Source organism: Dendrobates tinctorius, unplaced genomic scaffold, assembly GCF_039654945.1.
Source record: "Dendrobates tinctorius isolate UK_male_01 unplaced genomic scaffold, ASM3965494v1 ptg000123l, whole genome shotgun sequence".
Classification (NCBI taxonomy): domain Eukaryota; kingdom Metazoa; phylum Chordata; class Amphibia; order Anura; family Dendrobatidae; genus Dendrobates; species Dendrobates tinctorius.
Window position 1 is genome coordinate 490,612 of NW_027361791.1, and position 72,089 is coordinate 562,700.

The following is a 72,089-nucleotide window of genomic DNA, read 5'->3' on the forward strand; positions in this document are numbered from 1 at the left end:
ATCTGCCAACTTGGCAAACTTATTGGGTTGTGCCAGATCAGGACTAGCCTCCCTGGCACTCTTCTGTCTACCCCACCTTCTAACTGTCACCCATCTTACTGCTTCACTGTCCTGCAGCTCCAACCTAGCATCCCCCCCTCATCTATCTCATTGAGCGTCTGCTCAGTGAGTAGAAGTCTCCTTTCCATATTGTCTATTGATCTCAGTGTTGCCAGCTGCACATTTAAATCCAGTATCTGGGCTTCCAAATGCACAATGTGCTCACATCTCGCACAGCAGTATGCACCCTCGACTGGCTGGTCAAGGATTGCGTACATGCGGCAAGACGTACACTGGATGGCATTGGCAATAGTGGAGCACATTCCTAATGGGGATTGCACCAGACAGAAAAGATAAGTAAAAATAAATAAAAAGTATTAATAAAATATAACAGCAATTCAGTAATACCTCCTTTGCAAACTCCCTGAATCCAAAGTCACTGAATCACAAGTCACACACTTACCACCGTTCGCACTTACGCTCAGGTCACACTCAGCTCGTTTACACTCGCTCAGGCAGAAGATTTAAAGAGATTTTTTTTCCCTTCACCAGCAAACCACCCTGCTGCTCAATGCACTTCCAAAAGCTCCTGTGTATAATTTCACTGGTGGTCACTGTATTACACTGACACTGTATGCAGATCTTCTGTGTATAAATATCAGGATCCTGTCAGCGTCGGCGAACTGCCACGGCTGAGCAGCGTGACTCACCCCTACTGCGGGAGGGCCCGGGGTCCGATACTGCAGGGAAAGTTGAGGCAGACGGGACCTGCGATGCTGAAGGTAGTAAGAAGTACAAGGACCTACGATCATGTGACCACAGGGGGCGGGGCTTAGTGTCCCACTTCTGAAGATGATTGTAGGACTCTACTACAGGAATCCTGGAGTAGAGGCGAGGGGAACTCAGGTCAGACAAACGGGCGGTCATACATGGAGAGGGCGGCGCGATACCAGAGGGGCGAGCAGAGAGTAGTCAGAACGTAAGCAATGAGTCATACATGGAGATAGCTGCACAGTACAAGAGGGGCAATCAGAGAATAGTCAGGTCATAGGCAATGAGTCATACACAGAGATAGCAACGCAGTACAAGAGGGACAGGCAGAACTCGTAACAGGGACAGAACCAGATCAAAACCAAACAAGCATAAAGTATTACAGTCACAAAGCACACCAGGGTCACACACACTCGGCCAAGGGTCTGAGTATAAACGATGAGGAATGAGCCCACAATGAGGCTTTAAAAAGCCTCCCAGAATCTCAGAGTGAGGCCATCCACATTAACCTCTGAACTACCTAATCCCACAAGCTGAGCAAACCTTGACAATAATGTTGCCAGTGATCACTGAGCTCCTGTGTATAATGTCACTGGTAATCACTGTATTACCTGTACACTGACACTATATACAGAGGTACTGTGTATAATGTCACTGGTGGTAATAACAGTGTTGTTATTATTGTGGTTTGTATTCATAATCAGTACTGTAGTATTCCATCAATAAGTGGTGGTAATTTGTGGACTGTTCACAGTGTGGAAGTATTTCTCCGTGTATGAATTATTATTTGGTCCCTATATGCTGGTAATATGTCATATTATTCGGTCACTATGTGGTGGTAATATGTGGTCTGGTCATGGTGTGGTTGTATTTGTGCCTTTTATGTGATATGATGCGGGTACTATGTGGTCTGGTCATGGTGTGGTGGTATTTCTACCCTGTATGTGGTATTATTGGTCTTGGTACAGTGGATTGTGTTGTGTTTGACGGTCATTAGTCTTCTCTGATATTAATTAGGAGAATATTCTTTATTTCCATTAGAGATTAAATACTTTGTAAACAGCGGCAGAGATGCACTTACAGGGGTTTCCTGTGGAAAAACGTAATCTCCTATTCACAGGACAAGTGATAACGTATTGATTGGGGGGGTCTAACTACTTGGACCCATTCAGCAAAATGTGGAACTTTTTATCCCCATTAGACTGGAGTGGCATGTCCGACTTGACAACTGATCCATTCATTCCCTCAGTGGCTGCACTTGTATTTTTATAGAAGCTCCAAAGAGAATGAATGAAGCTTCGGTCAGATATCTAACCTGCTGCTCCATTTTAAAATGGGGATAAGTGTCCTATCAACGATAAAACTTTCTCATTCTTCCGGTCGGTGCAGTTTCTAATGGTCGGACGTATGCGATCAGCTATCCTATAGAGCCCATGGATCGGTGATAAATTGTTTTAACCAAAGAACCACATTAATGTAAACTACCGTAATTATACATCCCAGTTATGGGGGTGCACAGTAGATGTGCAGGAGCCGCCTGTGTTTTACAGCCGATGCTCCACTATAATGGGGATAACGACTGACAGATATTAGCATATAGCTGTAGGATGGGGCCCTAGAGTCCATTCCCCTGGTGGGCCCCAGACACCCCAGTTCGACCCTGAATATACATCATTGTGGATTATCAGATACCGGATTTAGGGAAATTTCTCTGTAATATGGAAGGCAATGACATGAATAGATAGCAAAATCTGGTTTGTCTACAATCTTTTTTATTTGTTAGGTTCTTTCCTGTTACAGCACTTCTCTCCTGTAGTATAAACCTTCTCTCACACTAGTGCTAGCACTAAACCTTGGTTTGCCTTCTTCTAAAGTCTCTGTTGTCCCCGCAGACTTAGAGATTTCCAGCATTACTCCATGCAGCCATAAGGACCTTCTCTCTTTACTCCTTGGGTTTCCGCTGTCCTAGCAGGAAGTGAGAAACGTTCTCGTAAATCACAAGGATGGTACAGCAGGCGGGGTCGCTCAAAATAACTTGGGGGCAATTTTCTTTAGAAGTCCGTATATACTCGCGTATAAGCCGACCCATGTATAAGCCGACCACCCTAATTTTGTCACAAAAAACTGGGAAAACTTATTGACTCGCCTATAAACCTAGGGTGGAAAATGCCGAAGCTACTGGTAAATTTCAAAAATAAAATGGGCCCCATAAGATGCTCCATAAAGTTCATGATGGCCCCATATAATGCTCCATAAAGTTCATGATGGGTTCCATAAGATGCTCCATACAAAAATATGCCTAATAATGCTGCACAGTGAATAATGGTAGCCCTATTACATGGTCCATAATAACATATGCCCCATATAATGCTTCACAGTGATTGGTGGCCCCTTATAATGCTGCATGGAGAGTGGCCCCTTATAATGCTGCACAATGATTAGTGGCCCCTTATAATGCTGCACAGTGATTAGTGGCCCCTTATAATGCTGCACAGTGATTAGTGGCCCCTTATAATGCTGCACAGTGATTAGTGGCCCCTTATAATGCTGCACATTGATTAGTGGCCCCTTACAATGCTGCACGGTGATTAGTGGCCACTTATAATGCTGCACAGTGATTAGTGGCCCCTTGAAATGCTGCAGTGATTAGTGGCCCCTTATGCTGCACGGTGATTAGTGGCCCTTTGTAATGCTGCACAGTGATTAGTGGCCCCGTATAATGCTGCACAGTAATGAGAGGCCCCCTTATAATGCTGCACAGTAATGAGTGGCCTCTTATAATGCAGCACAGTGATGAGTGGCCCCATATAATGCTGCACAGTGATTACTGGCCCCATATAATGCTGCACAGTGATTACTGGCCCCATATAATGCTGCACAGTGATTAGTGGCCCCTTGTAATGCTGCACAGTGATTAGTGGCCCCTTGTAATGCTGCACAGTGATTAGTGGCCCCTTGTAATGCTGCACAGTTATTAGTGGCCCCTTGTAATGCTGCACAGTGATGAGTGGCCCCTTGTAATGCTGCACAGTGATGAGTGGCCCCTTATAATGCTGCACAGTGATTAGTGGCCCCTTGAAATGCTGCAGTGATTAGTGGCTCCTTATTATGCTGCACGGTGATTAGTGGCCCCTTATTATGCTGCACGGTGATGAGTGGCCCCTTATAATGCTGCAAGGTGATGAGTGGCCCCTTATAATGCTGCACAGTGATGAGTGGCCCCTTATAATGCTGCACAGTGATGAGTGGCCCCTTATAATGCTGCACAGTGATGAGTGGCCCCTTATAATGCTGCACAGTGATGAGTGGCCCCTTGTATTGCTGCACAGTGATTAGTGGCCCCTTACAATGCTGCTGCCGCAGCCTCAATTAAAAAAATGAAAAAAAAAACTATATACTCACCTTGTCACTGCTGCAGCTGCTGCTCCTCAGCGTTGCTGGCTCTGCAGTGACTGTTCAGGCAGAGGGCGCCTGCTAACTACGTCATGGCACCCTCTGACCTTAACGTCACTGCCAGAGGAAGCAAGACAGCAGAGCGATGCGCAGCGGTGGAATGGGGCACAGGTGAATATGGCTCCCCCCGTTATACTCACCTCTCCTGGCATGTCTCTGCAGCCCCCCGTGCTTGTTCCATCTTCTCAGTGCTGTTCTTCCTGCTTTCTGCGGTCACGTGGTGCCGCTCATTACATATGTGCATATTAATGAGGGTAATGAGCGTACCACGTGACCGCTGAAAGCAGGAAGAACAGCGCCGAGAAGATGGAATAAGCACGGGGGGCTGCAGAAACATGCCAGGAGAGGTGAGTATGATCTCCGACACCCCCCGCTCCCCCTCCCTGGCCGACCCCCGGTATATGACTCGCGTATAAGCCGAGAGGGGGACTTTCAGCCCCAAAAAATGGGCTGAAAATCTCGACTTATACGCGAGTATATACTGTAAGCCTTTTTTGTCCTTTAAGACAGAAGAAACAAAACTATTAACTCTTCTTCTAAGGTCTGACTGTGAGCTCGGACCCTCCCCAGCTATTTGTTAGGGCACTCCAGGCTAAGGGGTTGTACTGCTATGCTCTGTTATTGCAGACTTCATCATCCCAATCATAGTTCATCATCAGCACATCAGCCCCATCATAGTCCATCATCAGCACATCAACCCCATCATAGTCCATCATCAGCACATCAGCCCCATCATAGTCCATCATCAGCACATCAGCCCCATCATAGTCCATCATCAGCATATCAGCCCCATCATTGTCCCATAATGAAAGAAGTGTTGTTGCGCATTCTTAACAGCCGCTTGTTCCAGACACCCTGTTCTTAGGATTGGTGGGGGTCCTGGCAGTGAAACACCCGTAATCAGCAAGTTATGATCTACCAATGGCTAGGGGATAACTTGCTGAGGAGGCAGAAGTTGGGGACTACTGTTTTTAAAGACCGCAATACCTATATCAGGAGCTGTAAAGAAATATATGTTTCTAAGCTTTATCTTGAGTCCATTTTCCTTGTCGATAATTCTTAGATAATTCTGGGAAAAAAAGTATTTTAATACATATAACAAACTTAAATTGTCTTTGGAGAATAAAGTCTATCGGCGGTCAGTGCAGTGTACTACATTAGTTTGTGGGACAGAACATGTTGATAAAGGGTCGGTCTCATCACTGCACTCACCGTCCATAAGCTTTATTAGGGTAGATATCCACAGAATATGGATATAGTAGATGTATACCCCCTCTCAGGAATCCTTCCCTCATATTAGCTATGATGACTACATTCCACTGCAAACAGCAGAAGAAACTTGAGGCGCACTATTTACAAGAGGAGTTTTCCCATACATTTATGTGTTATCCATAAAATATTCTATAAATGTCTGATAGGCAGAGGTCCCGGACGTGAAACCCGCATCTGTCTACAGACCTGGGGAACTATGAATATACAGATGGCCATTCACTATTGGGGAGGTTCCTATAAGATCTGAGTACTCAGCCTTGTGTTTGGTTATTTTCATAGACCTTGACATGAGCGGCAGGGTACATATGAAACCAGTGCTCCACCCAATTCTTCCTGAAGCAATTTTGTGGCTGATTCAAGACCCCTGTACTATTGATTTGAGGGTTCCTAAATGGTTGGAGACCCACACCAGTCTAATGTATTTGAGATGTTGTACCCTCTTAACGAAAGATCAGAGGAAAATACCTTCAACAAAACTGCTGGTTGGGTCGGATGTGGTATTCTGAGCCACTTGGTTTGTTGTCTCATATGTTTATGCTTAAAGTTCTTAATGGTTTGTTCTTGTTGAGTTTATGGGACCTTTGTCTATACTGTACTGTTCCTTTTTCATTTTTTTAGATAAGCATTCCATACTGTTAGGTGAAGAACTGGTGCTACCCTTCTTCACATTGAGGCATCATCCTACCATTGTGATCAGAAGCCCTATAACCCGGCTTCATTGTTAGGATGCAGGATTTATATAAATTAGCTCTACTGGGGTCTTAAAAGTGCAGGCATTGAGGAAGAAGTACAAAATCAGCAGGCAAATGAGTAGTCAGAAACAAGCAAAGGTCAGGGCAGGCAGCAGTGCAGAAACATAACCGGAAACAAGCAGAGGTCAGGGCAGGCAGCAGTGCAAAAACATAACCGGAAACAACCATAAAACCAAAGAAAAAAAACGACCCACAGTCCATATAGTGCAGAATAATATACATTTTTATTAGTATCACAGATTAATAACCGGAAACAAGCAGAGGTCAGGGCAGGCGGCAGTGCAGAAGCATAATCCATTGAGCAAGCTGAGGTCAGGGCAGGCGGCAGTGCAGAAACATAATCCATTGAGCAAGCTGAGGTCAGGGCAGGCGGCAGTTCAAAAACATAATCCATTGAGCAAGCAGAGGTCAGGCAGGCGGCAGTGCAGAAACATAATCCATTGAGCAAGCAGAGGTCAGGGCAGGCGTCAGTTCAAAAACATAATCCATTGAGCAAGCAGAGGTCAGGGCAGGCGGCAGTTCAAAAACATAATCCACTGAGCAAGCAGAGGTCAAGGCAGGCGGCAGTGCAGAAACAATCCATTGAGCAAGCAGAGGTCAGGCAGGCGGCAGTTCAAAAACATAATCCATTGAGCAAGCAAAGGTCAGGGCAGGCGGCAGTGTAGATGCATAACTTTAAACAAGCAGAGGTCAGGGCAGGCGGCAGTATAGAAACATGATCCATTGATCAAGCCATAGTCAAAACCGGAAAATCTGTCTAAGAAGCAGCTGTGCAGAAGATGGTATGTGCTTGCTGCAAGCAACTCGCCACTACATTTTCCGCCGGCTAAATCAAAGTGCCGCGGAATTCTCTTCTCGGGAGAATGATCTTCCTAAGACTTGGAAGGAAACCCAAATCTCTCTTGTAGGCACGTTGTACATCCTGTGGGCTCATCAGCATTACTTGCATGATCTTTCCAGTGGTATAGCTGACTGGCAGGTGTGGTGTAGGATTGTAGCCTTGTTTAGCAGTCACCTTAATACGCGGTTGATGGTCGTAAGGCATACTGAGGAGTATACGTGCTTGAGAGGGAGTTAGCTCCATCCAGGTGCATGGGGATGGGCTCCTGGGCAATGTGGCTGTTGTCTCTTCCTCATCTACTGTTCTGGTGAGTATCAGGCGTTCCTTCATACCCTCTGGCTCTGCGCTGATGTTTGCTGCAGGTTGTACGAATCGGCCTATTTCGGGCATTGTAGGATATGGTGGTGGACTTTTCAGTCTGGAATATCGGTCCTTTGCCTTTTCTGGTGTTTTGAACAGGCATTTAATAATTGACACGATATAATAAAGCACTGCCATCACATACCCCGTGAAGCCAGTTGGCCTTTGGTGGTGTTCAGGCCTCTGACTGTATAGGGATGTCCTGGCATGTGGGAGACGTCTCCGTGGTTGGAACTTTCCTCCAGCTACGGGTGCAGCCATTAGGCTGCCTTCCCCTCCACACACACAAAAGTGTGTGCGGATGGTAGAAAACACTCCCAAAAAAAAGAAATAAAAGTAAAAAAAATAAACAAAACAAGTAAAAAGTGATTTACAAGTCGCTCTGGGTTAGTGTTCAGCTCTCCTCTCTATCTCTGCTTGCCTCGCACTGACCGTTCTTGCGGAACATTCCATGACTCGTGGACAACGCTTCTGTGATGTCATAAAGACGAACATGGCAATGGGTCTAATATAGGAGAACTAGTTATGTTACCCATGGCAGACCATCCAATACCAGCTGCCACTGTACGGATAGGGGTTAGCTGGATTGGGATGAGATGTATAAAAACTTACCGGTACAAGAGCCCAAGTCATTGCTTTATTTACTGTTTTTGCTTTTTTACCTGTTTACAGGCAAATCTTTCTATTTGATATTTTCAAACCTGTATAATTCTGTATCCTCATACGTGAGATAATGTGATGTATCTATTGTCAGCTTCTTCCAGGAATGTCTCCTCCTCTCTTCCCGGTAACACGGATCACCCGTGATGGGCACAGACCATTGCTGTAGTCGGAATTATTTCATATAGCTTCAGAATAAATGTTAAATAATATTGTATTTTTTCCATATAATTGGCTCAGATCACTTTTTTTAATTTGTCTGTAATTCTAAGTAGTGATAAAAAAATAAATAACCCCAAGTGTGAACCTGGTGTAGAACGTACAAATTGTCCAGAGTCTCTCCTGGGCCATGTTCACACGTGCAGAAGTGCTGCATTGTTTCCATAGGTATTCGCACTAAAGCAATCAATACTTTTTATTGTATTTTTTTGTGGCAGTTTTTTCGAATGCATTTTTTTTAGTAGAGGAATGCTTCAGTTCCACAATTGGAGACTTCATTGGAATTTTGCATGCGTTTTTTATGCTCTCCATATACTATAGTGGAAAATATTAAACAAAAGCATCAAAAAGTTCACACTTCTGCTGCACCATTAGCCCCTGTATGTAGTACAGCTTAGGCCTCTTTCACACTTCAGTTTTTTGCATCAGTTCAAATCCGCCAAAAAGACAGACAAGCGGATCCGTTCTGAACTGATGTGAACGGATGGCACAGGATCCTGAAAATGAGGAAATTTAAAGGAAACGCTGGTCGGGAAGGAGAGAGAGAGAGAGAGAGTTTTGTTGCAAGCTCCGTTTTGAAATCTTTGAGGATGGTGACGGACAGCAACTTTTGGCGGATCCTCAAAAAAAAAACTGATGAAACGGACAGCCATCCGTCACAATCCGCCATTAATGCAAGTCAATGGGGAAAAAACGGATCCTCAAAAAAAAACTGAGGATCCGTTTTTGTCAAAACCTGACGGATTGTGACTGATTGCAAAAAACTGAAGTGTGAAAGGGGCCTTAGGGAGCGATAAATGAAGTGAAAAGAAAAGTAAAACAACAAAAAAAGATTTAAACAAATCTGAAAAAAAAACTCATAAAAGTTCAATTTTCCTCCATTGAAAATGAACATAAAAAAAAATGTCAAGTGATATCGCCACATCCAGCAAAGTCCGAGCTATCAAAATATAAAAATAATTAACCCAATTGGTAAACACAAAAAATTTAAAAACGCCAACATTGCGGTATTTTTTGGTCGCTGCAATACCACTTAAAATACGTAACAAGCAACTAAAATGTCATATCTATCCCAAAGTAATATCCATAATAACGTCTCGCCTTATGAAAAAATAATCCCTCTCATAGCTCTATTGAACGAAAAAGTAAAACTACGGGTCTCGGAAAATGGCAACACAAACTCCAACATATTTTTTATTTCAAAGTCTTGATTTTTTTTCTACCACTAAAATAATTTAAAAATCTGGGCACGTTTAGTATCTCTGTAATCATACTGATGAGGAGAATCATATTACATGGTCATTTTTACCACATAATGTACGCCGTAAACATAATTAAGGTCAGAATTGCGTTTTTTTTCACAATTTTCCCATTTCCCTGTACATTGTGTGTCAGGATAAGTCACAACCACTGCCACCAATATTTCTTGAACACCACTTGCTCACGACACACCTGCCCTGGGATGTTACTATAAAGGTGAACCTCCCATATTCTTTTGTCCACTCACCTAAGCGCACCCCGCAGACAGTTCTCACATCCACATCACACTGTTTGCTGCTATCGGTCACTGTTTTGATAGGCCAGTGAGACACCTGCGCTGGGTCACACACTAGCACACATGCCACCCAGCTTTTCTGAGCCCCTGATAGGTGCTCTTCTTTTACTTTTGTATACACATACAGCAAAACACAACCAAGGTATACTCGCCGTCCTCAGGGTTTGGGGGACGTTTAGCGCAGAAAAGAACAAACTTATTAAAATTTAGATTTAAAGGGATCCTGTCAGCAGGATTGTGAACAGTAAAGTACAGACAGTGTCAGGTCTACGCTGTTATACTGATTAAAATGAGGTGACCTGGGTGATGAAATGCATCTTGTGGTTGTTGTGTAATCTGTATTTGTAAATTTCAGTTATTGAGATTCTGGTGCTCCGGGTGTTTGTGGGGTTACAAAAAAAAGGTTTGCATTCATCAAAATGGTGCCTGTGCTGTAGTATAATACATGACTAATATCAATATGTAGACATGTGTAAGGGGTTGAGAGTCTTACCCCTTTAAACCCCCATGTTGCTGTTGTACTTGTATATATATTTATATATATGTTATACCATTGTTGCGCATTATCGTATATTTCATGTTGCTGTATTATTTATATAGCATAAGCTATGTTTCTGCACCTTGTACTTGGTAGGGACAGTGCAGTCTGGGCTATGGTCACTAGATGGGGCACTGAGCTCATTGCACAGTAGATGTAGCTGTAGGACATATAGGAGTTAACTGTAGGAGGGGATAGCTGGAGAATAAGCCAGGATGGTCTTCCAGTTTCAGGCAGTCAGAGGCCTGACCCCTTTGTGCTCGGGTGGGCTATATGCCTGAGCTGCCTAACTACCCCGTGATGTTAAAGCTGATGCCCAGCCATCTAGAGAAGAACACGGTACTGCAGAATCAGCAATAAAGTGGAAAAGAGTGTAAGTAAACAGAGGAAGATTGAAGGTTACCGTAAAAGGGTACGGGCAGGTCACTCCAGAATGTGGTGGAAAGCTACGTGGGCTGAATCTCTGATGTCCGGGGCGAAACATGCTGGAGAGCGCTTCACCGTGGTGACGCTATACAGGGAGGACACTGAGGAGCCATCTGAGACGCTTCGTCAAACGGAAACACTGCAAGGAACAGTGAAGGGAAAGATGAAGTAATGTGCTGTCTTTACTGTGATGAAAATGCTGGAAACTATGTGGATGTGCTGTGTCCTGAAGAAAATAAATTTGCTCAGTTAAGAGTTGCCCTGGACTGTGTCTCTATTCATTGGGATCAAGGATCAGCATCAAGTCGGCGTAGCAAAGGGGACGCTGACGGCACGGTGAGTATTCACCGTACCATGCAAGAGAAGAGGTACCGTTTTCCTGTAGAGGGAGGTCAGGGTATACAATGCCCGAACCCGAAATACTCAGCCACGACTACTGCCCTGGCTGACCTTTACACATAAAGTGTAGAAGTCGGGGGGGAAAGTGGGGAATGTGGTCTAGAAGTGATCAAGTATAGTGTGTTATTTTCTGCAGCAAACGTGTCCTGGCTGGAAGAGGAAGAAAAGCGAAGATGAATCGCTACAAATACAGAGGTCACTGGTAAGTCAGTGATTTACCTGGACACTTACATTATATAGTATATACAGAGCTCCTGTGTATAATGTCACTGGTGATCCTTGTATTACCTGTACGCTGACTATATGCAGAGCTCCTGTGTATAATGTTACTGGTGAGTCACTGTATTACCTGTACACTATACACTATATACAGAACTCCTGTGTATGTCTCCAGTGATCATTCTATTACTTGTACACTGACATTATATATACAGACAGGTAGCGTCGGACTGATTCTCCGGTGGGCCCTGGCATCTGGTGGGCCCTGGCACCTCTACTGGTATACAGGGACAGCAGTTGCCTAGGGCCCCCACTGCTCCAGGGGCCCCCAGCCAGTGCCACACAGCTGCTATGGGGGCCCTGCCAGCGGAGCAGCAGCGGGTGTCAGGAGGCAGGAGCCACTGTCCCCACTACTAAAGAGAAATGAATATTCATTCACTCTCGGCCTCCACTCACCCCGGGGCCCCGCTCCCCAACCTAGGCAGCCGGCGCTGCGCTCAATTTCAGTGGAATAGAGAGCATCTCTCTCCCATCAGTCCCCTCTGCTCCTGACTCACAGCCGATGCGCGATGACGTCACTTCATCGCGCACCCGCTGTGTGTCTGGCAGACGGGTCAGCTGCTGACACTGAAGCCGTCATCAGCGTGGGAGCAGGAGGAGAGGTGAGTATTGTGGTTTGTTTTTTATATATCTCTATATCTATCTATATCTATCTCTATATCTATCTGTCTCTATATCTATATATCTCTATATCTATCTATTTCTATCTGTATATCTATATCTCTATCTCTATATCTATCTGTCTCTATCTTAGATATAGAGATAGATATAGATAGATAGATAGATATAGAGGTAGATATAGATAGATATAAATAGTCTATATCCATCTATCTCTATACCTATCTATATCTATCTCTATCTATTATCTTTATATCTATCCATCTATATATCATGTATCCATAGATCTATCTATTTATCCCCTATCTATCTATCTATATACCTATCTATAGCTATCACTATCTATTATCTTTATATCTATCTATCTATCTATCCATATATCTATTTATCCCCTATCTATCTATTTATCTATCTATATCTATCTAGGTCTATCTATCTATCTCTATAGCTACCTATATCTTTCACTATCTATTATCTTTATATCTTTATTTCTATCTGTCTATCCATAGATCTATCTATCTATTATCTATCTATACATCTAATTATCACATATCTATCTATCTATCTAGTGTTATACCCTATGAGGGGGCAGCATTATACCCTATGAGGGGGTGCATTATACCCTATGAGGGGGGAGAAGCATTATACCCTATGAGGGGGTGCAATATACCTTATCTTCCAACAAAATTAATTCTAAGTCCTCCATTTTGTTGGCGAGGCTTCTGGCATTTGTATACATGCACTTTATGTATGTCTGTACCTCTATTTCTTAAATTATTAACTGTTCTAACCTCACCCCCCATGCCACTACCACCTCCAATTTCATTATTTGTGCCCAGGTCTCTATCTACACAGTCTTCCCCTCTTATAAAATGAATACCCTCCCCTAGTTCCAAGTTTAAACACTCCTCCACCCTTCTAGCCATTTTTTTCCCCAGCACAGCTGCACCCTCCCCATTGAGGTGCAGCCCGTCCCTAGCGTAGAACCTGTAGCCAACTGAGAAGTCGGCCCAGTTCTCCAGGATCCCAAACCCCTCCTTCCTACACTAATTCTTGAACCACTTATTAACTTCCCTAATCTCCTCTCTGGCGTGGCACGTGGTACAGGAAATATTTCCAAAAATACCACCTTGGAAGTCCTTGCCTTAAGATTGCAGCCTAATTCCCTGAAATCATCTTTAAGGACCTTCCACCTACCTCTGTGTCATTTGTACCAATGTGCACCATGACCGCTGGATCCTCACCAGCCCCTCCCAGTAATCTGTCAACCCGGTCAGCGATGTGTCAGACTTGCGCGCCAGATAGGCAGCACACCGTTCGACGATCCCTTTCTTTGTGACAGATTGCCCTATCTGTTCCCCTAATAATTGAGTCCCCCACTACCAGCACCTGTCTGGCCTGCCCTGCTCTCCTATTTCTCCCCTTACTGGAGCATATACTCCTCTGGCTTTCAGAGGACATGCCTTGCTGCAGCAGTGCTACCCCTGCACTGACACTCCCCTCATCTGCCAACTTGGCAAACTTATTGGGTTGTGCCAGATCAGGACTAGCCTCCCTGGCACTCTTCTGTCTACCCCACCTTCTAACTGTCACCCATCTTACTGCTTCACTGTCCTGCAGCTCCAACCTAGCATCCCCCCCTCATCTATCTCATTGAGCGTCTGCTCAGTGAGTAGAAGTCTCCTTTCCATATTGTCTATTGATCTCAGTGTTGCCAGCTGCACATTTAAATCCAGTATCTGGGCTTCCAAATGCACAATGTGCTCACATCTCGCACAGCAGTATGCACCCTCGACTGGCTGGTCAAGGATTGCGTACATGCGTCAAGACGTACACTGGATGGCATTGGCAATAGTGGAGCACATTCCTAATGGGGATTGCACCAGACAGAAAAGCTAAGTAAAAATAAATAAAAAGTATTAATAAAATATAACAGCAATTCAGTAATACCTCCTTTGCAAACTCCCTGAATCCAAAGTCACTGAATCACAAGTCACACACTTACCACCGTTCGCACTGACGCTCAGGTCACACTCAGCTCGCTTACACTCGCTCAGGCAGAAGATTTAAAGAGATTTTTTTTCCCTTCACCAGCAAACCACCCTGCTGCTCAATGCACTTCCAAAAGCTCCTGTGTATAATTTCACTGGTGGTCACTGTATTACACTGACACTGTATGCAGATCTTCTGTGTATAAATATCAGGATCCTGTCAGCGTCGGCGAACTGCCATGGCTGAGCAGCGTGACTCACCCCTACTGCGGGAGGGCCCGGGGTCCGATACTGCAGGGAAAGTTGAGGCAGACGGGACCTGCGATGCTGAAGGTAGTAAGAAGTACAAGGACCTACGATCATGTGACCACAGGGGGCGGGGCTTAGTGTCCCACTTCTGAAGATGATTGTAGGACTCTACTACAGGAATCCTGGAGTAGAGGCGAGGGGAACTCAGGTCAGACAAACGGGCGGTCATACATGGAGAGGGCGGCGCGATACCAGAGGGGCGAGCAGAGAGTAGTCAGAACGTAAGCAATGAGTCATACATGGAGATAGCTGCACAGTACAAGAGGGGCAATCAGAGAATAGTCAGGTCATAGGCAATGAGTCATACACAGAGATAGCAACGCAGTACAAGAGGGACAGGCAGAACTCGTAACAGGGACAGAACCAGATCAAAACCAAACAAGCATAAAGTATTACAGTCACAAAGCACACCAGGGTCACACACACTCGGCCAAGGGTCTGAGTATAAACGATGAGGAATGAGCCCACAATGAGGCTTTAAAAAGCCTCCCAGAATCTCAGAGTGAGGCCATCCACATTAACCTCTGAACTACCTAATCCCACAAGCTGAGCAAACCTTGACAATAATGTTGCCAGTGATCACTGAGCTCCTGTGTATAATGTCACTGGTAATCACTATATTACCTGTACACTGACACTATATACAGAGGTACTGTGTATAATGTCACTGGTGGTAATAACAGTGTTGTTATTATTGTGGTTTGTATTCATAATCAGTACTGTAGTATTCCATCAATAAGTGGTGGTAATTTGTGGACTGTTCACAGTGTGGAAGTATTTCTCCGTGTATGAATTATTATTTGGTCCCTATATGCTGGTAATATGTCATATTATTCGGTCACTATGTGGTGGTAATATGTGGTCTGGTCATGGTGTGGTTGTATTTGTGCCTTTTATGTGATATGATGCGGGTACTATGTGGTCTGGTCATGGTGTGGTGGTATTTCTCCCCTGTATGTGGTATTATTGGTCTTGGTACAGTGGATTGTGTTGTGTTTGACGGTCATTAGTCTTCTCTGATATTAATTAGGAGAATATTCTTTATTTCCATTAGAGATTAAATACTTTGTAAACAGCGGCAGAGATGCACTTACAGGGGTTTCCTGTGGAAAAACGTAATCTCCTATTCACAGGACAAGTGATAACGTATTGATTGGGGGGGTCTAACTACTTGGACCCATTCAGCAAAATGTGGAACTTTTTATCCCCATTAGACTGGAGTGGCATGTCCGACTTGACCACTGATCCATTCATTCCCTCAGTGGCTGCACTTGTATTTTTATAGAAGCTCCAAAGAGAATGAATGAAGCTTCGGTCAGATATCTAACCTGCTGCTCCATTTTAAAATGGGGATAAGTGTCCTATCAACGATAAAACTTTCTCATTCTTCCGGTCGGTGCAGTTTCTAATGGTCGGACGTATGCGATCAGCTATCCTATAGAGCCCATGGATCGGTGATAAATTGTTTTAACCAAAGAACCACATTAATGTAAACTACCGTAATTATACATCCCAGTTATGGGGATGCACAGTAGATGTACAGGAGCCGCCTGTGTTTTACAGCCGATGCTCCACTATAATGGGGATAACGACTGACAGATATTAGCATATAGCTGTAGGATGGGGCCCTAGAGTCCATTCCCCTGGTGGGCCCCAGACACCCCAGTTCGACCCTGAATATACATCATTGTGGATTATCAGATACCGGATTTAGGGAAATTTCTCTGTAATATGGAAGGCAATGACATGAATAGATAGCAAAATCTGGTTTGTCTACAATCTTTTTTATTTGTTAGGTTCTTTCCTGTTACAGCACTTCTGTCCTGTAGTATAAACCTTCTCTCACACTAGTGCTAGCACTAAACCTTGGTTTGCCTTCTTCTAAAGTCTCTGTTGTCCCCGCAGACTTAGAGATTTCCAGCATTACTCCATGCAGCCATAAGGACCTTCTCTCTTTACTCCTTGGGTTTCCGCTGTCCTAGCAGGAAGTGAGAAACGTTCTCGTAAATCACAAGGATGGTACAGCAGGCGGGGTCGCTCAAAATAACTTGGGGGCAATTTTCTTTAGAAGTCCGTATATACTCGTGTATAAGCCGACCCATGTATAAGCCGACCACCCTAATTTTGACACAAAAAACTGGGAAAACTTATTGACTCGCCTATAAACCTAGGGTGGAAAATGCCGAAGCTACTGGTAAATTTCAAAAATAAAATGGGCCCCATAAGATGCTCCATAAAGTTCATGATGGCCCCATATAATGCTCCATAAAGTTCATGATGGGTTCCATAAGATGCTCCATACAAAAATATGCCTAATAATGCTGCACAGTGAATAATGGTAGCCCTATAACATGGTCCATAATAACATATGCCCCATATAATGCTGCACAGTGATTGGTGGCCCCTTATAATGCTGCATGGAGAGTGGACCCTTATAATGCTGCACAATGATTAGTGGCCCCTTATAATGCTGCACAGTGATTAGTGGCCCCTTATAATGCTGCACAGTGATTAGTGGCCCCTTATAATGCTGCACATTGATTAGTGGCCCCTTACAATGCTGCACGGTGATTAGTGGCCACTTATAATGCTGCACAGTGATTAGTGGCCCCTTGAAATGCAGTGATTAGTGGCCCCTTATGCTGCACGGTGATTAGTGGCCCTTTGTAATGCTGCACAGTGATTAGTGGCCCCGTATAATGCTGCACAGTGATGAGAGGCCCCCTTATAATGCTGCACAGTGATGAGTGGCCTCTTATAATGCAGCACAGTGATGAGTGGCCCCATATAATGCTGCACAGTGATTACTGGCCCTATATAATGCTGCACAGTGATTACTGGCCCCATATAATGCTGCACAGTGATTAGTGGCCCCTTGTAATGCTGCACAGTGATTAGTGGCCCCTTGTAATGCTGCACAGTGATTAGTGGCCCCTTGTAATGCTGCACAGTTATTAGTGGCCCCTTGTAATGCTGCACAGTGATGAGTGGCCCCTTGTAATGCTGCACAGTGATGAGTGGCCCCTTATAATGCTGCACAGTGATTAGTGGCCCCTTGAAATGCTGCAGTGATTAGTGGCTCCTTATTATGCTGCACGGTGATTAGTGGCCCCTTATTATGCTGCACGGTGATGAGTGGCCCCTTATAATGCTGCAAGGTGATGAGTGGCCCCTTATAATGCTGCACAGTGATGAGTGGCCCCTTATAATGCTGCACAGTGATGAGTGGCCCCTTATAATGCTGCACAGTGATGAGTGGCCCCTTATAATGCTGCACAGTGATGAGTGGCCCCTTGTATTGCTGCACAGTGATTAGTGGCCCCTTACAATGCTGCTGCCGCAGCCTCAATTAAAAAAATGAAAAAAAAACTATATACTCACCTTGTCACTGCTGCAGCTGCTGCTCCTCAGCGTTGCTGGCTCTGCAGTGACTGTTCAGGCAGAGGGCGCCTGCTAACTACGTCATGGCACCCTCTGACCTTAACGTCACTGCCAGAGGAAGCAAGACAGCAGAGCGATGCGCAGCGGTGGAATGGGGCACAGGTGAATATGGCTCCCCCCCGTTATACTCACCTCTCCTGGCATGTCTCTGCAGCCCCCCGTGCTTGTTCCATCTTCTCAGTGCTGTTCTTCCTGCTTTCTGCGGTCACGTGGTGCCGCTCATTACATATGTGCATATTAATGAGGGTAATGAGCGTACCACGTGACCGCTGAAAGCAGGAAGAACAGCGCCGAGAAGATGGAATAAGCACGGGGGGCTGCAGAAACATGCCAGGAGAGGTGAGTATGATCTCCGACACCCCCCCCCGCTCCCCCTCCCTGGCCGACCCCCGGTATATGACTCGCGTATAAGCCGAGAGGGGGACTTTCAGCCCCAAAAAATGGGCTGAAAATCTCGACTTATACGCGAGTATATACTGTAAGCCTTTTTTGTCCTTTAAGACAGAAGAAACAAAACTATTAACTCTTCTTCTAAGGTCTGACTGTGAGCTCGGACCCTCCCCAGCTATTTGTTAGGGCACTCCAGGCTAAGGGGTTGTACTGCTATGCTCTGTTATTGCAGACTTCATCATCCCAATCATAGTTCATCATCAGCACATCAGCCCCATCATAGTCCATCATCAGCACATCAACCCCATCATAGTCCATCATCAGCACATCAGCCCCATCATAGTCCATCATCAGCACATCAGCCCCATCATAGTCCATCATCAGCATATCAGCCCCATCATTGTCCCATAATGAAAGAAGTGTTGTTGCGCATTCTTAACAGCCGCTTGTTCCAGACACCCTGTTCTTAGGATTGGTGGGGGTCCTGGCAGTGAAACACCCGTAATCAGCAAGTTATGATCTACCAATGGCTAGGGGATAACTTGCTGAGGAGGCAGAAGTTGGGGACTACTGTTTTTAAAGACCGCAATACCTATATCAGGAGCTGTAAAGAAATATATGTTTCTAAGCTTTATCTTGAGTCCATTTTCCTTGTCGATAATTCTTAGATAATTCTGGGAAAAAAAGTATTTTAATACATATAACAAACTTAAATTGTCTTTGGAGAATAAAGTCTATCGGCGGTCAGTGCAGTGTACTACATTAGTTTGTGGGACAGAACATGTTGATAAAGGGTCGGTCTCATCACTGCACTCACCATCCATAAGCTTTATTAGGGTAGATATCCACAGAATATGGATATAGTAGATGTATACCCCCTCTCAGGAATCCTTCCCTCATATTAGCTATGATGACTACATTCCACTGCAAACAGCAGAAGAAACTTGAGGCGCACTATTTACAAGAGGAGTTTTCCCATACATTTATGTGTTATCCATAAAATATTCTATAAATGTCTGATAGGCAGAGGTCCCGGACGTGAAACCCGCATCTGTCTACAGACCTGGGGAACTATGAATGTACAGATGGCCATTCACTATTGGGGAGGTTCCTATAAGATCTGAGTACTCAGCCTTGTGTTTGGTTATTTTCATAGACCTTTACATGAGCGGCAGGGTACATATGAAACCAGTGCTCCACCCAATTCTTCCTGAAGCAATTTTGTGGCTGATTCAAGACCCCTGTACTATTGATTTGAGGGTTCCTAAATGGTTGGAGACCCACACCAGTCTAATGTATTTGAGATGTTGTACCCTCTTAACGAAAGATCAGAGGAAAATACCTTCAACAAAACTGCTGGTTGGGTCGGATGTGGTATTCTGAGCCACTTGGTTTGTTGTCTCACATGTTTATGCTTAAAGTTCTTAATGGTTTGTTCTTGTTGAGTTTATGGGACCTTTGTCTATACTGTACTGTTCCTTTTTCATTTTTTTAGATAAGCATTCCATACTGTTAGGTGAAGAACTGGTGCTACCCTTCTTCACATTGAGGCATCATCCTACCATTGTGATCAGAAGCCCTATAACCCGGCTTCATTGTTAGGATGCAGGATTTATATAAATTAGCTCTACTGGGGTCTTAAAAGTGCAGGCATTGAGGAAGAAGTACAAAATCAGCAGGCAAATGAGTAGTCAGAAACAAGCAAAGGTCAGGGCAGGCAGCAGTGCAGAAACATAACCGGAAACAAGCAGAGGTCAGGGCAGGCAGCAGTGCAAAAACATAACCGGAAACAACCATAAAACCAAAGAAAAAAAACGACCCACAGTCCATATAGTGCAGAATAATATACATTTTTATTAGTATCACAGATTAATAACCGGAAACAAGCAGAGGTCAGGGCAGGCGGCAGTGCAGAAGCATAATCCATTGAGCAAGCTGAGGTCAGGGCAGGCGGCAGTGCAGAAACATAATCCATTGAGCAAGCTGAGGTCAGGGCAGGCGGCAGTTCAAAAACATAATCCATTGAGCAAGCAGAGGTCAGGCAGGCGGCAGTGCAGAAACATAATCCATTGAGCAAGCAGAGGTCAGGGCAGGCGTCAGTTCAAAAACATAATCCATTGAGCAAGCAGAGGTCAGGGCAGGCGGCAGTTCAAAAACATAATCCACTGAGCAAGCAGAGGTCAAGGCAGGCGGCAGTGCAGAAACATAATCCATTGAGCAAGCAGAGGTCAGGGTAGGCGGCAGTTCAAAAACATAATCCATTGAGCAAGCAGAGGTGAAGGCAGGCGGCAGTGCAGAAACAATCCATTGAGCAAGCAGAGGTCAGGCAGGCGGCAGTTCAAAAACATAATCCATTGAGCAAGCAAAGGTCAGGGCAGGCGGCAGTGTAGATGCATAACTTTAAACAAGCAGAGGTCAGGGCAGGCGGCAGTATAGAAACATGATCCATTGATCAAGCCATAGTCAAAACCGGAAAATCTGTCTAAGAAGCAGCTGTGCAGAAGATGGTATGTGCTTGCTGCAAGCAACTCGCCACTACATTTTCCGCCGGCTAAATCAAAGTGCCGCGGAATTCTCTTCTCGGGAGAATGATCTTCCTAGGACTTGGAAGGAAACCCAAATCTCTCTTGTAGGCACGTTGTACATCCTGTGGGCTCATCAGCATTACTTGCATGATCTTTCCAGTGGTATAGCTGACTGGCAGGTGTGGTGTAGGATTGTAGCCTTGTTTAGCAGTCACCTTAATACGCGGTTGATGGTCGTAAGGCATACTGAGGAGTATACGTGCTTGAGAGGGAGTTAGCTCCATCCAGGTGCATGGGGATGGGCTCCTGGGCAATGTGGCTGTTGTCTCTTCCTCATCTACTGTTCTGGTGAGTATCAGGCGTTCCTTCATACCCTCTGGCTCTGCGCTGATGTTTGCTGCAGGTTGTACGAATCGGCCTATTTCGGGCATTGTAGGATATGGTGGTGGACTTTTCAGTCTGGAATATCGGTCCTTTGCCTTTTCTGGTGTTTTGAACAGGCATTTAATAATTGACACGATATAATAAAGCACTGCCATCACATACCCCGTGAAGCCAGTTGGCCTTTGGTGGTGTTCAGGCCTCTGACTGTATAGGGATGTCCTGGCATGTGGGAGACGTCTCCGTGGTTGGAACTTTCCTCCAGCTACGGGTGCAGCCATTAGGCTGCCTTCCCCTCCACACACACAAAAGTGTGTGCGGATGGTAGAAAACACTCCCAAAAAAAAGAAATAAAAGTAAAAAAAATAAACAAAACAAGTAAAAAGTGATTTACAAGTCGCTCTGGGTTAGTGTTCAGCTCTCCTCTCTATCTCTGCTTGCCTCGCACTGACCGTTCTTGCGGAACATTCCATGACTCGTGGACAACGCTTCTGTGATGTCATAAAGACGAACATGGCAATGGGTCTAATATAGGAGAACTAGTTATGTTACCCATGGCAGACCATCCAATACCAGCTGCCACTGTACGGATAGGGGTTAGCTGGATTGGGATGAGATGTATAAAAACTTACCGGTACAATAGCGCAAGTCATTGCTTTATTTACTGTTTTTGCTTTTTTACCTGTTTACAGGCAAATCTTTCTATTTGATATTTTCAAACCTGTATAATTCTGTATCCTCATATGTGAGATAATGTGATGTATCTATTGTCAGCTCCTTGTAGGAATGTCTCCTCCTCTCTTCCCGGTAACACGGATCACCCGTGATGGGCACAGACCATTGCTGTAGTCGGAATTATTTCATATAGCTTCAGAATAAATGTTAAATAATATTGTATTTTTTCCATATAATTGGCTCAGATCACTTTTTTTAATTTGTCTGTAATTCTAAGTAGTGATAAAAAAATAAATAACCCCAAGTGTGAACCTGGTGTAGAACGTACAAATTGTCCAGAGTCTCTCCTGGGCCATGTTCACACGTGCAGAAGTGCTGCATTGTTTCCATAGGTATTCGCACTAAAGCAATCAAAACTTTTTATTGTATTTTTTTGTGGCAGTTTTTTCGAATGCATTTTTTTTAGTAGAGGAATGCTTCAGTTCCACAATTGGAGACTTCATTGGAATTTTGCATGCGTTTTTTATGCTCTCCATATAATATAGTGGAAAATATTAAACAAAAGCATCAAAAAGTTCACACTTCTGCTGCACCATTAGCCCCTGTATGTAGTACAGCTTAGGCCTCTTTCACACTTCAGTTTTTTGCATCAGTTCAAATCCGCCAAAAAGGCAGACAAGCGGATCCGTTCTGAACTGATGTGAACGGATGGCACAGGATCCTGAAAATGAGGAAATTTAAAGGAAACGCTGGTCGGGAAGGAGAGAGAGAGAGAGTTTTGTTGCAAGCTCCGTTTTGAAATCTTTGAGGATGGTGACGGACAGCAACTTTTGGCGGATCCTCAAAAAAAAAACGGATGAAACGGACAGCCATCCGTCACAATCCGCCATTAATGCAAGTCAATGGGGAAAAAACGGATCCTCCAAAAAAAATTGAGGATCCGTTTTTGTCAAAACCTGACGGATTGTGACTGATTGCAAAAAACTGAAGTGTGAAAGGGGCCTTAGGGAGCGATAAATGAAGTGAAAAGAAAAGTAAAACAACAAAAAAAGATTTAAACAAATCTGAAAAAAAACTCATAAAAGTTCAATTTTCCTCCATTGAAAATGAACATAAAAAAAAATGTCAAGTGATATCGCCACATCCAGCAAAGTCCGAGCTATCAAAATATAAAAATAATTAACCCAATTGGTAAACACAAAAAATTTAAAAACGCCAACATTGCGGTATTTTTTGGTCGCTGCAATACCACTTAAAATACGTAACAAGCAACTAAAATGTCATATGTATCCCAAAGTAATATCCATAATAACGTCTCGCCTTATGAAAAAATAATCCCTCTCATAGCTCTATTGAACGAAAAAGTAAAACTACGGGTCTCGGAAAATGGCAACACAAACTCCAACATATTTTTTATTTCAAAGTCTTGATTTTTTTTCTACCACTAAAATAATTTAAAAATCTGGGCACGTTTAGTATCTCTGTAATCATACTGATGAGGAGAATCATATTACATGGTCATTTTTACCACATAATGTACGCCGTAAACATAATTAAGGTCAGAATTGCGTTTTTTTTCACAATTTTCCCATTTCCCTGTACATTGTGTGTCAGGATAAGTCACAACCACTGCCACCAATATTTCTTGAACACCACTTGCTCACGACACACCTGCCCTGGGATGTTACTATAAAGGTGAACCTCCCATATTCTTTTGTCCACTCACCTAAGCGCACCCCGCAGACAGTTCTCACATCCACATCACACTGTTTGCTGCTATCGGTCACTGTTTTGATAGGCCAGTGAGACACCTGCGCTGGGTCACACACTAGCACACATGCCACCCAGCTTTTCTGAGCCCCTGATAGGTGCTCTTCTTTTACTTTTGTATACACATACAGCAAAACACAACCAAGGTATACTCGCCGTCCTCAGGGTTTGGGGGACGTTTAGCGCAGAAAAGAACAAACTTATTAAAATTTAGATTTAAAGGGATCCTGTCAGCAGGATTGTGAACAGTAAAGTACAGACAGTGTCAGGTCTACGCTGTTATACTGATTAAAATGAGGTGACCTGGGTGATGAAATGCATCTTGTGGTTGTTGTGTAATCTGTATTTGTAAATTTCAGTTATTGAGATTCTGGTGCTCCGGGTGTTTGTGGGGTTACAAAAAAAAGGTTTGCATTCATCAAAATGGTGCCTGTGCTGTAGTATAATACATGACTAATATCAATATGTAGACATGTGTAAGGGGTTGAGAGTCTTACCCCTTTAAACCCCCATGTTGCTGTTGTACTTGTATATATATTTATATATATGTTATACCATTGTTGCGCATTATCGTATATTTCATGTTGCTGTATTATTTATATAGCATAAGCTATGTTTCTGCACCTTGTACTTGGTAGGGACAGTGCAGTCTGGGCTATGGTCACTAGATGGGGCACTGAGCTCATTGCACAGTAGATGTAGCTGTAGGACATATAGGAGTTAACTGTAGGAGGGGATAGCTGGAGAATAAGCCAGGATGGTCTTCCAGTTTCAGGCAGTCAGAGGCCTGACCCCTTTGTGCTCGGGTGGGCTATATGCCTGAGCTGCCTAACTACCCCGTGATGTTAAAGCTGATGCCCAGCCATCTAGAGAAGAACACGGTACTGCAGAATCAGCAATAAAGTGGAAAAGAGTGTAAGTAAACAGAGGAAGATTGAAGGTTACCGTAAAAGGGTACGGGCAGGTCACTCCAGAATGTGGTGGAAAGCTACGTGGGCTGAATCTCTGATGTCCGGGGCGAAACATGCTGGAGAGCGCTTCACCGTGGTGACGCTATACAGGGAGGACACTGAGGAGCCATCTGAGACGCTTCGTCAAACGGAAACACTGCAAGGAACAGTGAAGGGAAAGATGAAGTAATGTGCTGTCTTTACTGTGATGAAAATGCTGGAAACTATGTGGATGTGCTGTGTCCTGAAGAAAATAAATTTGCTCAGTTAAGAGTTGCCCTGGACTGTGTCTCTATTCATTGGGATCAAGGATCAGCATCAAGTCGGCGTAGCAAAGGGGACGCTGACGGCACGGTGAGTATTCACCGTACCATGCAAGAGAAGAGGTACCGTTTTCCTGTAGAGGGAGGTCAGGGTATACAATGCCCGAACCCGAAATACTCAGCCACGACTACTGCCCTGGCTGACCTTTACACATAAAGTGTAGAAGTCGGGGGGGAAAGTGGGGAATGTGGTCTAGAAGTGATCAAGTATAGTGTGTTATTTTCTGCAGCAAACGTGTCCTGGCTGGAAGAGGAAGAAAAGCGAAGATGAATCGCTACAAATACAGAGGTCACTGGTAAGTCAGTGATTTACCTGGACACTTACATTATATAGTATATACAGAGCTCCTGTGTATAATGTCACTGGTGATCCTTGTATTACCTGTACGCTGACTATATGCAGAGCTCCTGTGTATAATGTTACTGGTGAGTCACTGTATTACCTGTACACTATACACTATATACAGAACTCCTGTGTATGTCTCCAGTGATCATTCTATTACTTGTACACTGACATTATATATACAGACAGGTAGCGTCGGACTGATTCTCCGGTGGGCCCTGGCATCTGGTGGGCCCTGGCACCTCTACTGGTATACAGGGACAGCAGTTGCCTAGGGCCCCCACTGCTCCAGGGGCCCCCAGCCAGTGCCACACAGCTGCTATGGGGGCCCTGCCAGCGGAGCAGCAGCGGGTGTCAGGAGGCAGGAGCCACTGTCCCCACTACTAAAGAGAAATGAATATTCATTCACTCTCGGCCTCCACTCACCCCGGGGCCCCGCTCCCCAACCTAGGCAGCCGGCGCTGCGCTCAATTTCAGTGGAATAGAGAGCATCTCTCTCCCATCAGTCCCCTCTGCTCCTGACTCACAGCCGATGCGCGATGACGTCACTTCATCGCGCACCCGCTGTGTGTCTGGCAGACGGGTCAGCTGCTGACACTGAAGCCGTCATCAGCGTGGGAGCAGGAGGAGAGGTGAGTATTGTGGTTTGTTTTTTATATATCTCTATATCTATCTATATCTATCTCTATATCTATCTGTCTCTATATCTATATATCTCTATATCTATCTATTTCTATCTGTATATCTCTATCTCTATATCTATCTGTCTCTATCTTAGATATAGAGATAGATATAGATAGATAGATAGATACTGTAGATATAGAGGTAGATATAGATAGCTATAAATAGTCTATATCCATCTATCTCTATACCTATCTATATCTATCTCTATCTATTATCTTTATATCTATCCATCTATATATCATGTATCCATAGATCTATCTATTTATCCCCTATCTATCTATCTATCTATATACCTATCTATAGCTATCACTATCTGTTATCTTTATATCTATCTATCTATCTATCCATATATCTATTTATCCCCTATCTATCTATTTATCTATCTATATCTATCTAGGTCTATCTATCTATCTCTATAGCTACCTATATCTTTCACTATCTATTATCTTTATATCTTTATTTCTATCTGTCTATCCATAGATCTATCTATCTATTATCTATCTATACATCTAATTATCACATATCTATCTATCTATCTAGTGTTATACCCTATGAGGGGGCAGCATTATACCCTATGAGGGGGTGCATTATACCCTATGAGGGGGGAGAAGCATTATACCCTATGAGGGGGCAGCCTTATACCCTATGAGGGGGTGCAATATACCTTATCTTCCAACAAAATTAATTCTAAGTCCTCCATTTTGTTGGCGAGGCTTCTGGCATTTGTATACATGCACTTTATGTATGTCTGTACCTCTATTTCTTAAATTATTAACTGTTCTAACCTCACCCCCCATGCCACTACCACCTCCAATTTCATTATTTGTGCCCAGGTCTCTATCTACACAGTCTTCCCCTCTTATAAAATGAATACCCTCCCCTAGTTCCAAGTTTAAACACTCCTCCACCCTTCTAGCCATTTTTTTCCCCAGCACAGCTGCACCCTCCCCATTGAGGTGCAGCCCGTCCCTAGCGTAGAACCTGTAGCCAACTGAGAAGTCGGCCCAGTTCTCCAGGAACCCAAACCCCTCCTTCCTACACTAATTCTTGAACCACTTATTAACTTCCCTAATCTCCTCTCTGGCGTGGCACGTGGTACAGGAAATATTTCCAAAAATACCACCTTGGAAGTCCTTGCCTTAAGATTGCAGCCTAATTCCCTGAAATCATCTTTAAGGACCTTCCACCTACCTCTGTGTCATTTGTACCAATGTGCACCATGACCGCTGGATCCTCACCAGCCCCTCCCAGTAATCTGTCAACCCGGTCAGCGATGTGTCAGACTTGCGCGCCAGATAGGCAGCACACCGTTCGACGATCCCTTTCTTTGTGACAGATTGCCCTATCTGTTCCCCTAATAATTGAGTCCCCCACTACCAGCACCTGTCTGGCCTGCCCTGCTCTCCTATTTCTCCCCTTACTGGAGCATATACTCCTCTGGCTTTCAGAGGACATGCCTTGCTGCAGCAGTGCTACCCCTGCACAGACACTCCCCTCATCTGCCAACTTGGCAAACTTATTGGGTTGTGCCAGATCAGGACTAGCCTCCCTGGCACTCTTCTGTCTACCCCACCTTCTAACTGTCACCCATCTTACTGCTTCACTGTCCTGCAGCTCCAACCTAGCATCCCCCCCTCATCTATCTCATTGAGCGTCTGCTCAGTGAGTAGAAGTCTCCTTTCCATATTGTCTATTGATCTCAGTGTTGCCAGCTGCACATTTAAATCCAGTATCTGGGCTTCCAAATGCACAATGTGCTCACATCTCGCACAGCAGTATGCACCCTCGACTGGCTGGTCAAGGATTGCGTACATGCGGCAAGACGTACACTGGATGGCATTGGCAATAGTGGAGCACATTCCTAATGGGGATTGCACCAGACAGAAAAGCTAAGTAAAAATAAATAAAAAGTATTAATAAAATATAACAGCAATTCAGTAATACCTCCTTTGCAAACTCCCTGAATCCAAAGTCACTGAATCACAAGTCACACACTTACCACCGTTCGCACTGACGCTCAGGTCACACTCAGCTCGCTTACACTCGCTCAGGCAGAAGATTTAAAGAGATTTTTTTTCCCTTCACCAGCAAACCACCCTGCTGCTCAATGCACTTCCAAAAGCTCCTGTGTATAATTTCACTGGTGGTCACTGTATTACACTGACACTGTATGCAGATCTTCTGTGTATAAATATCAGGATCCTGTCAGCGTCGGCGAACTGCCATGGCTGAGCAGCGTGACTCACCCCTACTGCGGGAGGGCCCGGGGTCCGATACTGCAGGGAAAATTGAGGCAGACGGGACCTGCGATGCTGAAGGTAGTAAGAAGTACAAGGACCTACGATCATGTGACCACAGGGGGCGGGGCTTAGTGTCCCACTTCTGAAGATGATTGTAGGACTCTACTATAGGAATCCTGGAGTAGAGGCGAGGGGAACTCAGGTCAGACAAACGGGCGGTCATACATGGAGAGGGCGGCGCGATACCAGAGGGGCGAGCAGAGAGTAGTCAGAACGTAAGCAATGAGTCATACATGGAGATAGCTGCACAGTACAAGAGGGGCAATCAGAGAATAGTCAGGTCATAGGCAATGAGTCATACACAGAGATAGCAACGCAGTACAAGAGGGACAGGCAGAACTCGTAACAGGGACAGAACCAGATCAAAACCAAACAAGCATAAAGTATTACAGTCACAAAGCACACCAGGGTCACACACACTCGGCCAAGGGTCTGAGTATAAACGATGAGGAATGAGCCCACAATGAGGCTTTAAAAAGCCTCCCAGAATCTCAGAGTGAGGCCATCCACATTAACCTCTGAACTACCTAATCCCACAAGCTGAGCAAACCTTGACAATAATGTTGCCAGTGATCACTGAGCTCCTGTGTATAATGTCACTGGTAATCACTATATTACCTGTACACTGACACTATATACAGAGGTACTGTGTATAATGTCACTGGTGGTAATAACAGTGTTGTTATTATTGTGGTTTGTATTCATAATCAGTACTGTAGTATTCCATCAATAAGTGGTGGTAATTTGTGGACTGTTCACAGTGTGGAAGTATTTCTCCGTGTATGAATTATTATTTGGTCCCTATATGCTGGTAATATGTCATATTATTCGGTCACTATGTGGTGGTAATATGTGGTCTGGTCATGGTGTGGTTGTATTTGTGCCTTTTATGTGATATGATGCGGGTACTATGTGGTCTGGTCATGGTGTGGTGGTATTTCTCCCCTGTATGTGGTATTATTGGTCTTGGTACAGTGGATTGTGTTGTGTTTGACGGTCATTAGTCTTCTCTGATATTAATTAGGAGAATATTCTTTATTTCCATTAGAGATTAAATACTTTGTAAACAGCGGCAGAGATGCACTTACAGGGGTTTCCTGTGGAAAAACGTAATCTCCTATTCACAGGACAAGTGATAACGTATTGATTGGGGGGGTCTAACTACTTGGACCCATTCAGCAAAATGTGGAACTTTTTATCCCCATTAGACTGGAGTGGCATGTCCGACTTGACCACTGATCCATTCATTCCCTCAGTGGCTGCACTTGTATTTTTATAGAAGCTCCAAAGAGAATGAATGAAGCTTCGGTCAGATATCTAACCTGCTGCTCCATTTTAAAATGGGGATAAGTGTCCTATCAACGATAAAACTTTCTCATTCTTCCGGTCGGTGCAGTTTCTAATGGTCGGACGTATGCGATCAGCTATCCTATAGAGCCCATGGATCGGTGATAAATTGTTTTAACCAAAGAACCACATTAATGTAAACTACCGTAATTATACATCCCAGTTATGGGGATGCACAGTAGATGTACAGGAGCCGCCTGTGTTTTACAGCCGATGCTCCACTATAATGGGGATAACGACTGACAGATATTAGCATATAGCTGTAGGATGGGGCCCTAGAGTCCATTCCCCTGGTGGGCCCCAGACACCCCAGTTCGACCCTGAATATACATCATTGTGGATTATCAGATACCGGATTTAGGGAAATTTCTCTGTAATATGGAAGGCAATGACATGAATAGATAGCAAAATCTGGTTTGTCTACAATCTTTTTTATTTGTTAGGTTCTTTCCTGTTACAGCACTTCTGTCCTGTAGTATAAACCTTCTCTCACACTAGTGCTAGCACTAAACCTTGGTTTGCCTTCTTCTAAAGTCTCTGTTGTCCCCGCAGACTTAGAGATTTCCAGCATTACTCCATGCAGCCATAAGGACCTTCTCTCTTTACTCCTTGGGTTTCCGCTGTCCTAGCAGGAAGTGAGAAACGTTCTCGTAAATCACAAGGATGGTACAGCAGGCGGGGTCGCTCAAAATAACTTGGGGGCAATTTTCTTTAGAAGTCCGTATATACTCGTGTATAAGCCGACCCATGTATAAGCCGACCACCCTAATTTTGTCACAAAAAACTGGGAAAACTTATTGACTCGCCTATAAACCTAGGGTGGAAAATGCCGAAGCTACTGGTAAATTTCAAAAATAAAATGGGCCCCATAAGATGCTCCATAAAGTTCATGATGGCCCCATATAATGCTCCATAAAGTTCATGATGGGTTCCATAAGATGCTCCATACAAAAATATGCCTAATAATGCTGCACAGTGAATAATGGTAGCCCTATAACATGGTCCATAATAACATATGCCCCATATAATGCTGCACAGTGATTGGTGGCCCCTTATAATGCTGCATGGAGAGTGGCCCCTTATAATGCTGCACAATGATTAGTGGCCCCTTATAATGCTGCACAGTGATTAGTGGCCCCTTATAATGCTGCACAGTGATTAGTGGCCCCTTATAATGCTGCACAGTGATTAGTGGCCCCTTATAATGCTGCACATTGATTAGTGGCCCCTTACAATGCTGCACGGTGATTAGTGGCCACTTATAATGCTGCACAGTGATTAGTGGCCCCTTGAAATGCAGTGATTAGTGGCCCCTTATGCTGCACGGTGATTAGTGGCCCTTTGTAATGCTGCACAGTGATTAGTGGCCTCGTATAATGCTGCACAGTGATGAGAGGCCCCCTTATAATGCTGCACAGTGATGAGTGGCCTCTTATAATGCAGCACAGTGATGAGTGGCCCCATATAATGCTGCACAGTGATTACTGGCCCTATATAATGCTGCACAGTGATTACTGGCCCCATATAATGCTGCACAGTGATTAGTGGCCCCTTGTAATGCTGCACAGTGATTAGTGGCCCCTTGTAATGCTGCACAGTGATTAGTGGCCCCTTGTAATGCTGCACAGTTATTAGTGGCCCCTTGTAATGCTGCACAGTGATGAGTGGCCCCTTGTAATGCTGCACAGTGATGAGTGGCCCCTTATAATGCTGCACAGTGATTAGTGGCCCCTTGAAATGCTGCAGTGATTAGTGGCTCCTTATTATGCTGCACGGTGATTAGTGGCCCCTTATTATGCTGCACGGTGATGAGTGGCCCCTTATAATGCTGCAAGGTGATGAGTGGCCCCTTATAATGCTGCACAGTGATGAGTGGCCCCTTATAATGCTGCACAGTGATGAGTGGCCCCTTATAATGCTGCACAGTGATGAGTGGCCCCTTATAATGCTGCACAGTGATGAGTGGCCCCTTGTATTGCTGCACAGTGATTAGTGGCCCCTTACAATGCTGCTGCCGCAGCCTCAATTAAAAAAATGAAAAAAAAAACTATATACTCACCTTGTCACTGCTGCAGCTGCTGCTCCTCAGCGTTGCTGGCTCTGCAGTGACTGTTCAGGCAGAGGGCGCCTGCTAACTACGTCATGGCACCCTCTGACCTTAACGTCACTGCCAGAGGAAGCAAGACAGCAGAGCGATGCGCAGCGGTGGAATGGGGCACAGGTGAATATGGCTCCCCCCGTTATACTCACCTCTCCTGGCATGTCTCTGCAGCCCCCCGTGCTTGTTCCATCTTCTCAGTGCTGTTCTTCCTGCTTTCTGCGGTCACGTGGTGCCGCTCATTACATATGTGCATATTAATGAGGGTAATGAGCGTACCACGTGACCGCTGAAAGCAGGAAGAACAGCGCCGAGAAGATGGAATAAGCACGGGGGGCTGCAGAAACATGCCAGGAGAGGTGAGTATGATCTCCGACACCCCCCCCCGCTCCCCCTCCCTGGCCGACCCCCGGTATATGACTCGCGTATAAGCCGAGAGGGGGACTTTCAGCCCCAAAAAATGGGCTGAAAATCTCGACTTATACGCGAGTATATACTGTAAGCCTTTTTTGTCCTTTAAGACAGAAGAAACAAAACTATTAACTCTTCTTCTAAGGTCTGACTGTGAGCTCGGACCCTCCCCAGCTATTTGTTAGGGCACTCCAGGCTAAGGGGTTGTACTGCTATGCTCTGTTATTGCAGACTTCATCATCCCAATCATAGTTCATCATCAGCACATCAGCCCCATCATAGTCCATCATCAGCACATCAACCCCATCATAGTCCATCATCAGCACATCAGCCCCATCATAGTCCATCATCAGCACATCAGCCCCATCATAGTCCATCATCAGCATATCAGCCCCATCATTGTCCCATAATGAAAGAAGTGTTGTTGCGCATTCTTAACAGCCGCTTGTTCCAGACACCCTGTTCTTAGGATTGGTGGGGGTCCTGGCAGTGAAACACCCGTAATCAGCAAGTTATGATCTACCAATGGCTAGGGGATAACTTGCTGAGGAGGCAGAAGTTGGGGACTACTGTTTTTAAAGACCGCAATACCTATATCAGGAGCTGTAAAGAAATATATGTTTCTAAGCTTTATCTTGAGTCCATTTTCCTTGTCGATAATTCTTAGATAATTCTGGGAAAAAAAGTATTTTAATACATATAACAAACTTAAATTGTCTTTGGAGAATAAAGTCTATCGGCGGTCAGTGCAGTGTACTACATTAGTTTGTGGGACAGAACATGTTGATAAAGGGTCGGTCTCATCACTGCACTCACCGTCCATAAGCTTTATTAGGGTAGATATCCACAGAATATGGATATAGTAGATGTATACCCCCTCTCAGGAATCCTTCCCTCATATTAGCTATGATGACTACATTCCACTGCAAACAGCAGAAGAAACTTGAGGCGCACTATTTACAAGAGGAGTTTTCCCATACATTTATGTGTTATCCATAAAATATTCTATAAATGTCTGATAGGCAGAGGTCCCGGACGTGAAACCCGCATCTGTCTACAGACCTGGGGAACTATGAATGTACAGATGGCCATTCACTATTGGGGAGGTTCCTATAAGATCTGAGTACTCAGCCTTGTGTTTGGTTATTTTCATAGACCTTGACATGAGCGGCAGGGTACATATGAAACCAGTGCTCCACCCAATTCTTCCTGAAGCAATTTTGTGACTGATTCAAGACCCCTGTACTATTGATTTGAGGGTTCCTAAATGGTTGGAGACCCACACCAGTCTAATGTATTTGAGATGTTGTACCCTCTTAACGAAAGATCAGAGGAAAATACCTTCAACAAAACTGCTGGTTGGGTCGGATGTGGTATTCTGAGCCACTTGGTTTGTTGTCTCACATGTTTATGCTTAAAGTTCTTAATGGTTTGTTCTTGTTGAGTTTATGGGACCTTTGTCTATACTGTACTGTTCCTTTTTCATTTTTTTAGATAAGCATTCCATACTGTTAGGTGAAGAACTGGTGCTACCCTTCTTCACATTGAGGCATCATCCTACCATTGTGATCAGAAGCCCTATAACCCGGCTTCATTGTTAGGATGCAGGATTTATATAAATTAGCTCTACTGGGGTCTTAAAAGTGCAGGCATTGAGGAAGAAGTACAAAATCAGCAGGCAAATGAGTAGTCAGAAACAAGCAAAGGTCAGGGCAGGCAGCAGTGCAGAAACATAACCGGAAACAAGCAGAGGTCAGGGCAGGCAGCAGTGCAAAAACATAACCGGAAACAACCATAAAACCAAAGAAAAAAAACGACCCACAGTCCATATAGTGCAGAATAATATACATTTTTATTAGTATCACAGATTAATAACCGGAAACAAGCAGAGGTCAGGGCAGGCGGCAGTGCAGAAGCATAATCCATTGAGCAAGCTGAGGTCAGGGCAGGCGGCAGTGCAGAAACATAATCCATTGAGCAAGCTGAGGTCAGGGCAGGCGGCAGTTCAAAAACATAATCCATTGAGCAAGCAGAGGTCAGGCAGGCGGCAGTGCAGAAACATAATCCATTGAGCAAGCAGAGGTCAGGGCAGGCGTCAGTTCAAAAACATAATCCATTGAGCAAGCAGAGGTCAGGGCAGGCGGCAGTTCAAAAACATAATCCACTGAGCAAGCAGAGGTCAAGGCAGGCGGCAGTGCAGAAACATAATCCATTGAGCAAGCAGAGGTCAGGGTAGGCGGCAGTTCAAAAACATAATCCATTGAGCAAGCAGAGGTCAAGGCAGGCGGCAGTGCAGAAACAATCCATTGAGCAAGCAGAGGTCAGGCAGGCGGCAGTTCAAAAACATAATCCATTGAGCAAGCAAAGGTCAGGGCAGGCGGCAGTGTAGATGCATAACTTTAAACAAGCAGAGGTCAGGGCAGGCGGCAGTATAGAAACATGATCCATTGATCAAGCCATAGTCAAAACCGGAAAATCTGTCTAAGAAGCAGCTGTGCAGAAGATGGTATGTGCTTGCTGCAAGCAACTCGCCACTACATTTTCCGCCGGCTAAATCAAAGTGCCGCGGAATTCTCTTCTCGGGAGAATGATCTTCCTAGGACTTGGAAGGAAACCCAAATCTCTCTTGTAGGCACGTTGTACATCCTGTGGGCTCATCAGCATTACTTGCATGATCTTTCCAGTGGTATAGCTGACTGGCAGGTGTGGTGTAGGATTGTAGCCTTGTTTAGCAGTCACCTTAATACGCGGTTGATGGTCGTAAGGCATACTGAGGAGTATACGTGCTTGAGAGGGAGTTAGCTCCATCCAGGTGCATGGGGATGGGCTCCTGGGCAATGTGGCTGTTGTCTCTTCCTCATCTACTGTTCTGGTGAGTATCAGGCGTTCCTTCATACCCTCTGGCTCTGCGCTGATGTTTGCTGCAGGTTGTACGAATCGGCCTATTTCGGGCATTGTAGGATATGGTGGTGGACTTTTCAGTCTGGAATATCGGTCCTTTGCCTTTTCTGGTGTTTTGAACAGGCATTTAATAATTGACACGATATAATAAAGCACTGCCATCACATACCCCGTGAAGCCAGTTGGCCTTTGGTGGTGTTCAGGCCTCTGACTGTATAGGGATGTCCTGGCATGTGGGAGACGTCTCCGTGGTTGGAACTTTCCTCCAGCTACGGGTGCAGCCATTAGGCTGCCTTCCCCTCCACACACACAAAAGTGTGTGCGGATGGTAGAAAACACTCCCAAAAAAAAGAAATAAAAGTAAAAAAAATAAACAAAACAAGTAAAAAGTGATTTACAAGTCGCTCTGGGTTAGTGTTCAGCTCTCCTCTCTATCTCTGCTTGCCTCGCACTGACCGTTCTTGCGGAACATTCCATGACTCGTGGACAACGCTTCTGTGATGTCATAAAGACGAACATGGCAATGGGTCTAATATAGGAGAACTAGTTATGTTACCCATGGCAGACCATCCAATACCAGCTGCCACTGTACGGATAGGGGTTAGCTGGATTGGGATGAGATGTATAAAAACTTACCGGTACAATAGCGCAAGTCATTGCTTTATTTACTGTTTTTGCTTTTTTACCTGTTTACAGGCAAATCTTTCTATTTGATATTTTCAAACCTGTATAATTCTGTATCCTCATATGTGAGATAATGTGATGTATCTATTGTCAGCTCCTTGTAGGAATGTCTCCTCCTCTCTTCCCGGTAACACGGATCACCCGTGATGGGCACAGACCATTGCTGTAGTCGGAATTATTTCATATAGCTTCAGAATAAATGTTAAATAATATTGTATTTTTTCCATATAATTGGCTCAGATCACTTTTTTTAATTTGTCTGTAATTCTAAGTAGTGATAAAAAAATAAATAACCCCAAGTGTGAACCTGGTGTAGAACGTACAAATTGTCCAGAGTCTCTCCTGGGCCATGTTCACACGTGCAGAAGTGCTGCATTGTTTCCATAGGTATTCGCACTAAAGCAATCAAAACTTTTTATTGTATTTTTTTGTGGCAGTTTTTTTGAATGCATTTTTTTTAGTAGAGGAATGCTTCAGTTCCACAATTGGAGACTTCATTGGAATTTTGCATGCGTTTTTTATGCTCTCCATATAATATAGTGGAAAATATTAAACAAAAGCATCAAAAAGTTCACACTTCTGCTGCACCATTAGCCCCTGTATGTAGTACAGCTTAGGCCTCTTTCACACTTCAGTTTTTTGCATCAGTTCAAATCCGCCAAAAAGGCAGACAAGCGGATCCGTTCTGAACTGATGTGAACGGATGGCACAGGATCCTGAAAATGAGGAAATTTAAAGGAAATGCTGGTCGGGAAGGAGAGAGAGAGAGAGAGAGTTTTGTTGCAAGCTCCGTTTTGAAATCTTTGAGGATGGTGACGGACAGCAACTTTTGGCGGATCCTCAAAAAAAAAACGGATGAAACGGACAGCCATCCGTCACAATCCGCCATTAATGCAAGTCAATGGGGAAAAAACGGATCCTCCAAAAAAAATTGAGGATCCGTTTTTGTCAAAACCTGACGGATTGTGACTGATTGCAAAAAACTGAAGTGTGAAAGGGGCCTTAGGGAGCGATAAATGAAGTGAAAAGAAAAGTAAAACAACAAAAAAAGATTTAAACAAATCTGAAAAAAAACTCATAAAAGTTCAATTTTCCTCCATTGAAAATGAACATAAAAAAAAATGTCAAGTGATATCGCCACATCCAGCAAAGTCCGAGCTATCAAAATATAAAAATAATTAACCCAATTGGTAAACACAAAAAATTTAAAAACGCCAACATTGCGGTATTTTTTGGTCGCTGCAATACCACTTAAAATACGTAACAAGCAACTAAAATGTCATATGTATCCCAAAGTAATATCCATAATAACGTCTCGCCTTATGAAAAAATAATCCCTCTCATAGCTCTATTGAACGAAAAAGTAAAACTACGGGTCTCGGAAAATGGCAACACAAACTCCAACATATTTTTTATTTCAAAGTCTTGATTTTTTTTCTACCACTAAAATAATTTAAAAATCTGGGCACGTTTAGTATCTCTGTAATCATACTGATGAGGAGAATCATATTACATGGTCATTTTTACCACATAATGTACGCCGTAAGCATAATTAAGGTCAGAATTGCGTTTTTTTTCACAATTTTCCCATTTCCCTGTACATTGTGTGTCAGGATAAGTCACAACCACTGCCACCAATATTTCTTGAACACCACTTGCTCACGACACACCTGCCCTGGGATGTTACTATAAAGGTGAACCTCCCATATTCTTTTGTCCACTCACCTAAGCGCACCCCGCAGACAGTTCTCACATCCACATCACACTGTTTGCTGCTATCGGTCACTGTTTTGATAGGCCAGTGAGACACCTGCGCTGGGTCACACACTAGCACACATGCCACCCAGCTTTTCTGAGCCCCTGATAGGTGCTCTTCTTTTACTTTTGTATACACATACAGCAAAACACAACCAAGGTATACTCGCCGTCCTCAGGGTTTGGGGGACGTTTAGCGCAGAAAAGAACAAACTTATTAAAATTTAGATTTAAAGGGATCCTGTCAGCAGGATTGTGAACAGTAAAGTACAGACAGTGTCAGGTCTACGCTGTTATACTGATTAAAATGAGGTGACCTGGGTGATGAAATGCATCTTGTGGTTGTTGTGTAATCTGTATTTGTAAATTTCAGTTATTGAGATTCTGGTGCTCCGGGTGTTTGTGGGGTTACAAAAAAAAGGTTTGCATTCATCAAAATGGTGCCTGTGCTGTAGTATAATACATGACTAATATCAATATGTAGACATGTGTAAGGGGTTGAGAGTCTTACCCCTTTAAACCCCCATGTTGCTGTTGTACTTGTATATATATTTATATATATGTTATACCATTGTTGCGCATTATCGTATATTTCATGTTGCTGTATTATTTATATAGCATAAGCTATGTTTCTGCACCTTGTACTTGGTAGGGACAGTGCAGTCTGGGCTATGGTCACTAGATGGGGCACTGAGCTCATTGCACAGTAGATGTAGCTGTAGGACATATAGGAGTTAACTGTAGGAGGGGATAGCTGGAGAATAAGCCAGGATGGTCTTCCAGTTTCAGGCAGTCAGAGGCCTGACCCCTTTGTGCTCGGGTGGGCTATATGCCTGAGCTGCCTAACTACCCCGTGATGTTAAAGCTGATGCCCAGCCATCTAGAGAAGAACACGGTACTGCAGAATCAGCAATAAAGTGGAAAAGAGTGTAAGTAAACAGAGGAAGATTGAAGGTTACCGTAAAAGGGTACGGGCAGGTCACTCCAGAATGTGGTGGAAAGCTACGTGGGCTGAATCTCTGATGTCCGGGGCGAAACATGCTGGAGAGCGCTTCACCGTGGTGACGCTATACAGGGAGGACACTGAGGAGCCATCTGAGACGCTTCGTCAAACGGAAACACTGCAAGGAACAGTGAAGGGAAAGATGAAGTAATGTGCTGTCTTTACTGTGATGAAAATGCTGGAAACTATGTGGATGTGCTGTGTCCTGAAGAAAATAAATTTGCTCAGTTAAGAGTTGCCCTGGACTGTGTCTCTATTCATTGGGATCAAGGATCAGCATCAAGTCGGCGTAGCAAAGGGGACGCTGACGGCACGGTGAGTATTCACCGTACCATGCAAGAGAAGAGGTACCGTTTTCCTGTAGAGGGAGGTCAGGGTATACAATGCCCGAACCCGAAATACTCAGCCACGACTACTGCCCTGGCTGACCTTTACACATAAAGTGTAGAAGTCGGGGGGGAAAGTGGGGAATGTGGTCTAGAAGTGATCAAGTATAGTGTGTTATTTTCTGCAGCAAACGTGTCCTGGCTGGAAGAGGAAGAAAAGCGAAGATGAATCGCTACAAATACAGAGGTCACTGGTAAGTCAGTGATTTACCTGGACACTTACATTATATAGTATATACAGAGCTCCTGTGTATAATGTCACTGGTGATCCTTGTATTACCTGTACGCTGACTATATGCAGAGCTCCTGTGTATAATGTTACTGGTGAGTCACTGTATTACCTGTACACTATACACTATATACAGAACTCCTGTGTATGTCTCCAGTGATCATTCTATTACTTGTACACTGACATTATATATACAGACAGGTAGCGTCGGACTGATTCTCCGGTGGGCCCTGGCATCTGGTGGGCCCTGGCACCTCTACTGGTATACAGGGACAGCAGTTGCCTAGGGCCCCCACTGCTCCAGGGGCCCCCAGCCAGTGCCACACAGCTGCTATGGGGGCCCTGCCAGCGGAGCAGCAGCGGGTGTCAGGAGGCAGGAGCCACTGTCCCCACTACTAAAGAGAAATGAATATTCATTCACTCTCGGCCTTCACTCACCCCGGGGCCCCGCTCCCCAACCTAGGCAGCCGGCGCCGCGCTCAATTGCAGTGGAAGAGAGAGCATCTCTCTCCCATCAGTCCCCTCTGCTCCTGACTCACAGCCGATGCGCGATGACGTCACTTCATCGCGCACCCGCTGTGTGTCTGGCAGACGGGTCAGCTGCTGACACTGAAGCCGTCATCAGCGTGGGAGCAGGAGGAGAGGTGAGTATTGTGGTTTGTTTTTTATATATCTCTATATCTATCTATATCTATCTCTATATCTATCTGTCTCTATATCTATATATCTCTATATCTATCTATTTCTATCTGTATATCTATATCTCTATCTCTATATCTATCTGTCTCTATCTTAGATATAGAGATAGATATAGATAGATAGATAGATATAGAGGTAGATATAGATAGATATAAATAGTCTATATCCATCTATCTCTATACCTATCTATATCTATCTCTATCTATTATCTTTATATCTATCCATCTATATATCATCTATCCATAGATCTATCTATTTATCCCCTATCTATCTACCTATCTATAGCTATCACTATCTATTATCTTTATATCTATCTATCTATCTATCTATCTTTCTATCTATCTATCCATATATCTATTTATCCCCTATCTATCTATATATCTATCTATATCTATCTAGGTCTATCTATCTCTATAGCTACCTATATCTTTCACTATCTATTATCTTTATATCTTTATATCTATCTGTCTATCCATAGATCTATCTATCTATTATCTATCTATACATCTAATTATCACATATCTATCTATCTATCTATCTATCTATCTATCTAGTGTTATACCCTATGAGGGGGCAGCATTATACCCTATGAGGGGGTGCATTATACCCTATGAGGGGGGAGAAGCATTATACCCTATGAGGGGGCAGCCTTATACCCTATGAGGGGGTGCAATATACCTTATCTTCCAACAAAATTAATTCTAAGTCCTCCATTTTGTTGGCGAGGCTTCTGGCATTTGTATACATGCACTTTATGTATGTCTGTACCTCTATTTCTTAAATTATTAACTGTTCTAACCTCACCCCCCATGCCACTACCACCCCCAATTTCATTATTTGTGCCCAGGTCTCTATCTACACAGTCTTCCCCTCTTATAAAATGAATACCCTCCCCTAGTTCCAAATTTAAACACTCCTCCACCCTTCTAGCCATTTTTTTCCCCAGCACAGCTGCACCCTCCCCATTGAGGTGCAGCCCGTCCCTAGCGTAGAACCTGTAGCCAACTGAGAAGTCGGCCCAGTTCTCCAGGAACCCAAACCCCTCCTTCCTACACTAATTCTTGAACCACTTATTAACTTCCCTAATCTCCTCTCTGGCGTGGCACGTGGTACAGGAAATATTTCCAAAAATACCACCTTGGAGGTCCTTGCCTTAAGATTGCAGCCTAATTCCCTGAAATCATCTTTAAGGACCTTCCACCTACCTCTGTGTCATTTGTACCAATGTGCACCATGACCGCTGGATCCTCACCAGCCCCTCCCAGTAATCTGTCAACCCGGTCAGCGATGTGTCAGACTTGCGCGCCAGATAGGCAGCACACCGTTCGACGATCCCTTTCTTTGTGACAGATTGCCCTATCTGTTCCCCTAATAATTGAGTCCCCCACTACCAGCACCTGTCTGGCCTGCCCTGCTCTCCTATTTCTCCCCTTACTGGAGCATATACTCCTCTGGCTTTCAGAGGACATGCCTTGCTGCAGCAGTGCTACCCCTGCACTGACACTCCCCTCATCTGCCAACTTGGCAAACTTATTGGGTTGTGCCAGATCAGGACTAGCCTCCCTGGCACTCTTCTGTCTACCCCACCTTCTAACTGTCACCCATCTTACTGCTTCACTGTCCTGCAGCTCCAACCTAGCATCCCCCCCTCATCTATCTCATTGAGCGTCTGCTCAGTGAGTAGAAGTCTCCTTTCCATATTGTCTATTGATCTCAGTGTTGCCAGCTGCACATTTAAATCCAGTATCTGGGCTTCCAAATGCACAATGTGCTCACATCTCGCACAGCAGTATGCACCCTCGACTGGCTGGTCAAGGATTGCGTACATGCGGCAAGACGTACACTGGATGGCATTGGCAATAGTGGAGCACATTCCTAATGGGGATTGCACCAGACAGAAAAGATAAGTAAAAATAAATAAAAAGTATTAATAAAATATAACAGCAATTCAGTAATACCTCCTTTGCAAACTCCCTGAATCCAAAGTCACTGAATCACAAGTCACACACTTACCACCGTTCGCACTTACGCTCAGGTCACACTCAGCTCGTTTACACTCGCTCAGGCAGAAGATTTAAAGAGATTTTTTTTCCCTTCACCAGCAAACCACCCTGCTGCTCAATGCACTTCCAAAAGCTCCTGTGTATAATTTCACTGGTGGTCACTGTATTACACTGACACTGTATGCAGATCTTCTGTGTATAAATATCAGGATCCTGTCAGCGTCGGCGAACTGCCACGGCTGAGCAGCGTGACTCACCCCTACTGCGGGAGGGCCCGGGGTCCGATACTGCAGGGAAAGTTGAGGCAGACGGGACCTGCGATGCTGAAGGTAGTAAGAAGTACAAGGACCTACGATCATGTGACCACAGGGGGCGGGGCTTAGTGTCCCACTTCTGAAGATGATTGTAGGACTCTACTACAGGAATCCTGGAGTAGAGGCGAGGGGAACTCAGGTCAGACAAACGGGCGGTCATACATGGAGAGGGCGGCGCGATACCAGAGGGGCGAGCAGAGAGTAGTCAGAACGTAAGCAATGAGTCATACATGGAGATAGCTGCACAGTACAAGAGGGGCAATCAGAGAATAGTCAGGTCATAGGCAATGAGTCATACACAGAGATAGCAACGCAGTACAAGAGGGACAGGCAGAACTCGTAACAGGGACAGAACCAGATCAAAACCAAACAAGCATAAAGTATTACAGTCACAAAGCACACCAGGGTCACACACACTCGGCCAAGGGTCTGAGTATAAACGATGAGGAATGAGCCCACAATGAGGCTTTAAAAAGCCTCCCAGAATCTCAGAGTGAGGCCATCCACATTAACCTCTGAACTACCTAATCCCACAAGCTGAGCAAACCTTGACAATAATGTTGCCAGTGATCACTGAGCTCCTGTGTATAATGTCACTGGTAATCACTGTATTACCTGTACACTGACACTATATACAGAGGTACTGTGTATAATGTCACTGGTGGTAATAACAGTGTTGTTATTATTGTGGTTTGTATTCATAATCAGTACTGTAGTATTCCATCAATAAGTGGTGGTAATTTGTGGACTGTTCACAGTGTGGAAGTATTTCTCCGTGTATGAATTATTATTTGGTCCCTATATGCTGGTAATATGTCATATTATTCGGTCACTATGTGGTGGTAATATGTGGTCTGGTCATGGTGTGGTTGTATTTGTGCCTTTTATGTGATATGATGCGGGTACTATGTGGTCTGGTCATGGTGTGGTGGTATTTCTCCCCTGTATGTGGTATTATTGGTCTTGGTACAGTGGATTGTGTTGTGTTTGACGGTCATTAGTCTTCTCTGATATTAATTAGGAGAATATTCTTTATTTCCATTAGAGATTAAATACTTTGTAAACAGCGGCAGAGATGCACTTACAGGGGTTTCCTGTGGAAAAACGTAATCTCCTATTCACAGGACAAGTGATAACGTATTGATTGGGGGGGTCTAACTACTTGGACCCATTCAGCAAAATGTGGAACTTTTTATCCCCATTAGACTGGAGTGGCATGTCCGACTTGACAACTGATCCATTCATTCCCTCAGTGGCTGCACTTGTATTTTTATAGAAGCTCCAAAGAGAATGAATGAAGCTTCGGTCAGATATCTAACCTGCTGCTCCATTTTAAAATGGGGATAAGTGTCCTATCAACGATAAAACTTTCTCATTCTTCCGGTCGGTGCAGTTTCTAATGGTCGGACGTATGCGATCAGCTATCCTATAGAGCCCATGGATCGGTGATAAATTGTTTTAACCAAAGAACCACATTAATGTAAACTACCGTAATTATACATCCCAGTTATGGGGGTGCACAGTAGATGTGCAGGAGCCGCCTGTGTTTTACAGCCGATGCTCCACTATAATGGGGATAACGACTGACAGATATTAGCATATAGCTGTAGGATGGGGCCCTAGAGTCCATTCCCCTGGTGGGCCCCAGACACCCCAGTTCGACCCTGAATATACATCATTGTGGATTATCAGATACCGGATTTAGGGAAATTTCTCTGTAATATGGAAGGCAATGACATGAATAGATAGCAAAATCTGGTTTGTCTACAATCTTTTTTATTTGTTAGGTTCTTTCCTGTTACAGCACTTCTCTCCTGTAGTATAAACCTTCTCTCACACTAGTGCTAGCACTAAACCTTGGTTTGCCTTCTTCTAAAGTCTCTGTTGTCCCCGCAGACTTAGAGATTTCCAGCATTACTCCATGCAGCCATAAGGACCTTCTCTCTTTACTCCTTGGGTTTCCGCTGTCCTAGCAGGAAGTGAGAAACGTTCTCGTAAATCACAAGGATGGTACAGCAGGCGGGGTCGCTCAAAATAACTTGGGGGCAATTTTCTTTAGAAGTCCGTATATACTCGCGTATAAGCCGACCCATGTATAAGCCGACCACCCTAATTTTGTCACAAAAAACTGGGAAAACTTATTGACTCGCCTATAAACCTAGGGTGGAAAATGCCGAAGCTACTGGTAAATTTCAAAAATAAAATGGGCCCCATAAGATGCTCCATAAAGTTCATGATGGCCCCATATAATGCTCCATAAAGTTCATGATGGGTTCCATAAGATGCTCCATACAAAAATATGCCTAATAATGCTGCACAGTGAATAATGGTAGCCCTATTACATGGTCCATAATAACATATGCCCCATATAATGCTTCACAGTGATTGGTGGCCCCTTATAATGCTGCATGGAGAGTGGCCCCTTATAATGCTGCACAATGATTAGTGGCCCCTTATAATGCTGCACAGTGATTAGTGGCCCCTTATAATGCTGCACAGTGATTAGTGGCCCCTTATAATGCTGCACAGTGATTAGTGGCCCCTTATAATGCTGCACATTGATTAGTGGCCCCTTACAATGCTGCACGGTGATTAGTGGCCACTTATAATGCTGCACAGTGATTAGTGGCCCCTTGAAATGCTGCAGTGATTAGTGGCCCCTTATGCTGCACGGTGATTAGTGGCCCTTTGTAATGCTGCACAGTGATTAGTGGCCCCGTATAATGCTGCACAGTAATGAGAGGCCCCCTTATAATGCTGCACAGTAATGAGTGGCCTCTTATAATGCAGCACAGTGATGAGTGGCCCCATATAATGCTGCACAGTGATTACTGGCCCCATATAATGCTGCACAGTGATTACTGGCCCCATATAATGCTGCACAGTGATTAGTGGCCCCTTGTAATGCTGCACAGTGATTAGTGGCCCCTTGTAATGCTGCACAGTGATTAGTGGCCCCTTGTAATGCTGCACAGTTATTAGTGGCCCCTTGTAATGCTGCACAGTGATGAGTGGCCCCTTGTAATGCTGCACAGTGATGAGTGGCCCCTTATAATGCTGCACAGTGATTAGTGGCCCCTTGAAATGCTGCAGTGATTAGTGGCTCCTTATTATGCTGCACGGTGATTAGTGGCCCCTTATTATGCTGCACGGTGATGAGTGGCCCCTTATAATGCTGCAAGGTGATGAGTGGCCCCTTATAATGCTGCACAGTGATGAGTGGCCCCTTATAATGCTGCACAGTGATGAGTGGCCCCTTATAATGCTGCACAGTGATGAGTGGCCCCTTATAATGCTGCACAGTGATGAGTGGCCCCTTGTATTGCTGCACAGTGATTAGTGGCCCCTTACAATGCTGCTGCCGCAGCCTCAATTAAAAAAATGAAAAAAAAAACTATATACTCACCTTGTCACTGCTGCAGCTGCTGCTCCTCAGCGTTGCTGGCTCTGCAGTGACTGTTCAGGCAGAGGGCGCCTGCTAACTACGTCATGGCACCCTCTGACCTTAACGTCACTGCCAGAGGAAGCAAGACAGCAGAGCGATGCGCAGCGGTGGAATGGGGCACAGGTGAATATGGCTCCCCCCGTTATACTCACCTCTCCTGGCATGTCTCTGCAGCCCCCCGTGCTTGTTCCATCTTCTCAGTGCTGTTCTTCCTGCTTTCTGCGGTCACGTGGTGCCGCTCATTACATATGTGCATATTAATGAGGGTAATGAGCGTACCACGTGACCGCTGAAAGCAGGAAGAACAGCGCCGAGAAGATGGAATAAGCACGGGGGGCTGCAGAAACATGCCAGGAGAGGTGAGTATGATCTCCGACACCCCCCGCTCCCCCTCCCTGGCCGACCCCCGGTATATGACTCGCGTATAAGCCGAGAGGGGGACTTTCAGCCCCCAAAAATGGGCTGAAAATCTCGACTTATACGCGAGTATATACTGTAAGCCTTTTTTGTCCTTTAAGACAGAAGAAACAAAACTATTAACTCTTCTTCTAAGGTCTGACTGTGAGCTCGGACCCTCCCCAGCTATTTGTTAGGGCACTCCAGGCTAAGGGGTTGTACTGCTATGCTCTGTTATTGCAGACTTCATCATCCCAATCATAGTTCATCATCAGCACATCAGCCCCATCATAGTCCATCATCAGCACATCAGCCCCATCATAGTCCATCATCAGCACATCAGCCCCATCATAGTCCATCATCAGCACATCAGCCCCATCATAGTCCATCATCAGCACATCAGCCCCATCATAGTCCATCATCAGCATATCAGCCCCATCATTGTCCCATAATGAAAGAAGTGTTGTTGCGCATTCTTAACAGCCGCTTGTTCCAGACACCCTGTTCTTAGGATTGGTGGGGGTCCTGGCAGTGAAACACCCGTAATCAGCAAGTTATGATCTACCAATGGCTAGGGGATAACTTGCTGAGGAGGCAGAAGTTGGGGACTACTGTTTTTAAAGACCGCAATACCTATATCAGGAGCTGTAAAGAAATATATGTTTCTAAGCTTTATCTTGAGTCCATTTTCCTTGTCGATAATTCTTAGATAATTCTGGGAAAAAAAGTATTTTAATACATATAACAAACTTAAATTGTCTTTGGAGAATAAAGTCTATCGGCGGTCAGTGCAGTGTACTACATTAGTTTGTGGGACAGAACATGTTGATAAAGGGTCGGTCTCATCACTGCACTCACCGTCCATAAGCTTTATTAGGGTAGATATCCACAGAATATGGATATAGTAGATGTATACCCCCTCTCAGGAATCCTTCCCTCATATTAGCTATGATGACTACATTCCACTGCAAACAGCAGAAGAAACTTGAGGCGCACTATTTACAAGAGGAGTTTTCCCATACATTTATGTGTTATCCATAAAATATTCTATAAATGTCTGATAGGCAGAGGTCCCGGACGTGAAACCCGCATCTGTCTACAGACCTGGGGAACTATGAATATACAGATGGCCATTCACTATTGGGGAGGTTCCTATAAGATCTGAGTACTCAGCCTTGTGTTTGGTTATTTTCATAGACCTTGACATGAGCGGCAGGGTACATATGAAACCAGTGCTCCACCCAATTCTTCCTGAAGCAATTTTGTGGCTGATTCAAGACCCCTGTATTATTGATTTGAGGGTTCCTAAATGGTTGGAGACCCACACCAGTCTAATGTATTTGAGATGTTGTACCCTCTTAACGAAAGATCAGAGGAAAATACCTTCAACAAAACTGCTGGTTGGGTCGGATGTGGTATTCTGAGCCACTTGGTTTGTTGTCTCATATGTTTATGCTTAAAGTTCTTAATGGTTTGTTCTTGTTGAGTTTATGGGACCTTTGTCTATACTGTACTGTTCCTTTTTCATTTTTTTAGATAAGCATTCCATACTGTTAGGTGAAGAACTGGTGCTACCCTTCTTCACATTGAGGCATCATCCTACCATTGTGATCAGAAGCCCTATAACCCGGCTTCATTGTTAGGATGCAGGATTTATATAAATTAGCTCTACTGGGGTCTTAAAAGTGCAGGCATTGAGGAAGAAGTACAAAATCAGCAGGCAAATGAGTAGTCAGAAACAAGCAAAGGTCAGGGCAGGCATCAGTGCAGAAACATAACCGGAAACAAGCAGAGGTCAGGGCAGGCAGCAGTGCAAAAACATAACCGGAAACAACCATAAAACCAAAGAAAAAAAACGACCCACAGTCCATATAGTGCAGAATAATATACATTTTTATTAGTATCACAGATTAATAACCGGAAACAAGCAGAGGTCAGGGCAGGCGGCAGTGCAGAAGCATAATCCATTGAGCAAGCTGAGGTCAGGGCAGGCGGCAGTGCAGAAACATAATCCATTGAGCAAGCTGAGGTCAGGGCAGGCGGCAGTTCAAAAACATAATCCATTGAGCAAGCAGAGGTCAGGCAGGCGGCAGTGCAGAAACATAATCCATTGAGCAAGCAGAGGTCAGGGCAGGCGTCAGTTCAAAAACATAATCCATTGAGCAAGCAGAGGTCAGGGCAGGCGGCAGTTCAAAAACATAATCCACTGAGCAAGCAGAGGTCAAGGCAGGCGGCAGTGCAGAAACATAATCCATTGAGCAAGCAGAGGTCAGGGTAGGCGGCAGTTCAAAAACATAATCCATTGAGCAAGCAGAGGTGAAGGCAGGCGGCAGTGCAGAAACAATCCATTGAGCAAGCAGAGGTCAGGCAGGCGGCAGTTCAAAAACATAATCCATTGAGCAAGCAAAGGTCAGGGCAGGCGGCAGTGTAGATGCATAACTTTAAACAAGCAGAGGTCAGGGCAGGCGGCAGTATAGAAACATGATCCATTGATCAAGCCATAGTCAAAACCGGAAAATCTGTCTAAGAAGCAGCTGTGCAGAAGATGGTATGTGCTTGCTGCAAGCAACTCGCCACTACATTTTCCGCCGGCTAAATCAAAGTGCCGCGGAATTCTCTTCTCGGGAGAATGATCTTCCTAGGACTTGGAAGGAAACCCAAATCTCTCTTGTAGGCACGTTGTACATCCTGTGGGCTCATCAGCATTACTTGCATGATCTTTCCAGTGGTATAGCTGACTGGCAGGTGTGGTGTAGGATTGTAGCCTTGTTTAGCAGTCACCTTAATACGCGGTTGATGGTCGTAAGGCATACTGAGGAGTATACGTGCTTGAGAGGGAGTTAGCTCCATCCAGGTGCATGGGGATGGGCTCCTGGGCAATGTGGCTGTTGTCTCTTCCTCATCTACTGTTCTGGTGAGTATCAGGCGTTCCTTCATACCCTCTGGCTCTGCGCTGATGTTTGCTGCAGGTTGTACGAATCGGCCTATTTCGGGCATTGTAGGATATGGTGGTGGACTTTTCAGTCTGGAATATCGGTCCTTTGCCTTTTCTGGTGTTTTGAACAGGCATTTAATAATTGACACGATATAATAAAGCACTGCCATCACATACCCCGTGAAGCCAGTTGGCCTTTGGTGGTGTTCAGGCCTCTGACTGTATAGGGATGTCCTGGCATGTGGGAGACGTCTCCGTGGTTGGAACTTTCCTCCAGCTACGGGTGCAGCCATTAGGCTGCCTTCCCCTCCACACACACAAAAGTGTGTGCGGATGGTAGAAAACACTCCCAAAAAAAAGAAATAAAAGTAAAAAAAATAAACAAAACAAGTAAAAAGTGATTTACAAGTCGCTCTGGGTTAGTGTTCAGCTCTCCTCTCTATCTCTGCTTGCCTCGCACTGACCGTTCTTGCGGAACATTCCATGACTCGTGGACAACGCTTCTGTGATGTCATAAAGACGAACATGGCAATGGGTCTAATATAGGAGAACTAGTTATGTTACCCATGGCAGACCATCCAATACCAGCTGCCACTGTACGGATAGGGGTTAGCTGGATTGGGATGAGATGTATAAAAACTTACCGGTACAATAGCGCAAGTCATTGCTTTATTTACTGTTTTTGCTTTTTTACCTGTTTACAGGCAAATCTTTCTATTTGATATTTTCAAACCTGTATAATTCTGTATCCTCATACGTGAGATAATGTGATGTATCTATTGTCAGCTTCTTCCAGGAATGTCTCCTCCTCTCTTCCCGGTAACACGGATCACCCGTGATGGGCACAGACCATTGCTGTAGTCAGAATTATTTCATATAGCTTCAGAATAAATGTTAAATAATATTGTATTTTTTCCATATAATTGGCTCAGATCACTTTTTTTAATTTGTCTGTAATTCTAAGTAGTGATAAAAAAATAAATAACCCCAAGTGTGAACCTGGTGTAGAACGTACAAATTGTCCAGAGTCTCTCCTGGGCCATGTTCACACGTGCAGAAGTGCTGCATTGTTTCCATAGGTATTCGCACTAAAGCAATCAAAACTTTTTATTGTATTTTTTTGTGGCAGTTTTTTCGAATGCATTTTTTTTAGTAGAGGAATGCTTCAGTTCCACAATTGGAGACTTCATTGGAATTTTGCATGCGTTTTTTATGCTCTCCATATACTATAGTGGAAAATATTAAACAAAAGCATCAAAAAGTTCACACTTCTGCTGCACCATTAGCCCCTGTATGTAGTACAGCTTAGGCCTCTTTCACACTTCAGTTTTTTGCATCAGTTCAAATCCGCCAAAAAGGCAGACAAGCGGATCCGTTCTGAACTGATGTGAACGGATGGCACAGGATCCTGAAAATGAGGAAATTTAAAGGAAACGCTGGTCGGGAAGGAGAGAGAGAGAGAGTTTTGTTGCAAGCTCCGTTTTGAAATCTTTGAGGATGGTGACGGACAGCAACTTTTGGCGGATCCTCAAAAAAAAAACTGATGAAACGGACAGCCATCCGTCACAATCCGCCATTAATGCAAGTCAATGGGGAAAAAACGGATCCTCAAAAAAAAACTGAGGATCCGTTTTTGTCAAAACCTGACAGATTGTGACTGATTGCAAAAAACTGAAGTGTGAAAGGGGCCTTAGGGAGCGATAAATGAAGTGAAAAGAAAAGTAAAACAACAAAAAAAGATTTAAACAAATCTGAAAAAAAACTCATAAAAGTTCAATTTTCCTCCATTGAAAATGAACATAAAAAAAAATGTCAAGTGATATCGCCACATCCAGCAAAGTCCGAGCTATCAAAATATAAAAATAATTAACCCAATTGGTAAACACAAAAAATTTAAAAACGCCAACATTGCGGTATTTTTTGGTCGCTGCAATACCACTTAAAATACGTAACAAGCAACTAAAATGTCATATGTATCCCAAAGTAATATCCATAATAACGTCTCGCCTTATGAAAAAATAATCCCTCTCATAGCTCTATTGAACGAAAAAGTAAAACTACGGGTCTCGGAAAATGGCAACACAAACTCCAACATATTTTTTATTTCAAAGTCTTGATTTTTTTTCTACCACTAAAATAATTTAAAAATCTGGGCACGTTTAGTATCTCTGTAATCATACTGATGAGGAGAATCATATTACATGGTCATTTTTACCACATAATGTACGCCGTAAACATAATTAAGGTCAGAATTGCGTTTTTTTTCACAATTTTCCCATTTCCCTGTACATTGTGTGTCAGGATAAGTCACAACCACTGCCACCAATATTTCTTGAACACCACTTGCTCACGACACACCTGCCCTGGGATGTTACTATAAAGGTGAACCTCCCATATTCTTTTGTCCACTCACCTAAGCGCACCCCGCAGACAGTTCTCACATCCACATCACACTGTTTGCTGCTATCGGTCACTGTTTTGATAGGCCAGTGAGACACCTGCGCTGGGTCACACACTAGCACACATGCCACCCAGCTTTTCTGAGCCCCTGATAGGTGCTCTTCTTTTACTTTTGTATACACATACAGCAAAACACAACCAAGGTATACTCGCCGTCCTCAGGGTTTGGGGGACGTTTAGCGCAGAAAAGAACAAACTTATTAAAATTTAGATTTAAAGGGATCCTGTCAGCAGGATTGTGAACAGTAAAGTACAGACAGTGTCAGGTCTACGCTGTTATACTGATTAAAATGAGGTGACCTGGGTGATGAAATGCATCTTGTGGTTGTTGTGTAATCTGTATTTGTAAATTTCAGTTATTGAGATTCTGGTGCTCCGGGTGTTTGTGGGGTTACAAAAAAAAGGTTTGCATTCATCAAAATGGTGCCTGTGCTGTAGTATAATACATGACTAATATCAATATGTAGACATGTGTAAGGGGTTGAGAGTCTTACCCCTTTAAACCCCCATGTTGCTGTTGTACTTGTATATATATTTATATATATGTTATACCATTGTTGCGCATTATCGTATATTTCATGTTGCTGTATTATTTATATAGCATAAGCTATGTTTCTGCACCTTGTACTTGGTAGGGACAGTGCAGTCTGGGCTATGGTCACTAGATGGGGCACTGAGCTCATTGCACAGTAGATGTAGCTGTAGGACATATAGGAGTTAACTGTAGGAGGGGATAGCTGGAGAATAAGCCAGGATGGTCTTCCAGTTTCAGGCAGTCAGAGGCCTGACCCCTTTGTGCTCGGGTGGGCTATATGCCTGAGCTGCCTAACTACCCCGTGATGTTAAAGCTGATGCCCAGCCATCTAGAGAAGAACACGGTACTGCAGAATCAGCAATAAAGTGGAAAAGAGTGTAAGTAAACAGAGGAAGATTGAAGGTTACCGTAAAAGGGTACGGGCAGGTCACTCCAGAATGTGGTGGAAAGCTACGTGGGCTGAATCTCTGATGTCCGGGGCGAAACATGCTGGAGAGCGCTTCACCGTGGTGACGCTATACAGGGAGGACACTGAGGAGCCATCTGAGACGCTTCGTCAAACGGAAACACTGCAAGGAACAGTGAAGGGAAAGATGAAGTAATGTGCTGTCTTTACTGTGATGAAAATGCTGGAAACTATGTGGATGTGCTGTGTCCTGAAGAAAATAAATTTGCTCAGTTAAGAGTTGCCCTGGACTGTGTCTCTATTCATTGGGATCAAGGATCAGCATCAAGTCGGCGTAGCAAAGGGGACGCTGACGGCACGGTGAGTATTCACCGTACCATGCAAGAGAAGAGGTACCGTTTTCCTGTAGAGGGAGGTCAGGGTATACAATGCCCGAACCCGAAATACTCAGCCACGACTACTGCCCTGGCTGACCTTTACACATAAAGTGTAGAAGTCGGGGGGGAAAGTGGGGAATGTGGTCTAGAAGTGATCAAGTATAGTGTGTTATTTTCTGCAGCAAACGTGTCCTGGCTGGAAGAGGAAGAAAAGCGAAGATGAATCGCTACAAATACAGAGGTCACTGGTAAGTCAGTGATTTACCTGGACACTTACATTATATAGTATATACAGAGCTCCTGTGTATAATGTCACTGGTGATCCTTGTATTACCTGTACGCTGACTATATGCAGAGCTCCTGTGTATAATGTTACTGGTGAGTCACTGTATTACCTGTACACTATACACTATATACAGAACTCCTGTGTATGTCTCCAGTGATCATTCTATTACTTGTACACTGACATTATATATACAGACAGGTAGCGTCGGACTGATTCTCCGGTGGGCCCTGGCATCTGGTGGGCCCTGGCACCTCTACTGGTATACAGGGACAGCAGTTGCCTAGGGCCCCCACTGCTCCAGGGGCCCCCAGCCAGTGCCACACAGCTGCTATGGGGGCCCTGCCAGCGGAGCAGCAGCGGGTGTCAGGAGGCAGGAGCCACTGTCCCCACTACTAAAGAGAAATGAATATTCATTCACTCTCGGCCTTCACTCACCCCGGGGCCCCGCTCCCCAACCTAGGCAGCCGGCGCCGCGCTCAATTGCAGTGGAAGAGAGAGCATCTCTCTCCCATCAGTCCCCTCTGCTCCTGACTCACAGCCGATGCGCGATGACGTCACTTCATCGCGCACCCGCTGTGTGTCTGGCAGACGGGTCAGCTGCTGACACTGAAGCCGTCATCAGCGTGGGAGCAGGAGGAGAGGTGAGTATTGTGGTTTGTTTTTTATATATCTCTATATCTATCTATATCTATCTCTATATCTATCTGTCTCTATATCTATATATCTCTATATCTATCTATTTCTATCTGTATATCTATATCTCTATCTCTATATCTATCTGTCTCTATCTTAGATATAGAGATAGATATAGATAGATAGATAGATATAGAGGTAGATATAGATAGATATAAATAGTCTATATCCATCTATCTCTATACCTATCTATATCTATCTCTATCTATTATCTTTATATCTATCCATCTATATATCATCTATCCATAGATCTATCTATTTATCCCCTATCTATCTATCTATATACCTATCTATAGCTATCACTATCTATTATCTTTATATCTATCTATCTTTCTATCTATCTATCCATATATCTATTTATCCCCTATCTATCTATTTATCTATCTATATCTATCTAGGTCTATCTATCTCTATAGCTACCTATATCTTTCACTATCTATTATCTTTATATCTTTATATCTATCTGTCTATCCATAGATCTATCTATCTATTATCTATCTATACATCTAATTATCACATATCTATCTATCTATCTATCTATCTATCTATCTATCTAGTGTTATACCCTATGAGGGGGCAGCATTATACCCTATGAGGGGGTGCATTATACCCTATGAGGGGGGAGAAGCATTATACCCTATGAGGGGGCAGCCTTATACCCTATGAGGGGGTGCAATATACCTTATCTTCCAACAAAATTAATTCTAAGTCCTCCATTTTGTTGGCGAGGCTTCTGGCATTTGTATACATGCACTTTATGTATGTCTGTACCTCTATTTCTTAAATTATTAACTGTTCTAACCTCACCCCCCATGCCACTACCACCCCCAATTTCATTATTTGTGCCCAGGTCTCTATCTACACAGTCTTCCCCTCTTATAAAATGAATACCCTCCCCTAGTTCCAAGTTTAAACACTCCTCCGCCCTTCTAGCCATTTTTTTCCCCAGCACAGCTGCACCCTCCCCATTGAGGTGCAGCCCGTCCCTAGCGTAGAACCTGTAGCCAACTGAGAAGTCGGCCCAGTTCTCCAGGAACCCAAACCCCTCCTTCCTACACTAATTCTTGAACCACTTATTAACTTCCCTAATCTCCTCTCTGGCGTGGCACGTGGTACAGGAAATATTTCCAAAAATACCACCTTGGAAGTCCTTGCCTTAAGATTGCAGCCTAATTCCCTGAAATCATCTTTAAGGACCTTCCACCTACCTCTGTGTCATTTGTACCAATGTGCACCATGACCGCTGGATCCTCACCAGCCCCTCCCAGTAATCTGTCAACCCGGTCAGCGATGTGTCAGACTTGCGCGCCAGATAGGCAGCACACCGTTCGAAGATCCCTTTCTTTGTGACAGATTGCCCTATCTGTTCCCCTAATAATTGAGTCCCCCACTACCAGCACCTGTCTGGCCTGCCCTGCTCTCCTATTTCTCCCCTTACTGGAGCATATACTCCTCTGGCTTTCAGAGGACATGCCTTGCTGCAGCAGTGCTACCCCTGCACTGACACTCCCCTCATCTGCCAACTTGGCAAACTTATTGGGTTGTGCCAGATCAGGACTAGCCTCCCTGGCACTCTTCTGTCTACCCCACCTTCTAACTGTCACCCATCTTACTGCTTCACTGTCCTGCAGCTCCAACCTAGCATCCCCCCCTCATCTATCTCATTGAGCGTCTGCTCAGTGAGTAGAAGTCTCCTTTCCATATTGTCTATTGATCTCAGTGTTGCCAGCTGCACATTTAAATCCAGTATCTGGGCTTCCAAATGCACAATGTGCTCACATCTTGCACAGCAGTATGCACCCTCGACTGGCTGGTCAAGGATTGCGTACATGCGTCAAGACGTACACTGGATGGCATTGGCAATAGTGGAGCACATTCCTAATGGGGATTGCACCAGACAGAAAAGCTAAGTAAAAATAAATAAAAAGTATTAATAAAATATAACAGCAATTCAGTAATACCTCCTTTGCAAACTCCCTGAATCCAAAGTCACTGAATCACAAGTCACACACTTACCACCGTTCGCACTGACGCTCAGGTCACACTCAGCTCGCTTACACTCGCTCAGGCAGAAGATTTAAAGAGATTTTTTTTCCCTTCACCAGCAAACCACCCTGCTGCTCAATGCACTTCCAAAAGCTCCTGTGTATAATTTCACTGGTGGTCACTGTATTACACTGACACTGTATGCAGATCTTCTGTGTATAAATATCAGGATCCTGTCAGCGTCGGCGAACTGCCATGGCTGAGCAGCGTGACTCACCCCTACTGCGGGAGGGCCCGGGGTCCGATACTGCAGGGAAAGTTGAGGCAGACGGGACCTGCGATGCTGAAGGTAGTAAGAAGTACAAGGACCTACGATCATGTGACCACAGGGGGAGGGGCTTAGTGTCCCACTTCTGAAGATGATTGTAGGACTCTACTACAGGAATCCTGGAGTAGAGGCGAGGGGAACTCAGGTCAGACAAACGGGCGGTCATACATGGAGAGGGCGGCGCGATACCAGAGGGGCGAGCAGAGAGTAGTCAGAACGTAAGCAATGAGTCATACATGGAGATAGCTGCACAGTACAAGAGGGGCAATCAGAGAATAGTCAGGTCATAGGCAATGAGTCATACACAGAGATAGCAACGCAGTACAAGAGGGACAGGCAGAACTCGTAACAGGGACAGAACCAGATCAAAACCAAACAAGCATAAAGTATTACAGTCACAAAGCACACCAGGGTCACACACACTCGGCCAAGGGTCTGAGTATAAACGATGAGGAATGAGCCCACAATGAGGCTTTAAAAAGCCTCCCAGAATCTCAGAGTGAGGCCATCCACATTAACCTCTGAACTACCTAATCCCACAAGCTGAGCAAACCTTGACAATAATGTTGCCAGTGATCACTGAGCTCCTGTGTATAATGTCACTGGTAATCACTATATTACCTGTACACTGACACTATATACAGAGGTACTGTGTATAATGTCACTGGTGGTAATAACAGTGTTGTTATTATTGTGGTTTGTATTCATAATCAGTACTGTAGTATTCCATCAATAAGTGGTGGTAATTTGTGGACTGTTCACAGTGTGGAAGTATTTCTCCGTGTATGAATTATTATTTGGTCCCTATATGCTGGTAATATGTCATATTATTCGGTCACTATGTGGTGGTAATATGTGGTCTGGTCATGGTGTGGTTGTATTTGTGCCTTTTATGTGATATGATGCGGGTACTATGTGGTCTGGTCATGGTGTGGTGGTATTTCTCCCCTGTATGTGGTATTATTGGTCTTGGTACAGTGGATTGTGTTGTGTTTGACGGTCATTAGTCTTCTCTGATATTAATTAGGAGAATATTCTTTATTTCCATTAGAGATTAAATACTTTGTAAACAGCGGCAGAGATGCACTTACAGGGGTTTCCTGTGGAAAAACGTAATCTCCTATTCACAGGACAAGTGATAACGTATTGATTGGGGGGGTCTAACTACTTGGACCCATTCAGCAAAATGTGGAACTTTTTATCCCCATTAGACTGGAGTGGCATGTCCAACTTGACCACTGATCCATTCATTCCCTCAGTGGCTGCACTTGTATTTTTATAGAAGCTCCAAAGAGAATGAATGAAGCTTCGGTCAGATATCTAACCTGCTGCTCCATTTTAAAATGGGGATAAGTGTCCTATCAACGATAAAACTTTCTCATTCTTCCGGTCGGTGCAGTTTCTAATGGTCGGACGTATGCGATCAGCTATCCTATAGAGCCCATGGATCGGTGATAAATTGTTTTAACCAAAGAACCACATTAATGTAAACTACCGTAATTATACATCCCAGTTATGGGGATGCACAGTAGATGTACAGGAGCCGCCTGTGTTTTACAGCCGATGCTCCACTATAATGGGGATAACGACTGACAGATATTAGCATATAGCTGTAGGATGGGGCCCTAGAGTCCATTCCCCTGGTGGGCCCCAGACACCCCAGTTCGACCCTGAATATACATCATTGTGGATTATCAGATACCGGATTTAGGGAAATTTCTCTGTAATATGGAAGGCAATGACATGAATAGATAGCAAAATCTGGTTTGTCTACAATCTTTTTTATTTGTTAGGTTCTTTCCTGTTACAGCACTTCTGTCCTGTAGTATAAACCTTCTCTCACACTAGTGCTAGCACTAAACCTTGGTTTGCCTTCTTCTAAAGTCTCTGTTGTCCCCGCAGACTTAGAGATTTCCAGCATTACTCCATGCAGCCATAAGGACCTTCTCTCTTTACTCCTTGGGTTTCCGCTGTCCTAGCAGGAAGTGAGAAACGTTCTCGTAAATCACAAGGATGGTACAGCAGGCGGGGTCGCTCAAAATAACTTGGGGGCAATTTTCTTTAGAAGTCCGTATATACTCGTGTATAAGCCGACCCATGTATAAGCCGACCACCCTAATTTTGTCACAAAAAACTGGGAAAACTTATTGACTCGCCTATAAACCTAGGGTGGAAAATGCCGAAGCTACTGGTAAATTTCAAAAATAAAATGGGCCCCATAAGATGCTCCATAAAGTTCATGATGGCCCCATATAATGCTCCATAAAGTTCATGATGGGTTCCATAAGATGCTCCATACAAAAATATGCCTAATAATGCTGCACAGTGAATAATGGTAGCCCTATAACATGGTCCATAATAACATATGCCCCATATAATGCTGCACAGTGATTGGTGGCCCCTTATAATGCTGCATGGAGAGTGGACCCTTATAATGCTGCACAATGATTAGTGGCCCCTTATAATGCTGCACAGTGATTAGTGGCCCCTTATAATGCTGCACAGTGATTAGTGGCCCCTTATAATGCTGCACATTGATTAGTGGCCCCTTACAATGCTGCACGGTGATTAGTGGCCACTTATAATGCTGCACAGTGATTAGTGGCCCCTTGAAATGCAGTGATTAGTGGCCCCTTATGCTGCACGGTGATTAGTGGCCCTTTGTAATGCTGCACAGTGATTAGTGGCCCCGTATAATGCTGCACAGTGATGAGAGGCCCCCTTATAATGCTGCACAGTGATGAGTGGCCTCTTATAATGCAGCACAGTGATGAGTGGCCCCATATAATGCTGCACAGTGATTACTGGCCCTATATAATGCTGCACAGTGATTACTGGCCCCATATAATGCTGCACAGTGATTAGTGGCCCCTTGTAATGCTGCACAGTGATTAGTGGCCCCTTGTAATGCTGCACAGTGATTAGTGGCCCCTTGTAATGCTGCACAGTTATTAGTGGCCCCTTGTAATGCTGCACAGTGATGAGTGGCCCCTTGTAATGCTGCACAGTGATGAGTGGCCCCTTATAATGCTGCACAGTGATTAGTGGCCCCTTGAAATGCTGCAGTGATTAGTGGCTCCTTATTATGCTGCACGGTGATTAGTGGCCCCTTATTATGCTGCACGGTGATGAGTGGCCCCTTATAATGCTGCAAGGTGATGAGTGGCCCCTTATAATGCTGCACAGTGATGAGTGGCCCCTTATAATGCTGCACAGTGATGAGTGGCCCCTTATAATGCTGCACAGTGATGAGTGGCCCCTTATAATGCTGCACAGTGATGAGTGGCCCCTTGTATTGCTGCACAGTGATTAGTGGCCCCTTACAATGCTGCTGCCGCAGCCTCAATTAAAAAAATGAAAAAAAAAACTATATACTCACCTTGTCACTGCTGCAGCTGCTGCTCCTCAGCGTTGCTGGCTCTGCAGTGACTGTTCAGGCAGAGGGCGCCTGCTAACTACGTCATGGCACCCTCTGACCTTAACGTCACTGCCAGAGGAAGCAAGACAGCAGAGCGATGCGCAGCGGTGGAATGGGGCACAGGTGAATATGGCTCCCCCCGTTATACTCACCTCTCCTGGCATGTCTCTGCAGCCCCCCGTGCTTGTTCCATCTTCTCAGTGCTGTTCTTCCTGCTTTCTGCGGTCACGTGGTGCCGCTCATTACATATGTGCATATTAATGAGGGTAATGAGCGTACCACGTGACCGCTGAAAGCAGGAAGAACAGCGCCGAGAAGATGGAATAAGCACGGGGGGCTGCAGAAACATGCCAGGAGAGGTGAGTATGATCTCCGACACCCCCCCCCGCTCCCCCTCCCTGGCCGACCCCCGGTATATGACTCGCGTATAAGCCGAGAGGGGGACTTTCAGCCCCAAAAAATGGGCTGAAAATCTCGACTTATACGCGAGTATATACTGTAAGCCTTTTTTGTCCTTTAAGACAGAAGAAACAAAACTATTAACTCTTCTTCTAAGGTCTGACTGTGAGCTCGGACCCTCCCCAGCTATTTGTTAGGGCACTCCAGGCTAAGGGGTTGTACTGCTATGCTCTGTTATTGCAGACTTCATCATCCCAATCATAGTCCATCATCAGCACATCAGCCCCATCATAGTCCATCATCAGCACATCAACCCCATCATAGTCCATCATCAGCACATCAGCCCCATCATAGTCCATCATCAGCACATCAGCCCCATCATAGTTCATCATCAGCACATCAGCCCCATCATAGTCCATCATCAGCACATCAACCCCATCATAGTCCATCATCAGCACATCAGCCCCATCATAGTCCATCATCAGCACATCAGCCCCATCATAGTCCATCATCAGCATATCAGCCCCATCATTGTCCCATAATGAAAGAATTGTTGTTGCACATTCTTAACAGCCGCTTGTTCCAGACACCCTGTTCTTAGGATTGGTGGGGGTCCTGGCAGTGAAACACCCGTAATCAGCAAGTTATGATCTACCAATGGCTAGGGGATAACTTGCTGAGGAGGCAGAAGTTGGGGACTACTGTTTTTAAAGACCGCAATACCTATATCAGGAGCTGTAAAGAAATATATGTTTCTAAGCTTTATCTTGAGTCCATTTTCCTTGTCGATAATTCTTAGATAATTCTGGGAAAAAAAGTATTTTAATACATATAACAAACTTAAATTGTCTTTGGAGAATAAAGTCTATCGGCGGTCAGTGCAGTGTACTACATTAGTTTGTGGGACAGAACATGTTGATAAAGGGTCGGTCTCATCACTGCACTCACCGTCCATAAGCTTTATTAGGGTAGATATCCACAGAATATGGATATAGTAGATGTATACCCCCTCTCAGGAATCCTTCCCTCATATTAGCTATGATGACTACATTCCACTGCAAACAGCAGAAGAAACTTGAGGCGCACTATTTACAAGAGGAGTTTTCCCATACATTTATGTGTTATCCATAAAATATTCTATAAATGTCTGATAGGCAGAGGTCCCGGACGTGAAACCCGCATCTGTCTACAGACCTGGGGAACTATGAATGTACAGATGGCCATTCACTATTGGGGAGGTTCCTATAAGATCTGAGTACTCAGCCTTGTGTTTGGTTATTTTCATAGACCTTGACATGAGCGGCAGGGTACATATGAAACCAGTGCTCCACCCAATTCTTCCTGAAGCAATTTTGTGGCTGATTCAAGACCCCTGTACTATTGATTTGAGGGTTCCTAAATGGTTGGAGACCCACACCAGTCTAATGTATTTGAGATGTTGTACCCTCTTAACGAAAGATCAGAGGAAAATACCTTCAACAAAACTGCTGGTTGGGTCGGATGTGGTATTCTGAGCCACTTGGTTTGTTGTCTCACATGTTTATGCTTAAAGTTCTTAATGGTTTGTTCTTGTTGAGTTTATGGGACCTTTGTCTATACTGTACTGTTCCTTTTTCATTTTTTTAGATAAGCATTCCATACTGTTAGGTGAAGAACTGGTGCTACCCTTCTTCACATTGAGGCATCATCCTACCATTGTGATCAGAAGCCCTATAACCCGGCTTCATTGTTAGGATGCAGGATTTATATAAATTAGCTCTACTGGGGTCTTAAAAGTGCAGGCATTGAGGAAGAAGTACAAAATCAGCAGGCAAATGAGTAGTCAGAAACAAGCAAAGGTCAGGGCAGGCAGCAGTGCAGAAACATAACCGGAAACAAGCAGAGGTCAGGGCAGGCAGCAGTGCAAAAACATAACCGGAAACAACCATAAAACCAAAGAAAAAAAACGACCCACAGTCCATATAGTGCAGAATAATATACATTTTTATTAGTATCACAGATTAATAACCGGAAACAAGCAGAGGTCAGGGCAGGCGGCAGTGCAGAAGCATAATCCATTGAGCAAGCTGAGGTCAGGGCAGGCGGCAGTGCAGAAACATAATCCATTGAGCAAGCTGAGGTCAGGGCAGGCGGCAGTTCAAAAACATAATCCATTGAGCAAGCAGAGGTCAGGCAGGCGGCAGTGCAGAAACATAATCCATTGAGCAAGCAGAGGTCAGGGCAGGCGTCAGTTCAAAAACATAATCCATTGAGCAAGCAGAGGTCAGGGCAGGCGGCAGTTCAAAAACATAATCCACTGAGCAAGCAGAGGTCAAGGCAGGCGGCAGTGCAGAAACATAATCCATTGAGCAAGCAGAGGTCAGGGTAGGCGGCAGTTCAAAAACATAATCCATTGAGCAAGCAGAGGTGAAGGCAGGCGGCAGTGCAGAAACAATCCATTGAGCAAGCAGAGGTCAGGCAGGCGGCAGTTCAAAAACATAATCCATTGAGCAAGCAAAGGTCAGGGCAGGCGGCAGTGTAGATGCATAACTTTAAACAAGCAGAGGTCAGGGCAGGCGGCAGTATAGAAACATGATCCATTGATCAAGCCATAGTCAAAACCGGAAAATCTGTCTAAGAAGCAGCTGTGCAGAAGATGGTATGTGCTTGCTGCAAGCAACTCGCCACTACATTTTCCGCCGGCTAAATCAAAGTGCCGCGGAATTCTCTTCTCGGGAGAATGATCTTCCTAGGACTTGGAAGGAAACCCAAATCTCTCTTGTAGGCACGTTGTACATCCTGTGGGCTCATCAGCATTACTTGCATGATCTTTCCAGTGGTATAGCTGATTGGCAGGTGTGGTGTAGGATTGTAGCCTTGTTTAGCAGTCACCTTAATACGCGGTTGATGGTCGTAAGGCATACTGAGGAGTATACGTGCTTGAGAGGGAGTTAGCTCCATCCAGGTGCATGGGGATGGGCTCCTGGGCAATGTGGCTGTTGTCTCTTCCTCATCTACTGTTCTGGTGAGTATCAGGCGTTCCTTCATACCCTCTGGCTCTGCGCTGATGTTTGCTGCAGGTTGTACGAATCGGCCTATTTCGGGCATTGTAGGATATGGTGGTGGACTTTTCAGTCTGGAATATCGGTCCTTTGCCTTTTCTGGTGTTTTGAACAGGCATTTAATAATTGACACGATATAATAAAGCACTGCCATCACATACCCCGTGAAGCCAGTTGGCCTTTGGTGGTGTTCAGGCCTCTGACTGTATAGGGATGTCCTGGCATGTGGGAGACGTCTCCGTGGTTGGAACTTTCCTCCAGCTACGGGTGCAGCCATTAGGCTGCCTTCCCCTCCACACACACAAAAGTGTGTGCGGATGGTAGAAAACACTCCCCAAAAAAAGAAATAAAAGTAAAAAAAATAAGCAAAACAAGTAAAAAGTGATTTACAAGTCGCTCTGGGTTAGTGTTCAGCTCTCCTCTCTATCTCTGCTTGCCTCGCACTGACCGTTCTTGCGGAACATTCCATGACTCGTGGACAACGCTTCTGTGATGTCATAAAGACGAACATGGCAATGGGTCTAATATAGGAGAACTAGTTATGTTACCCATGGCAGACCATCCAATACCAGCTGCCACTGTACGGATAGGGGTTAGCTGGATTGGGATGAGATGTATAAAAACTTACCGGTACAATAGCGCAAGTCATTGCTTTATTTACTGTTTTTGCTTTTTTACCTGTTTACAGGCAAATCTTTCTATTTGATATTTTCAAACCTGTATAATTCTGTATCCTCATATGTGAGATAATGTGATGTATCTATTGTCAGCTCCTTGTAGGAATGTCTCCTCCTCTCTTCCCGGTAACACGGATCACCCGTGATGGGCACAGACCATTGCTGTAGTCGGAATTATTTCATATAGCTTCAGAATAAATGTTAAATAATATTGTATTTTTTCCATATAATTGGCTCAGATCACTTTTTTTAATTTGTCTGTAATTCTAAGTAGTGATAAAAAAATAAATAACCCCAAGTGTGAACCTGGTGTAGAACGTACAAATTGTCCAGAGTCTCTCCTGGGCCATGTTCACACGTGCAGAAGTGCTGCATTGTTTCCATAGGTATTCGCACTAAAGCAATCAAAACTTTTTATTGTATTTTTTTGTGGCAGTTTTTTCGAATGCATTTTTTTTAGTAGAGGAATGCTTCAGTTCCACAATTGGAGACTTCATTGGAATTTTGCATGCGTTTTTTATGCTCTCCATATAATATAGTGGAAAATATTAAACAAAAGCATCAAAAAGTTCACACTTCTGCTGCACCATTAGCCCCTGTATGTAGTACAGCTTAGGCCTCTTTCACACTTCAGTTTTTTGCATCAGTTCAAATCCGCCAAAAAGGCAGACAAGCGGATCCGTTCTGAACTGATGTGAACGGATGGCACAGGATCCTGAAAATGAGGAAATTTAAAGGAAATGCTGGTCGGGAAGGAGAGAGAGAGAGAGTTTTGTTGCAAGCTCCGTTTTGAAATCTTTGAGGATGGTGACGGACAGCAACTTTTGGCGGATCCTCAAAAAAAAAACGGATGAAACGGACAGCCATCCGTCACAATCCGCCATTAATGCAAGTCAATGGGGAAAAAACGGATCCTCCAAAAAAAATTGAGGATCCGTTTTTGTCAAAACCTGACGGATTGTGACTGATTGCAAAAAACTGAAGTGTGAAAGGGGCCTTAGGGAGCGATAAATGAAGTGAAAAGAAAAGTAAAACAACAAAAAAAGATTTAAACAAATCTGAAAAAAAACTCATAAAAGTTCAATTTTCCTCCATTGAAAATGAACATAAAAAAAAATGTCAAGTGATATCGCCACATCCAGCAAAGTCCGAGCTATCAAAATATAAAAATAATTAACCCAATTGGTAAACACAAAAAATTTAAAAACGCCAACATTGCGGTATTTTTTGGTCGCTGCAATACCACTTAAAATACGTAACAAGCAACTAAAATGTCATATGTATCCCAAAGTAATATCCATAATAACGTCTCGCCTTATGAAAAAATAATCCCTCTCATAGCTCTATTGAACGAAAAAGTAAAACTACGGGTCTCGGAAAATGGCAACACAAACTCCAACATATTTTTTATTTCAAAGTCTTGATTTTTTTTCTACCACTAAAATAATTTAAAAATCTGGGCACGTTTAGTATCTCTGTAATCATACTGATGAGGAGAATCATATTACATGGTCATTTTTACCACATAATGTACGCCGTAAACATAATTAAGGTCAGAATTGCGTTTTTTTTCACAATTTTCCCATTTCCCTGTACATTGTGTGTCAGGATAAGTCACAACCACTGCCACCAATATTTCTTGAACACCACTTGCTCACGACACACCTGCCCTGGGATGTTACTATAAAGGTGAACCTCCCATATTCTTTTGTCCACTCACCTAAGCGCACCCCGCAGACAGTTCTCACATCCACATCACACTGTTTGCTGCTATCGGTCACTGTTTTGATAGGCCAGTGAGACACCTGCGCTGGGTCACACACTAGCACACATGCCACCCAGCTTTTCTGAGCCCCTGATAGGTGCTCTTCTTTTACTTTTGTATACACATACAGCAAAACACAACCAAGGTATACTCGCCGTCCTCAGGGTTTGGGGGACGTTTAGCGCAGAAAAGAACAAACTTATTAAAATTTAGATTTAAAGGGATCCTGTCAGCAGGATTGTGAACAGTAAAGTACAGACAGTGTCAGGTCTACGCTGTTATACTGATTAAAATGAGGTGACCTGGGTGATGAAATGCATCTTGTGGTTGTTGTGTAATCTGTATTTGTAAATTTCAGTTATTGAGATTCTGGTGCTCCGGGTGTTTGTGGGGTTACAAAAAAAAGGTTTGCATTCATCAAAATGGTGCCTGTGCTGTAGTATAATACATGACTAATATCAATATGTAGACATGTGTAAGGGGTTGAGAGTCTTACCCCTTTAAACCCCCATGTTGCTGTTGTACTTGTATATATATTTATATATATGTTATACCATTGTTGCGCATTATCGTATATTTCATGTTGCTGTATTATTTATATAGCATAAGCTATGTTTCTGCACCTTGTACTTGGTAGGGACAGTGCAGTCTGGGCTATGGTCACTAGATGGGGCACTGAGCTCATTGCACAGTAGATGTAGCTGTAGGACATATAGGAGTTAACTGTAGGAGGGGATAGCTGGAGAATAAGCCAGGATGGTCTTCCAGTTTCAGGCAGTCAGAGGCCTGACCCCTTTGTGCTCGGGTGGGCTATATGCCTGAGCTGCCTAACTACCCCGTGATGTTAAAGCTGATGCCCAGCCATCTAGAGAAGAACACGGTACTGCAGAATCAGCAATAAAGTGGAAAAGAGTGTAAGTAAACAGAGGAAGATTGAAGGTTACCGTAAAAGGGTACGGGCAGGTCACTCCAGAATGTGGTGGAAAGCTACGTGGGCTGAATCTCTGATGTCCGGGGCGAAACATGCTGGAGAGCGCTTCACCGTGGTGACGCTATACAGGGAGGACACTGAGGAGCCATCTGAGACGCTTCGTCAAACGGAAACACTGCAAGGAACAGTGAAGGGAAAGATGAAGTAATGTGCTGTCTTTACTGTGATGAAAATGCTGGAAACTATGTGGATGTGCTGTGTCCTGAAGAAAATAAATTTGCTCAGTTAAGAGTTGCCCTGGACTGTGTCTCTATTCATTGGGATCAAGGATCAGCATCAAGTCGGCGTAGCAAAGGGGACGCTGACGGCACGGTGAGTATTCACCGTACCATGCAAGAGAAGAGGTACCGTTTTCCTGTAGAGGGAGGTCAGGGTATACAATGCCCGAACCCGAAATACTCAGCCACGACTACTGCCCTGGCTGACCTTTACACATAAAGTGTAGAAGTCGGGGGGGAAAGTGGGGAATGTGGTCTAGAAGTGATCAAGTATAGTGTGTTATTTTCTGCAGCAAACGTGTCCTGGCTGGAAGAGGAAGAAAAGCGAAGATGAATCGCTACAAATACAGAGGTCACTGGTAAGTCAGTGATTTACCTGGACACTTACATTATATAGTATATACAGAGCTCCTGTGTATAATGTCACTGGTGATCCTTGTATTACCTGTACGCTGACTATATGCAGAGCTCCTGTGTATAATGTTACTGGTGAGTCACTGTATTACCTGTACACTATACACTATATACAGAACTCCTGTGTATGTCTCCAGTGATCATTCTATTACTTGTACACTGACATTATATATACAGACAGGTAGCGTCGGACTGATTCTCCGGTGGGCCCTGGCATCTGGTGGGCCCTGGCACCTCTACTGGTATACAGGGACAGCAGTTGCCTAGGGCCCCCACTGCTCCAGGGGCCCCCAGCCAGTGCCACACAGCTGCTATGGGGGCCCTGCCAGCGGAGCAGCAGCGGGTGTCAGGAGGCAGGAGCCACTGTCCCCACTACTAAAGAGAAATGAATATTCATTCACTCTCGGCCTTCACTCACCCCGGGGCCCCGCTCCCCAACCTAGGCAGCCGGCGCCGCGCTCAATTGCAGTGGAAGAGAGAGCATCTCTCTCCCATCAGTCCCCTCTGCTCCTGACTCACAGCCGATGCGCGATGACGTCACTTCATCGCGCACCCGCTGTGTGTCTGGCAGACGGGTCAGCTGCTGACACTGAAGCCGTCATCAGCGTGGGAGCAGGAGGAGAGGTGAGTATTGTGGTTTGTTTTTTATATATCTCTATATCTATCTATATCTATCTCTATATCTATCTGTCTCTATATCTATATATCTCTATATCTATCTGTATATCTATATCTCTATCTCTATATCTATCTGTCTCTATCTTAGATATAGAGATAGATAGATAGATAGATAGATATAGAGGTAGATATAGATAGATATAAATAGTCTATATCCATCTATCTCTATACCTATCTATATCTATCTCTATCTATTATCTTTATATCTATCCATCTATATATCATCTATCCATAGATCTATCTATTTATCCCCTATCTATCTATATACCTATCTATAGCTATCACTATCTATTATCTTTATATCTATCTATCTATCTATCTATCTTTCTATCTATCTATCCATATATCTATTTATCCCCTATCTATCTATTTATCTATCTATATCTATCTAGGTCTATCTATCTCTATAGCTACCTATATCTTTCACTATCTATTATCTTTATATCTTTATATCTATCTGTCTATCCATAGATCTATCTATCTATTATCTATCTATACATCTAATTATCACATATCTATCTATCTATCTATCTAGTGTTATACCCTATGAGGGGGGCAGCATTATACCCTATGAGGGGGTGCATTATACCCTATGAGGGGGGAGAAGCATTATACCCTATGAGGGGGCAGCCTTATACCCTATGAGGGGGTGCAATATACCTTATCTTCCAACAAAATTAATTCTAAGTCCTCCATTTTGTTGGCGAGGCTTCTGGCATTTGTATACATGCACTTTATGTATGTCTGTACCTCTATTTCTTAAATTATTAACTGTTCTAACCTCACCCCCCATGCCACTACCACCCCCAATTTCATTATTTGTGCCCAGGTCTCTATCTACACAGTCTTCCCCTCTTATAAAATGAATACCCTCCCCTAGTTCCAAGTTTAAACACTCCTCCACCCTTCTAGCCATTTTTTTCCCCAGCACAGCTGCACCCTCCCCATTGAGGTGCAGCCCGTCCCTAGCGTAGAACCTGTAGCCAACTGAGAAGTCGGCCCAGTTCTCCAGGAACCCAAACCCCTCCTTCCTACACTAATTCTTGAACCACTTATTAACTTCCCTAATCACCTCTCTGGCGTGGCACGTGGTACAGGAAATATTTCCAAAAATACCACCTTGGAGGTCCTTGCCTTAAGATTGCAGCCTAATTCCCTGAAATCATCTTTAAGGACCTTCCACCTACCTCTGTGTCATTTGTACCAATGTGCACCATGACCGCTGGATCCTCACCAGCCCCTCCCAGTAATCTGTCAACCCGGTCAGCGATGTGTCAGACTTGCGCGCCAGATAGGCAGCACACCGTTCGACGATCCCTTTCTTTGTGACAGATTGCCCTATCTGTTCCCCTAATAATTGAGTCCCCCACTACCAGCACCTGTCTGGCCTGCCCTGCTCTCCTATTTCTCCCCTTACTGGAGCATATACTCCTCTGGCTTTCAGAGGACATGCCTTGCTGCAGCAGTGCTACCCCTGCACTGACACTCCCCTCATCTGCCAACTTGGCAAACTTATTGGGTTGTGCCAGATCAGGACTAGCCTCCCTGGCACTCTTCTGTCTACCCCACCTTCTAACTGTCACCCATCTTACTGCTTCACTGTCCTGCAGCTCCAACCTAGCATCCCCCCCTCATCTATCTCATTGAGCGTCTGCTCAGTGAGTAGAAGTCTCCTTTCCATATTGTCTATTGATCTCAGTGTTGCCAGCTGCACATTTAAATCCAGTATCTGGGCTTCCAAATGCACAATGTGCTCACATCTCGCACAGCAGTATGCACCCTCGACTGGCTGGTCAAGGATTGCGTACATGCGGCAAGACGTACACTGGATGGCATTGGCAATAGTGGAGCACATTCCTAATGGGGATTGCACCAGACAGAAAAGCTAAGTAAAAATAAATAAAAAGTATTAATAAAATATAACAGCAATTCAGTAATACCTCCTTTGCAAACTCCCTGAATCCAAAGTCACTGAATCACAAGTCACACACTTACCACCGTTCGCACTGACGCTCAGGTCACACTCAGCTCGCTTACACTCGCTCAGGCAGAAGATTTAAAGAGATTTTTTTTCCCTTCACCAGCAAACCACCCTGCTGCTCAATGCACTTCCAAAAGCTCCTGTGTATAATTTCACTGGTGGTCACTGTATTACACTGACACTGTATGCAGATCTTCTGTGTATAAATATCAGGATCCTGTCAGCGTCGGCGAACTGCCATGGCTGAGCAGCGTGACTCACCCCTACTGCGGGAGGGCCCGGGGTCCGATACTGCAGGGAAAGTTGAGGCAGACGGGACCTGCGATGCTGAAGGTAGTAAGAAGTACAAGGACCTACGATCATGTGACCACAGGGGGCGGGGCTTAGTGTCCCACTTCTGAAGATGATTGTAGGACTCTACTACAGGAATCCTGGAGTAGAGGCGAGGGGAACTCAGGTCAGACAAACGGGCGGTCATACATGGAGAGGGCGGCGCGATACCAGAGGGGCGAGCAGAGAGTAGTCAGAACGTAAGCAATGAGTCATACATGGAGATAGCTGCACAGTACAAGAGGGGCAATCAGAGAATAGTCAGGTCATAGGCAATGAGTCATACACAGAGATAGCAACGCAGTACAAGAGGGACAGGCAGAACTCGTAACAGGGACAGAACCAGATCAAAACCAAACAAGCATAAAGTATTACAGTCACAAAGCACACCAGGGTCACACACACTCGGCCAAGGGTCTGAGTATAAACGATGAGGAATGAGCCCACAATGAGGCTTTAAAAAGCCTCCCAGAATCTCAGAGTGAGGCCATCCACATTAACCTCTGAACTACCTAATCCCACAAGCTGAGCAAACCTTGACAATAATGTTGCCAGTGATCACTGAGCTCCTGTGTATAATGTCACTGGTAATCACTATATTACCTGTACACTGACACTATATACAGAGGTACTGTGTATAATGTCACTGGTGGTAATAACAGTGTTGTTATTATTGTGGTTTGTATTCATAATCAGTACTGTAGTATTCCATCAATAAGTGGTGGTAATTTGTGGACTGTTCACAGTGTGGAAGTATTTCTCCGTGTATGAATTATTATTTGGTCCCTATATGCTGGTAATATGTCATATTATTCGGTCACTATGTGGTGGTAATATGTGGTCTGGTCATGGTGTGGTTGTATTTGTGCCTTTTATGTGATATGATGCGGGTACTATGTGGTCTGGTCATGGTGTGGTGGTATTTCTCCCCTGTATGTGGTATTATTGGTCTTGGTACAGTGGATTGTGTTGTGTTTGACGGTCATTAGTCTTCTCTGATATTAATTAGGAGAATATTCTTTATTTCCATTAGAGATTAAATACTTTGTAAACAGCGGCAGAGATGCACTTACAGGGGTTTCCTGTGGAAAAACGTAATCTCCTATTCACAGGACAAGTGATAACGTATTGATTGGGGGGGTCTAACTACTTGGACCCATTCAGCAAAATGTGGAACTTTTTATCCCCATTAGACTGGAGTGGCATGTCCGACTTGACCACTGATCCATTCATTCCCTCAGTGGCTGCACTTGTATTTTTATAGAAGCTCCAAAGAGAATGAATGAAGCTTCGGTCAGATATCTAACCTGCTGCTCCATTTTAAAATGGGGATAAGTGTCCTATCAACGATAAAACTTTCTCATTCTTCCGGTCGGTGCAGTTTCTAATGGTCGGACGTATGCGATCAGCTATCCTATAGAGCCCATGGATCGGTGATAAATTGTTTTAACCAAAGAACCACATTAATGTAAACTACCGTAATTATACATCCCAGTTATGGGGATGCACAGTAGATGTACAGGAGCCGCCTGTGTTTTACAGCCGATGCTCCACTATAATGGGGATAACGACTGACAGATATTAGCATATAGCTGTAGGATGGGGCCCTAGAGTCCATTCCCCTGGTGGGCCCCAGACACCCCAGTTCGACCCTGAATATACATCATTGTGGATTATCAGATACCGGATTTAGGGAAATTTCTCTGTAATATGGAAGGCAATGACATGAATAGATAGCAAAATCTGGTTTGTCTACAATCTTTTTTATTTGTTAGGTTCTTTCCTGTTACAGCACTTCTGTCCTGTAGTATAAACCTTCTCTCACACTAGTGCTAGCACTAAACCTTGGTTTGCCTTCTTCTAAAGTCTCTGTTGTCCCCGCAGACTTAGAGATTTCCAGCATTACTCCATGCAGCCATAAGGACCTTCTCTCTTTACTCCTTGGGTTTCCGCTGTCCTAGCAGGAAGTGAGAAACGTTCTCGTAAATCACAAGGATGGTACAGCAGGCGGGGTCGCTCAAAATAACTTGGGGGCAATTTTCTTTAGAAGTCCGTATATACTCGTGTATAAGCCGACCCATGTATAAGCCGACCACCCTAATTTTGTCACAAAAAACTGGGAAAACTTATTGACTCGCCTATAAACCTAGGGTGGAAAATGCCGAAGCTACTGGTAAATTTCAAAAATAAAATGGGCCCCATAAGATGCTCCATAAAGTTCATGATGGCCCCATAT